Source organism: Lissotriton vulgaris, chromosome 9 (genome assembly GCF_964263255.1).
Source record: "Lissotriton vulgaris chromosome 9, aLisVul1.2, whole genome shotgun sequence".
Lineage (NCBI taxonomy): Eukaryota > Metazoa > Chordata > Amphibia > Caudata > Salamandridae > Lissotriton > Lissotriton vulgaris.
In genome coordinates, this window is record NC_141697.1 from 1,049,482,711 (window position 1) to 1,049,554,799 (window position 72,089).

At 42.8% G+C, this 72,089-nt stretch overlaps 1 protein-coding gene across 1 annotated transcript; it reads right to left on the bottom strand.

Moving 5' to 3' along the window:
• Positions 1-27,085: 27,085 nt before the first annotated feature.
• On the bottom strand, positions 27,086-44,274 carry LOC147692777 (platelet glycoprotein IX-like). Its single transcript, XM_086936830.1, has 2 exons — positions 44,195-44,274; positions 27,086-27,991 (listed from the first exon to the last, which is right to left on the bottom strand). Exon 2 carries the CDS (start codon positions 27,989-27,991, stop codon positions 27,365-27,367), a length of 627 nt encoding a protein of 208 aa, XP_086792956.1. The 5' UTR covers positions 44,195-44,274; the 3' UTR covers positions 27,086-27,364.
• Positions 44,275-72,089: the final 27,815 nt, after the last annotated feature.

Below are 72,089 nucleotides of genomic sequence, written 5' to 3' on the forward strand. Positions count from 1 at the left end.
CAATGGCTCGAAAATCCGAGTTAGGGATGCAAAAAAAGGAGGACCTTGTAAAAAATTGGGAGCTACTGGTCCTGGACCTTCTTCACAAATTTCCTGCAACTTCAGGTGTACGGAGCAAGTCCACCGCTAAAAAGGAGCCCTGGTTTTCCAACGAACTGAGAACAAAGAAAAGGAGGGTAGCAAATGTTGTCCGTCACCTTGCGTGGAATAAAAAGCTGGGGTTACCAACAAACAAAGGGGTTTTGACAGAAGCCAGAAGTACCTACAGGAAAGCTGTTTTGCTGCTAGACTAGTGGTAATGTTACTAGGTACTGGCGCTCTAGAGGGGTGTACACTTTGCCCAGTTATAGGTACTTTAATTACAATTTCTCAGTGGTGCTAAAAGGAGAAGAGAACCACTATCCTCTTCTGGTTAGGCAGGTGCCACAAGTTATTTGATACTCCTTAGCACACACTTCTTATCCACTGTTGCACATATATACAAGTGTTTCCACAATACATTTGACACACAAATTTACAGTCCTTTTGTTCAGGGTGGTTGTAGTTTATTTTGGAGACGTCACAGCCGACACGTGTTTCGTCGTTATGGGGAATGTAACCCCCGACTTTCTCAAGGCTGTTAAAAAAAAGGGGGGTGATGTTGTAATACAGTACTTACATTTTTGACATTATTTGACTTCATTCTAAAACTTTGTCAGGTCAAAGTTGGTGGTGTACTTAGTCTTACAACAGTTAGTGCAAGCTTATATTTGTGGTGCTAAAACTGTTTTCCTTCACAGCGTATTTTGATGTATCATTTTAACATTTAAAAGAATATGAGCCCATTAAGAGTGATGGAGAGACCAGTGATTATATATTAATGCCTATGTTTTGCACGGTGGCATGCAGGTGATTAGCTCGCAATGTCAGTGAACAGTGCCTCTTGTTGTTGTGAGCGGCGTTTTTAAATTCGTGAGATCATGCATATATATATGAACCATGCATTTGGTACCTATTCTCCAATGTGTCGTATTTTCTGTATAAAGGGAATGAGGAGACATGATTTAATTCATTGTGGTCTTATAATTGCATACAATATTTGTATGACCTTTATTGGGGTTGCAGAGCTACTTACGTTTACCGAGGTGATAATTGCAACCCTCGAAGGGGTTCTGGTGAAGATGTTGTCACTATGCGTGATTCTTCTTAAATTTATGAACACCAATATAATGGTTCGGTATTTTGCAGCTGTAAAATATATATGAAGCTTTAGTATATGCTCACTGCTTTGTAATTTATCTTGTTATTGTGATCCTTCCTCTCTATATTTGATAAGGTCACTCTTTATTCTTATATTTAAAAATTAAACCTTACATCTCTCAGGATTGGGCGGAGAGAAAATTATTACATATCTTGTTATTGTTTTCAGTGCCCCCCCTTGGTCTACCCTTATGGTTGGGTCGGCTGTTTGATTTTGTAAATCAGATCGCCGTTTTTCCGCTGGCTCCCCAAGTAATAGACCCCGTGTTGGTTCCCAATTACCGGGTCAACATTAGATTTCGGACTTTTTACGATACGTTAGTCTCGACGTTTCCTGCCCAAAATATAACTTTTGTCCGTTTATACTTTGCCAAGTTAAACTATAACCCCGCTCGTGATGGTTCTATGTTCTTACCTTATGTTCGCTGTCGTGGACGGATAGATGTTCGTCCCCTCTGCTGTGTATCTAGCAGTGTTTGTTGTGAAACGCTTGGCGCCATATATTCAAACTAGGAAGTGTTGCGTACGTTCAGTCGCGTTTCACTTCCGGTTCAGTCTTAGCGTTTCAACATTTCATCTGATGAGATTGAATAGTGTTACCTCGGCGGCCATATTGGCCTACCTGTTATATACGTTAAAACATAGGTCCTCCTCCTTAATTTCGAGGAATATTTATACTAGACTTGAATTAAATATGCTGTCAGTTGGTCTATGTATTATTGAACTATTTATAGCAGATTCGGTTTATTTAAAATTATAACGATTGGTCCCGGTTTTTGTCGCTAAAATTATAGCGATTAGTCCTAGTTTTTGTCGCTTAAATTATTGTTTCATCTGAAAATTAATGGTGCTGGTATAGCGCTAACTTTGTGTTGGATAACGTCTTATTCATTTTATCCCCACTACAGAGTTAGCTACCGTGCTGGTGTCTTATAGATACTTCAAAGTGATTCCAAATTGGTGATTTATACCTCTTCAGTGCCTGGTGCTCTCTATGTTATGAATCTATTTTGTTGTTTTTATCAGCTCAATACAGTCTATTGGTCCCATATCTTTAGTGATGATTTCTCCATTCAAAATGGGCTCAGAACAGTGTCAGATGCCAATAGGTGGCCCACTTCAACATTCAACAGTACAGGCATGTAATGCATTATCAACTGTATTCTTAAGTGATGAAAAAAATTATTAGTTTATACATATATTTGTTCATCAATTATTGGTCATTAGTTGCACCTATTGTTCAGCTAAGGTGTCATGTATTACTTATGTGCCTAGAAAATAGTGTAACTCATGATCGATGTTAAGACCCAGTTCTACACTTTTAAGTGTCATTATCCAGATAGCTTCCCTTCTTCGTAGTGCTAGTTCTCTATTTCCTCCTCTAGGGTGGATAGGTACATGTTCAATTCCGAAGAACTGGAATGAATGACTGGATGGTTGAGCAGGACAGATTGACATGTGTGCCGCCACTGGGTAGCGCATGTCACCTTGTTTTACTGCCCTGATATGTTCAATAATTCTGTCTCTTAATGGTCTCTTGGTGCTTCCTATATATCTTTTCCCGCATTTGCAGTCTAGGGCATATACTACAAATTTGCTCAGGCAATTTATTGTAGTGTAGATTTTATATTTTTTATTGTTTGGTCCTGTGAATTCTTTCTTCTTTTTATAAGCCCATTTACATGCTATGCACATTCCACAGCTAAAAAAGCCTGGGTCTTTTAACCATGTGCCTGTTTTTGATGTTTGAGGATAGCTAGGGCTTAATATGTTTCTCAATGTCATCCCTTTCCTGTATGTTAGTATTGGTCTTTCAGGTATGTATTTGTTTAATATTGTGTCTTTGCTGAGTAAATGCCAATGTTTGTTCAGACTTTTTCGTAACACCGTGGCCCAGTTATTATAACCTGTTACTAATCTGATCTTGTCTTGTTTGTTCACTTGTTTGGGTTTCTCTTTTAGAGTGTCTTGTCTAGCTACTTTTTCTATTCTGCTTTCTGCTTTTTGGAGTTCTTTATGTTTGTATCCTCTATTTATGAATCTTTTGATCACTCCTTGTTTCTGTAGGTCAAATTCTTGATTAGTGCTGCAATTGCGGCGGGTTCTAACTAATTCCCCATAAGGGATTGCTTTCTTTTGGTGTTCGGGGTGGGCACTAGTTGCATGTAATAGGGAATTACATGCTGTTATTTTTCTATATAATCTACTTTGGATTGTGTTATTTTCAATGAAAAATTCAACGTCTAGAAATGGAAGTTTGTCTTTGCTATATTCCATGGTAAATCTTATGTTTTGATCATTATTGTTCAGAAATTTTTGAAATTCCTGCAATCTGTCTGTTGTACCTGTCCAAATCATTAAACAATCGTCGATATATCTTCCCCAATACAGTATGTCTTTATTCCATTCCGAGGCTGATGGGCCCCAGACTCTCGTTTCCTCAAACCTCCCCATCACTAGGTTGGCATATGAGGGCGAAAATCTGGAACCCATCGCCACGCCCTGTTTTTGCCTGTACCATTGTTCCTTGAAAAGAAATATATTGTTGTCTAAAATTGTTTCAATCATTTCTAAAATCATCTCCGTGTGTGACCATGCGCTAGCTGGTCTCCTATTCAGCATATGTTTAACCGCTGCTAGTCCCGTGTCTCTTTTAATACAAGTATATAAAGAGACTACGTCTAATGTGACCATTATCATGTTTTCATCCCATGGTAAGTCAGCCATGGTCCCTAGGATATGTTTGGTGTCTCTTATGTACGACGGGAGATTCTGTACAAGTGGTTTTAGAAACACGTCCACATACTCTGACAGTCTTTCTGTTGGCCCTCCGATGCCCGATATAATGGGTCTTCCTGGGGGGAAAGTATGGGGTTTGTGTACCTTGGGTACTGTGTAAATGCATGGGTATCTGGGTCTGTCTATTCTCAGATATGCGTGTTCATTATCATCAATCAGACCCTTCCCATGCCACTGTTTTAGGAGTTTGTTAATGTACTCAGTTAGTCTCCACATTGGGTTAGCTCCTATTTCCTCATAGCATTCTGTATTTTGCAGTTGAGTGAGTATTTCATGGTCATAATCCTTACTTAACATTACCACCATGTTTCCTCCTTTGTCCGCTTCTCTGATTGTTAGTTCTCTCTTTTTGCTTAAGTCATTGAGTGCTTTTCTTTCTTCTCTTGTTAGGTTGTCCCTGTGTATATGATTTACAGTGTTTTTGATGTCGTGTTGGTCTAGGTCTGCTGTTACTGCTTTAAAGAACTGATCAATGTTGTTACCCGCAGTCAGTGTTGGTGTCCATTTGGATTTGTCTTTTAACCCACTAGTAATGTTGTAATCCATATTTATGTCAAAATCTCTCATAAATCTTTCTGTGAGTATACATTCATCTTCACATTCTGTTATTGACAGTAATAATCTAGTATCTAAAATATCTTGAATACAATAATTACAATTAGCCATCATACCCAAATTTTGCTGCAATTCTTTATTTGTTGAATTTGTCATTTCAAAGTGTTTCTTCAATTTTAGGCGTCGGGTAAATTTAAACAAATCAATCTTAGTGCTACACAAATCACCAACATTGTTGGGGCAGAAGCTCATCCCCTTTTCCAACACTGATATCATATCTTTTGAGAGGTCAAAATCACTCAAGTTCATCACTGTTACATTATTTATTTCCTCTGATTCTGTGTCCAGGACCTGGTTCTCATCCCTTGTCTGTTTTGACTGGGTGCCTGCCCGTTTGCCTCTCCTTGTTTTCCTTGTTGCCCTTTGCTCTTGCTTTCCCTGTTCCCCTTTTTTTATTCTGTTGATCTCTAATAAAAAACTATTATTAGGGTCACCTGCACTCGTAGCTCCCATCAATTCAGTGTTACTTTCACTTGAGTTGATGGTATCCAGGGATGTTATACTGGAGCCAACTGAAACAGTTTCACTTGGAGTTTGGGTTGTATTTTTGGGGACGAGATGATCATACTTCTTCGCAAAAGTAAATACCCTCCCGCTCAGATAGTCTCGTTCATCCCTTTTTAGTTTCTTGCTCTTTTTCAGTTTTATATCTGTAACATGACGTTGTACAATATCATTTAAAATCTGATAGTTTTTGGTGGTCACATCAGGAAGATTGAGCTCTTTTATTTCTTGCTCAAGTTTGTCTATATCTGCTTGTAGTTTGGCCACTTTCCTCTCACAGTTTTCTATTAGTATCATTATCAGATTGTTCGAATTGTTAGTCAATTCTTTTTCCCAGGCTAGTAAAAGATCAGGTTCCAGGTCCTCGTATGTTGGCATAATTTGTGACCTAAGGCCCCTGGGGATTCTTTTAACTCTTATGTATTGTTTCAGAGTAGCCACATCCCACCACCTGGATGACTCAGAGATTTTCAGCTTTTCTAATCTGATGAATTTTTCTTTTAGACCTTCTTGTCTAGGGGGTACTCCTCCTTGACCTGTAGAGGTACCTGGTTGTTGCGTACCTGTATTATTAAAGAGATCCTCAGCTTCCTTGTCTCTGTCTGCTCTGTTATTCGATGTGGAATTCATCGTGTTCCTCTGAGCTGCCCCTAGTTATGGACAACTGTTTTGCTGCTAGACTAGTGGTAATGTTACTAGGTACTGGCGCTCTAGAGGGGTGTACACTCTGCCCAGTTATAGGTACTTTAATTACAATTTCTCAGTGGTGCTAAAAGGAGAAGAGAACCACTATCCTCTTCTGGTTAGGCAGGTGCCACAAGTTATTTGATACTCCTTAGCACACACTTCTTATCCACTGTTGCACATATATACAAGTGTTTCCACAATACATTTGACACACAAATTTACAGTCCTTTTGTTCAGGGTGGTTGTAGTTTATTTTGGAGACGTCACAGCCGACACGTGTTTCGTCGTTATGGGGAATGTAACCCCCGACTTTCTCAAGGCTGTTAAAAAAAAGGGGGGTGATGTTGTAATACAGTACTTACATTTTTGACATTATTTGACTTCATTCTAAAACTTTGTCAGGTCAAAGTTGGTGGTGTACTTAGTCTTACAACAGTTAGTGCAAGCTTATATTTGTGGTGCTTAAACTGTTTTCCTTCACAGCGTATTTTGATGTATCATTTTAACATTTAAAAGAATATGAGCCCATTAAGAGTGATGGAGAGACCAGTGATTATATATTAATGCCTATGTTTTGCACGGTGGCATGCAGGTGATTAGCTCGCAATGTCAGTGAACAGTGCCTCTTGTTGTTGTGAGCGGCGTTTTTAAATTCGTGAGATCATGCATATATATATGAACCATGCATTTGGTACCTATTCTCCAATGTGTCGTATTTTCTGTATAAAGGGAATGAGGAGACATGATTTAATTCATTGTGGTCTTATAATTGCATACAATATTTGTATGACCTTTATTGGGGTTGCAGAGCTACTTACGTTTACCGAGGTGATAATTCCAACCCTCGAAGGGGTTCTGGTGAAGATGTTGTCACTATGCGTGATTCTTCTTAAATTTATGAACACCAATATAATGGTTCGGTATTTTGCAGCTGTAAAATATATATGAAGCTTTAGTATATGCTCACTGCTTTGTAATTTATTTTGTTATTGTGATCCTTCCTCTCTATATTTGATAAGGTCACTCTTTATTCTTATATTTAAAAATTAAACCTTACATCTCTCAGGATTGGGCGGAGAGAAAATTATTACATATCTTGTTATTGTTTTCAGTGCCCCCCCTTGGTCTACCCTTATGGTTGGGTCGGCTGTTTGATTTTGTAAATCAGATCGCCGTTTTTCCGCTGGCTCCCCAAGTAATAGACCCCGTGTTGGTTCCCAATTACCGGGTCAACATTAGATTTCGGACTTTTTACGATACGTTAGTCTCGACGTTTCCTGCCCAAAATATAACTTTTGTCCGTTTATACTTTGCCAAGTTAAACTATAACCCCGCTCGTGATGGTTCTATGTTCTTACCTTATGTTCGCTGTCGTGGACGGATAGATGTTCGTCCCCTCTGCTGTGTATCTAGCAGTGTTTGTTGTGAAACGCTTGGCGCCATATATTCAAACTAGGAAGTGTTGCGTACGTTCAGTCGCGTTTCACTTCCGGTTCAGTCTTAGCGTTTCAACATTTCATCTGATGAGATTGAATAGTGTTACCTCGGCGGCCATATTGGCCTACCTGTTATATACGTTAAAACATAGGTCCTCCTCCTTAATTTCGAGGAATATTTATACTAGACTTGAATTAAATATGCTGTCAGTTGGTCTATGTATTATTGAACTATTTATAGCAGATTCGGTTTATTTAAAATTATAACGATTGGTCCCGGTTTTTGTCGCTAAAATTATAGCGATTAGTCCTAGTTTTTGTCGCTTAAATTATTGTTTCATCTGAAAATTAATGGTGCTGGTATAGCGCTAACTTTGTGTTGGATAACGTCTTATTCATTTTATCCCCACTACAGAGTTAGCTACCGTGCTGGTGTCTTATAGATACTTCAAAGTGATTCCAAATTGGTGATTTATACCTCTTCAGTGCCTGGTGCTCTCTATGTTATGAATCTGTTTTGTTGTTTTTATCAGCTCAATACAGTCTATTGGTCCCATATCTTTAGTGATGATTTCTCCATTCAAAATGGGCTCAGAACAGTGTCAGATGCCAATAGGTGGCCCACTTCAACATTCAACAGTACAGGCATGTAATGCATTATCAACTGTATTCTTAAGTGATGAAAAAAATTATTAGTTTATACATATATTAGTTCATCAATTATTGGTCATTAGTTGCACCTATTGTTCAGCTAAGGTGTCATGTATTACTTATGTGCCTAGAAAATAGTGTAACTCATGATCGATGTTAAGACCCAGTTCTACACTTTTAAGTGTCATTATCCAGATAGCTTCCCTTCTTCGTAGTGCTAGTTCTCTATTTCCTCCTCTAGGGTGGATAGGTACATGTTCAATTCCGAAGAACTGGAATGAATGACTGGATGGTTGAGCAGGACAGATTGACATGTGTGCCGCCACTGGGTAGCGCATGTCACCTTGTTTTACTGCCCTGATATGTTCATTAATTCTGTCTCTTAATGGTCTCTTGGTGCTTCCTATATATCTTTTCCCGCATTTGCAGTCTAGGGCATATACTACAAATTTGCTCAGGCAATTTATTGTAGTGTAGATTTTATATTTTTTATTGTTTGGTCCTGTGAATTCTTTCTTCTTTTTATAAGCCCATTTACATGCTATGCACATTCCACAGCTAAAAAAGCCTGGGTCTTTTAACCATGTGCCTGTTTTTGATGTTTGAGGATAGCTAGGGCTTAATATGTTTCTCAATGTCATCCCTTTCCTGTATGTTAGTATTGGTCTTTCAGGTATGTATTTGTTTAATATTGTGTCTTTGCTGAGTAAATGCCAATGTTTGTTCAGACTTTTTCGTAACACCGTGGCCCAGTTATTATAACCTGTTACTAATCTGATCTTGTCTTGTTTGTTCACTTGTTTGGGTTTCTCTTTTAGAGTGTCTTGTCTAGCTACTTTTTCTATTCTGCTTTCTGCTTTTTGGAGTTCTTTATGTTTGTATCCTCTATTTATGAATCTTTTGATCACTCCTTGTTTCTGTAGGTCAAATTCTTGATTAGTGCTGCAATTGCGGCGGGTTCTAACTAATTCCCCATAAGGGATTGCTTTCTTTTGGTTTTCGGGGTGGGCACTAGTTGCATGTAATAGGGAATTACATGCTGTTATTTTTCTATATAATCTACTTTGGATTGTGTTATTTTCAATGAAAAATTCAACGTCTAGAAATGGAAGTTTGTTCTTGCTATATTCCATGGTAAATCTTATGTTTTGATCATTATTGTTCAGAAATTTTTGAAATTCCTGCAATCTGTCTGTTGTACCTGTCCAAATCATTAAACAATCGTCGATATATCTTCCCCAATACAGTATGTCTTTATTCCATTCCGAGGCTGATGGGCCCCAGACTCTCGTTTCCTCAAACCTCCCCATCACTAGGTTGGCATATGAGGGCGAAAATCTGGAACCCATCGCCACGCCCTGTTTTTGCCTGTACCATTGTTCTTTGAAAAGTCTGAACAAACATTGGCATTTACTCAGCAAAGACACAATATTAAACAAATACATACCTGAAAGACCAATACTAACATACAGGAAAGGGATGACATTGAGAAACATATTAAGCCCTAGCTATCCTCGAACATCAAAAACAGGCACATGGTTAAAAGACCCGGGCTTTTTTAGCTGTGGAATGTGCATAGCATGTAAATGGGCTTATAAAAAGAAGAAAGAATTCACAGGACCAAACAATAAAAAATATAAAATCTACACTACAATAAATTGCCTGAGCAAATTTGTAGTATATGCCCTAGACTGCAAATGCGGGAAAAGATATATAGGAAGCACCAAGAGACCATTAAGAGACAGAATTAATGAACATATCAGGGCAGTAAAACAAGGTGACATGCGCTACCCAGTGGCGGCACACATGTCAATCTGTCCTGCTCAACCATCCAGTCATTCATTCCAGTTCTTCGGAATTGAACATGTACCTATACACCCTAGAGGAGGAAATAGAGAACTAGCACTACGAAGAAGGGAAGCTATCTGGATAATGACACTTAAAAGTGTAGAACTGGGTCTTAACATCGATCATGAGTTACACTATTTTCTAGGCACATAAGTAATACATGACACCTTAGCTGAACAATAGGTGCAACTAATGACCAATAATTGATGAACAAATATATGTATAAACTAATAATTTTTTTCATCACTTAAGAATACAGTTGATAATGCATTACATGCCTGTACTGTTGAATGTTGAAGTGGGCCACCTATTGGCATCTGACACTGTTCTGAGCCCATTTTGAATGGAGAAATCATCACTAAAGATATGGGACCAATAGACTGTATTGAGCTGATAAAAACAACAAAACAGATTCATAACATAGAGAGCACCAGGCACTGAAGAGGTATAAATCACCAATTTGGAATCACTTTGAAGTATCTATAAGACACCAGCACGGTAGCTAACTCTGTAGTGGGGATAAAATGAATAAGACGTTATCCAACACAAAGTTAGCGCTATACCAGCACCATTAATTTTCAGATGAAACAATAATTTAAGCGACAAAAACTAGGACTAATCGCTATAATTTTAGCGACAAAAACCGGGACCAATCGTTATAATTTTAAATAAACCGAATCTGCTATAAATAGTTCAATAATACATAGACCAACTGACAGCATATTTAATTCAAGTCTAGTATAAATATTCCTCGAAATTAAGGAGGAGGACCTATGTTTTAACGTATATAACAGGTAGGCCAATATGGCCGCCGAGGTAACACTATTCAATCTCATCAGATGAAATGTTGAAACGCTAAGACTGAACCGGAAGTGAAACGCGACTGAACGTACGCAACACTTCCTAGTTTGAATATATGGCGCCAAGCGTTTCACAACAAACACTGCTAGATACACAGCAGAGGGGACGAACATCTATCCGTCCACGACAGCGAACATAAGGTAAGAACATAGAACCATCACGAGCGGGGTTATAGTTTAACTTGGCAAAGTATAAACGGACAAAAGTTATATTTTGGGCAGGAAACGTCGAGACTAACGTATCGTAAAAAGTCCGAAATCTAATGTTGACCCGGTAATTGGGAACCAACACGGGGTCTATTACTTGGGGAGCCAGCGGAAAAACGGCGATCTGATTTACAAAATCAAACAGCCGACCCAACCATAAGGGTAGACCAAGGGGGGGCACTGAAAACAATAACAAGATATGTAATAATTTTCTCTCCGCCCAATCCTGAGAGATGTAAGGTTTAATTTTTAAATATAAGAATAAAGAGTGACCTTATCAAATATAGAGAGGAAGGATCACAATAACAAAATAAATTACAAAGCAGTGAGCATATACTAAAGCTTCATATATATTTTACAGCTGCAAAATACCGAACCATTATATTGGTGTTCATAAATTTAAGAAGAATCACGCATAGTGACAACATCTTCACCAGAACCCCTTCGAGGGTTGGAATTATCACCTCGGTAAACGTAAGTAGCTCTGCAACCCCAATAAAGGTCATACAAATATTGTATGCAATTATAAGACCACAATGAATTAAATCATGTCTCCTCCTTCCCTTTATACAGAAAATACGACACATTGGAGAATAGGTACCAAATGCATGGTTCATATATATATGCATGATCTCACGAATTTAAAAACGCCGCTCACAACAACAAGAGGCACTGTTCACTGACATTGCGAGCTAATCACCTGCATGCCACCGTGCAAAACATAGGCATTAATATATAATCACTGGTCTCTCCATCACTCTTAATGGGCTCATATTCTTTTAAATGTTAAAATGATACATCAAAATACGCTGTGAAGGAAAACAGTTTAAGCACCACAAATATAAGCTTGCACTAACTGTTGTAAGACTAAGTACACCACCAACTTTGACCTGACAAAGTTTTAGAATGAAGTCAAATAATGTCAAAAATGTAAGTATTGTATTACAACATCACCCCCCTTTTTTTTAACAGCCTTGAGAAAGTCGGGGGTTACATTCCCCATAACGACGAAACACGTGTCGGCTGTGACGTCTCCAAAATAAACTACAACCACCCTGAACAAAAGGACTGTAAATTTGTGTGTCAAATGTATTGTGGAAACACTTGTATATATGTGCAACAGTGGATAAGAAGTGTGTGCTAAGGAGTATCAAATACCTACAGGAAAGCTTTATACATTGCAAAATCAGCCCACAAGGAGAAGTTATGGAATAGATTGTTAAGTGCCGGAAAACATCCCAATAGTCGTGAATTTTGGGGCATCATCAACGACCTAAATAAAGGACAAAAACTCTTTCAGGAAGCAGGAGTAGGAGCCGACGCTTGGTCTCAACATGTGCAATCCCTTTACTGCACAAGAACAGTTGGTCCTCCAAATAATACGCAGGTAACAAATACAGCAGAGAATGGCCAGTTGGAAATCTACAACCCAGGCACAGAAGGACCGGTGATAAAGGATTGTGCGAAAGAGGAAATGATAGTCCCAGAATTGACAACTAGTGTGGAACTGTGTAAAATCATTATTAGGCTAAAGACTGAAGGAGCACCAGGTCCGAATGGACTGCCCAATGCCATTTTTAAACATGACCCGGTATTTTGGGCAGAAATCTTGACACCATTGTTTAACCAAATCTATCGTGACATACAGGTTCCTGCATCATGGAAGGGGAACGTGATTCAACCAATATTTAAACAAGGTGACCAGGGTAACCCAACAAATTACCGACTTATATCATTGATAGATGTGGAAGCCAAGCTCTATGCCTCTTGTATCCTCCTTAAACTGCGAGATTGGATAGAAGAATCTCAGAGAATCCCCTGGTTCCAGACGGGATTTAGGAGGGACATGGGGACAATCACCAACTTAACTTGCCTTTCAGTATTAATGAACAAAATAGCAGTAAAGGGCGCACGATTATACGCCTGTTTTGTTGACATCAAATCTGCATTTGACAGAGTAAATCGAGAGCGCCTATGGGAAAAATTGCAGCTTTGGGGGACGCCTTTAAAATTAATACAGGCAATAAAAGCTTTGCACGAAGATACATGGGCAAAGGTTAAATTGGGAGACGGAGCGTATACAACGAGGAACATACCAACATTCCAGGGCCTAAAACAAGGTTGTGTTCTAGCGCCTACCCTTTTTAATCTATTCCTTTCTGATCTCGCAACAGTGTTCGACACAGATGAGGTGCATCCACCTTCATTGGCAAACCGGCGAATTCCCTTTCTGCAATATGCAGATGACTTTGTCCTGCTGAGTAAAACTCCAGTGGGTCTACAAAGAGCTTTAAACATCTTAGCAGAGTACCTAAGACAAGAAGGACTGGACTTAAACAAAGAAAAAACAAAAGTAGTACGTTTAGTGGACCCAAAAAAACATAGTTACACATGGTCATTTAACGGGACAAAGGTGAACGAACAAGGCTCGTTAAAATACCTTGGAGTAACAATATCCCACTGAGCAAAACTAACGGAGCACAAAACTGCAATTCGAGCAAAAGCACAAAAACTAATATTTGCTTACCGATTGCTAAAAGTAAAAATGAATTGCCCGAATTACAGTCACCTCCTGAAGGTCATGTCAGCACAAATATTACCATCATTATCTTACGGTCTCGTCACCTGGTGTGGCAAGGAAGTAGACCTGCTAAACGAGCTCCAAACAAAAATTTATGAAGCAGTTTTTAACCTCTCTAAGAGTGCCTCAGCACCGCAAGTAAGGCTGGAATTCGGTCTGCAAAACCAGAAATATAGGAGCATGAGCGGCTTCATAAAACTGTGTCACAAATTAAGATCTGCAGATCCGGATTCGATGGATTGGTTAAACTGGGAAGCCATAAAAAATCAAGGAGCAACTGGAACCCCTTGTCCTTGGGGAAAATACCTGAAAACCTGCGTGAAAGAGCTGGGGCTGGAAGGAATTTGGGAATCGGTGACGGACAAAGCAACAATAAGTAGACTAGCCAATGAGGCAGCAAGGTCGAAATCTTTTCAAGATGACAAAGCGTTACTGCTCAAGCGGCGACATGGTTGGACCATAATCAACTCCTTCAAAGCTGGACGACCGCACGCATATTTAACCTCTCATTTTAATGTGCACATAAAAAGAGCCTTTACGGCCTACAGGATGGGTATGCACAGTTCGAAAGACTTGGCACCTTCTTGGAAAGGGAAACACCAGACCGAGAGCTGTAGACTTTGTGGCTACAAAACGGAATCATTAGCCCACTTTTTGGGCGTTTGTCCGGCTCTCCTGGCACAACGTCGAAGATTATTGAAACAGATCTGTAACGAGTTAAAAATCCGCACCTGTAGGCAAGCGGTAACTTGCTGGCTAGGAGGGAGTTCAATCATTTTAGCATGCCGGGGAACAAAATTCCTGGCAGAAGTGAATAAATGCCTGAGTCTTGTGGAACAAGGACATGATGAAATAAGCGGTGTAATAACTCTGCCATGATCCCTAAGACCGGTAAACCCTGCATTAATATGTACCAAACATTCTGACCTTTTAATGCCGGTGGGAGTTTACCTGAGTAATCTTGTTTTAAAATTGTGTAATATCATTTTAACAAAGGAAGAGTTCAATATTCTTTTTAGTAGCATTTATTTTTCGTATCATAATATTGACATGTGGAAATTGTAATGATTTTAATTAATTATACAATAAACCTCTTTGACCTATTTGGTGAGTATTATGTGACATAGTGAACAAAACAAGGGGGAACAGGTTATTGGCGAAGAACAAAAGGATGAGCTTAATACAGTAATAATTTATTAAATGTAGGTCTCTATTTTGTCTGTAGTCAATGGCGTTTCGACCCTCTCTAGATACGGGGCCTCTTCAGGACCAGGTTACTAGGGGATTGCTGTGTGGACCAGTGTACAGAGAGTACGTCCGGCGTGGTACCTACAGCGGGGGCTCAAGGCGTCTCTACGCTGTGGTATTGAAAGCGGTGCAAAAGGGGGTGGTATTGAAAGCATCAGGGTTGTGGTTTAACAATGGAACCCACTGTTTGGCTCCATCTGTGTCAATTGATGATACTAGCACTTAGATTCACGTTGTTCTGGCCAGTAACAATGAGCTTCGATTACGGGTAGGCAGGTCTGCTTTAGTTGGTAGTAACTGTGTATGTGGAGCCAATTATAAAGCTCCGATCAAAATTTTACTGTGCTGGTGATGACTTAATGTCTCGCCACTTTCTCATTCACGATCGACTTCAGTGAGCGAGTCGACGCAAGAACTTGGTGATAGGCACGCCGACCGGAAGTGGGACTATGTCAGATGCAAATGTAACAATGTGATCAAATTGTGTAATTCAAAGATAAATTAAAATACAGCTCTCCACTGCTCCTCAGTCAGAATTACACTATATAAATTGGGGATGGGCAGTACTCATGGAGTTTCACTCCACGTTTTTCTGTAGAGTTACATAAAAACCCTGAGAGATTCTGTGGAGTTCTGCGAACATGTGGAAAATATGTACATCACTCTTCAATTTAGCACTGGTAGTGTGAGCAGTGCAGAAAAACTAGCGTGAATGGCAGCATGCAGTGTGCAAGAGCGCACGGCCATTTAGGTTGATTTTGCTGAAGCTCCAGTATAAAATCCACTGGAGCTGCAGCAAATCAACTCGAGAAGAAACGCTCTGACCACGTCCGCTTGCAACTGCCTGCAACAGCCTGCGTTAAAGAAACACGCTAGGGTATGCCAAATCTCGCTCATCCTTGCATTTCTGGAGCCTCACAGGAAAAAATTTCTGCCAGGTAGAAATTGCTATAATTTCTCCGGAACTCTGCATAACAAGACTATACTGTATGCTATTTCAGTTCACCCTACTCCACTGTACACTACCCTGCTCTACGCCACTCCACTGTCAGCCACTCCATTCTACACCACTACACTCTATACAATTCTACTGTACGCCACTCCACTGTTTTTTAACTTAGTAGCCATACTACATTAACTATACCTCATGCCTTCTCTATGTGCTGCTTGCACTCTTTTATATTATATGACTTATACCATCTTAAATTAAAGCTTTTATAATTAGACGTATGACATCACAAATATCATTTATAAGAACACAGTGCATGGTAGAGTGGTGAGTTATAGTTAATGTAGAGTTACAATGAGTTCAATACAGTGTGTTTGGGGGTGCGCGAGGTATAATAATTTTAAGGTGATGCATAAATTATAAATCAAAAGTATTAGTATAACTTTACCAATTATATTCTTTGTGTAGTTTATGTTTGGTTTGTATGTAAAGAATAAATGCAGTTATAGTAACTTGAAGGTAATAGTTTAAATATTGTTTTTTATCTTTATTAACTTATTCATATGTGTGTTTTAATTTACATTAATATTCAAATCTATTTATTTTCAACGTATATTTTTATTTTGTAGTTTAAATTGTTTAACAAATTACATGTAATGTTATATATGTCTATCTCAATATAGTTGTCTTTTTTATGATTTTCTGTTCTGCGATATTTTTGACACAATATTTTTGTAGTTTACATATGATGATGTAACCAAAATATGTAAACTTGATATTTTGTTAATAATATTTTTGACACATTATTCTTGTGTCGCAATATTTTTGGTCATTATGTTTTGTCGTGCAAGCTTTTAGGGCACTACTTAATGAGAGAAGCACCTTATTAAATAGTAAAATAGGTGTGTACACCATGGCGTTACTTCTTGTATGTGTACACATATTACTTTGTTACTGCATTGGTTTTTAACCTGATGCTTCAGGACAACATAGAAAGTTGAAAAGCAAACAAGCAGGGCCAGATTTCCTTCACGTCAGGTAGTGCTTTGGGAACATTTGGAGTGCTGATCAAACAGCAAAATTGTGCAATCAATATTTACAAACAGTTGTGAGCTGAAGATGATTTACTACTCTTTATCTAACCCAAAAACCTCTTTACTACACTTTACCGATAACCTTCCCTGAACCCTAAAAACCCTTACTACCCCTTAATGCTATCCTTTCTTGAACTCTAAAAACTCTTAACTAGCCCTTAACACTACCCATCCCTCAACCCTCAAAACCCTTTACTGCCCATTACAGGCACCAATCTCTGAACCCTAAAGTTTTTTTATTACACCTCATAGTTACCCTAAAACAAATTATTACTACTTACATCTACCCATCTCTGAACCCTCAAAACCATTAACTACTCCTTAACCCTACCCTTCCCTGCACAGTAAACACCCCTTACTACCGCTTAACGTCAACTTCTCTAAACCCTCGAAACCCTTACTTCCCCTAAACTCTACACTCCCTGACATGTAACATCCCCTGACTACGCGCACCATGAAAAAGCTTACCTCTTTGTAGTTTAAGCCATCTATGGAAGTCCTTTCAGGGCTCTGATCGAATACGTTCTACTGTGAATGTACAGTGGATCTGTGATGAATTGCTATTTTAACACTACACCTCTAATAGAGTATTTATTGCTCTTATACGATGATCCGGTAATAGCGTTCCCATAACCAGTCATCATGATATCACCACAAATTTAAAGATAAATGCGCAAGCATTGTTTCTGTTATTGGTGTAAAATAAACACCAGAGTTGCTAGTTCTCTGGTACCAATAGGTGCAGAATGATGGCCCTTTCTCTAAATCTAAAAATAGCATTAAAAGAAGGGGCACCATTTTCACACATTTTAACTGATTTTTTACAGATTCTCGCATACTCTAAATATACTTGAGTTCAGGAGAGAACTCTCCTGAACTCAAGTGATTCTTCATTTCTCAGCTATCTTTGTAGAACACTGTATAGGCTCTGCATTGCGATAGGACCAAAAAGAGACCTATGATATCTTTCGTGTATTGAATTGTATAGTTGGGGGACAAGATATCCATAGGTCTATAAATATTCTCCTTCCCCTTGGGCCCTTCTCCACCCTTTTGTTCTATGTTACTCTAAATATACCCCAAAGTAGTATATCTGTGAATGACAAAATGCACCAAATATTAGTTCATGACTATTCTTCGTGTTTCGTAATAAGCTGTCTGTGTAGGTAAACTAAACTTCCATTTTTAAGGTCTGGCTTGACAACGCAGCTGTCTGGATGACATATTTTACATTAAACAGATAGGATCACATCTAAACAATAACATTGGAATAGTTCCTTAAATTATGTCCCCAAAATAATAGTAAATGTTCTTTTTTTTTTAATTAAGAATTTCTGGTGCGTTACAAAGAGTGAAAAAGAAGCGGATACAATTCATTATTCAATGTCAATCTATGTCCAAGATTTTAAAAAGAGATATACAGCTGCAGGTTCAGCACAGTTAGAATATTAATCACAGGATAAAACGATGTTAATGATAAAAGCGAAACTTTGTGAATTGATAAAATTTTAAACGGGTATGGCTATATCAAAAATTACAATTTTTGCTCCCTCCATTCTGTAAGTGGAGCCCAGATACGGCTTCCCAGCTCCCGCATTTTTTTTGCCCTTCTGTTCCTAGAGGCATGCCTCTATATTATGTATGCCTAGTAATCTGTTAAGCCGCATTTGAAATGAAGGAGCGGAGGTATCTTTCCAGCCTGAAGATATTAAGATCCGCAGTACCTCTACTGATATAAAAACCAGGGCTTCCTCATCTTTCCCGAGCCGTAACTTCTCATCTATACCCAGTAGCAGCAGGGTTGGGGATAGATCGATCTTATGACCTAACAGCCCCTCTAAAAAAAATTCAATCTCGGCCCTAATTGGGACTAATGCGCTACAATAGGAGAGCATATGTAATAGGTCTGCTTGTCCCTCATTGCATCTAGGACAGCAATCGTCCTCCCTGACCCCCCAAGAAAATAGTTTTGCTGCCGTATAATATAAATTAAATAAAGTTTTATAATGTTGGGCTCTCAGATTAGAAGACCGGACGATTTTTTTGTTCAAATTTAAGGCCAGACCCAGATCTACATCAGGGTTGGACAATTTGTTTGCGAGAGCGGATTCAGTCTTCTCCAGATCATCTTGGATTCCCATCAGGAGAAGATTATAGACTATTTTTACTTTCTTACATCCTTTGGCTAATGACTCTAACAAAGGAAAGTTAGCCGGATGTCCCAGCTTGCGCCTTAATGCTTTCAGAATACATTCAATTTGGGCATGTAAAAGCCAATGGGAAGATGGAATAGAAAACTTAAATTGCAGGGCATCAAATCTCGCTAATTCCTCGCCTTCCATGATATCACCTATAGTCTTGATACCAAGCCCTTTCCAGACCTGAAGGTTGCCTTCTGCACACAAATGAGAGAAAAGACTAGAGTTGCAAAAGGGTAGATATACATTGACCTTAGGAACATTAAAACATTTCAGAATAGTCTTCCATATACTCCATGCCCCTTCCAGGATCTTTAGCCGTACCCTCTTATAGTACCTATGATCAACTTCGGATAGTAATAGGCCTAATGCCTTCGTCCCCAGCAAGAGCGCATAGATAGAAGGAGGGCTCAGAGTTTCTGTCCCTAAAGAATCCATCTCAGGCTGAAACAGGATTGCCATTTGTGTGAGAAGACATGTCCAATGATATAATCTTTGGTTTGGTAAGGCCAACCCCCCCCCCTTTCTTTAGAAAGTGACATATAATTAGTAGAACTCCTGATCTTGCCGCACTGCCAGATAAATCTTATAAATACAGTTTCCAATTTCTTCATTAGTCCCTCTTCGATGTACAAGGGTATGGCCAGAAACAAGTATAATACTTTAGGAAACATTGTCATCTTCACCGCGTTTACTCTCCCAATCAATGAAAGATGAAGCACATCTATCCGTTTCAACTCTGTTTCAATTGATTTAATAAGAGAGAGGTAGTATTCATCCAATATTTTTTTCGATTGAGGCATTTATTCTAACACCTAGATATACTGCGGCATCGACAAATCTGGGGTGGGATTTAACAATGTTTTTTGTGCACATTACCTGAGTTTCGGCTTCGTTCAATAGATAGCCTGACCGGCTGCCAAAAGCCTTGGCCAATTCAGCGAGAGTTAGCATCGCCTGCTGAGGATCAGTAGTGATGACAGCCAGATCATCAGCGTATGCCAAGATTTTATTTATGTGGCCATTTAATACTACCGGGCTAATCCTTGGGCACCCTAAAATTCTTTGTATAAGTGGATCGATATAAAGGGAAAAGTGGATCGGGGAGCAGGGACACCCCTGCCGTGTACCTCTCTGAATGGCAAACTTATCTGATCTTTCACCCATGACAACCACTCTTGCCTCGGGTTCTCTATACATACCTTTGAGGGCACCGATAATTTTATCCCCAAAGCCTCTACCTGCCAAAATGGACCAAAGAAACTTCCATACCACCCTTATCAAAGGCCTTTTCTGCGTCGAGCAGGATCAAGGCCATCTCCCTCCCCGTAGCAGCATGAGCATCGAATAAAGCAATTGCTCTCCTTATATGGTCCGTCGTGCCACGACCAGGGACGAACCCATGCTGCCACGGGAAAACGAGTCCGCCTATGATCCTGCCCAACCTCTTAGCCCAGATCTTTGAATACAATTTTGTGTCCGCATTTATCAGCGAGATAGGGAGGTAGGATCCCGGCTTCTCCCTAGGTTTCCCTTTTTTATGAAAGATTACAATATTTGTCTCTCTCCGAGAATCTGGAATCTCTCCTGAGTACATTATACCGTTAAATAAATCCACAAATAATGGGGTAATTACAGTTTCGAGACATTTGTAGACCTTCAGGGGAATCCCATCGGGGCCCGCAGCTTTACCCGAGGCCAGCTCCTGTAGTGCAGCAATAACCTCGCCACTGGTAATATCTCTATCCAGTTCTATTCACGCTGAATCGTCTAATCGAGGGCCATTATCCCAACCCTCCTCTTCCTGTACTCCATCCCTATCTTCCTCCTGATATACCTTTTGATAGTAATTCTTGAACACCTGTAGGATTTCTTTAGTCTCGGTAAAATCATTGCCATTTTCTTCTATTCTGGCAATTGAATTTTTTGCTTTTTCCTGTCTGGTCCTTAGCGCTAAGACTCTACCTGCCTGTTGCCAGTTTTGTATCGTCTGGCTCTGGATGTTTGGTATTCTGCAGTAACCTTCTGTGTTACCACCCTCTGGAGCTCTGCTTTAACAATCATCAGCTTCATTTGACTCTCGCTTCCAGCTACCCCCTGAGCTACATCTTTAATATGCTGATCTTCTGCCTCAGTTAATTTCACCATTAGTCGCTCCACCTCCTCTCTATCCTCTCTTCTCAATCTGGCCGAACAGCTTATGGATTCACCCCTTAAGGCCGCCTTAAATGCTTCCCATACCCCATTCCGTGAGGTACTATATCTGTTAGCAGCGAAAAATTCATCCGCCCATTTGGTAATGTGTCGACAAATCTCTTATCCCCCAGTAGCTTCCTTTCAAAGGTCCAGTTGGTCCTTTTCCTAACTAGTTTATCCGATTCGTAGGTCGAAATCAATGGATTGTGGTCAGAAATTAGTCTGGGAAGTTTTATTATCCTGACCTTGTTTATTTCGGGTGAAGAGATGAAGAAGTAGTCCAATTTTGTATACCTTTTATAGGGATTTGAATAGTATGTAACCCCTGGATCGTGTGTTTTTTTAACCGCTCAAACATCCCTCAATCAATGAGAACTAATAAGAGCCTTTACTGCCCTAAAGACTCTTGGTTTCCGACCTACATATGGCGCACTATTGTCCCAATCTGCTGAGATATTAATGTCACCACAGATTATTGTGGGGGTTAGCCAGCCAGCTAATTCTATTTCTTAAAAATCGTAGATTTCGGGATCGTCCCTATTTGAGCCATAGACTGCACATAATGTAAGGCCCATTTCCAGCTCAACAATTACCCATCTACCCAGACTATCTGTCTTCGCCCGTTTCATCCCTCCCAAAGATGTACGTGCCAGGATTGTGACCCCCCTGAACGTCAAGGATTGTGTAGAACAAGCCAGTAGCTCAAAACCACTAAGGAACATTAAGTTCCTCGTGGCCCAAGGGAGATGGGTCTCTTGGAGGGTGAGAACATCAATATTGTTGTATTTCACAAAATGAGCTAATCTTTGATGTTTCCTCCAGTCATTCAGCCCCCCAATGTTAAGCGAGCATATTCTAATGTTCGCCTTCCGGACAAACTGGTTGACCAACTACATTACCCTGAACCTTAATCGTACTGTTCTTTAATGACTTTCTGAATTGTGTAAAAGAAAGAACCAAAATCTTACAAAGCGCACCATTTATCTTCATTTTTCAGATTTTCTCCCCTGCCCCACCCAACCCTCCCTTGCACTCCAACCACCCTTCCGGCCCACCCCCCCATTCCCCAAGGACCCCCTGAAAAGCCTCCCAGAAACCCACTCCGTGAAGCGCTCAGACCTAGTCTGTGCACGTGATGGTCTTGCAGTGTGAGCAGTGAGGCCTAAAACCAAAACCTAAGAATTCCTAAATAGCCCTACAAACCAATGATCATAGTAAATCCTTCACAACCAAACAGACCCCCCCCCCCAGTTCTCGACCTGTATCAGCAAGCTTTCCAGTTTTGACAAACATTGAACCCAGCCTTCATTGTTCATTGAGTCTATTATCCGACAGAGTCTAAATACTCCTTTGCTTTTATTTCTCAAGAGAAATATAATGTCCTCCCTTCATTGATTACTTTTAGCTGGGCCGGGTCTATCAGATAGGCTTGAATCTTTTTGTCCTGGAAAGGTTTAATCATTTCCCTCAGGCGCCACCTTTGCTCTACAGTCGAGTGACAGTAATCCGGGCGGACGAAGAAAGAGACCCCCTCACTGCTTCTCCTGGCGTCGGGTCTGGCCTTTTCCGCAATTGCCTGCCTTCAAATGAAATTACCAAGGAATATTAGAACTGCTCTAGGTTTGTCCCCTTCCTTAGCATTCCTTCGTATTTTGAAGGGGGTACGGTGTACTCTCTGCAGCTCGGTGGACCAGTTCCAGCTGGAGAGCCCGGGGAATGCTTTCTCGAAGAGATTGATTATATACGCCCTTATGTCAGAGCCCTCGATACCCTCCGGGATTCCCAGGACCCTTAAGTTGTTCTGACGTTGCCTGTTTTCCATCTCCTCGAGCTTCCATTGAAGATCTATCACCTGAGCACAGTGGGCATCAACCTTACTAGTGGCTGCAGCCGCCTCGGCCTCGGTTGACACCACTCTCTCTTCCAGGTTAGAGACCCTGTCCCCGATGTTAGAACAGGCTTTAGAAAGTTTCCTGACCACCCCCTGGATTTTTCTCATGGCGGCCTGAGTTTTCCGATTGTCTTGCCGCGTTTCCTCCCTATGGGCAAGAATCTCCTGATGGATTGTCTCCAAAAGCGACATATGGGTAAGTTCCTCACGGGGACTTCCCTGCAAAGGCATGACTGAAGAATGATCCCAGCTCAGATCTTGTTGTGGATGCGCTTGGGGCTTCATAGTCGCCTGAGATTTAATCGCAGTTGCTGGGTCACTCTCTGTACCTGGATAAGAGCTATGTTCCTCCTCTTCTTCCTCCTCCTCCAACCAACAGGCGCCGTCTGAGGCTGAGTAGAAAGCTTCGCTTGGAACTTTCTCCTTTTCATTACCGCCTCCACCCGTAGCTTGGTCCACTTCTGCTCTCTGGGTGTCACTCTGGGTATCATTCTGGATATCCGTATCCTCTGTGTTTTCTGTGGCCCCCTGCTTTGACAATTCAACCATATGCCCTTTACTGGGAGTCTGCGAGGGAATCTGGTCATCACCAGCCGGTACTTGAGTTACAGGGCACGGAGAGGAGGTCTCAGCTCCTTTTTCCAGACTTGAGGCTGGTTCACCTAGAGATATCTCGGCTACTACAGCTTGCTGTTTCTCACTAACCCCCGACGTAACCTCGACCAGAAACGGGGCAGGATTAGGGGGTGGTTCATTAAGCCGAATAGTCTGATTCTCCCTAGGTACTTCACCCGTATCTTTCACCTCTTTAACCTCTTTCCCCTCCTTCTCCTTACCCACTTTGGCAAACATGTCCGCAATTGAGGCTGCCACCTGTCGAGTCCTCCCTGCAGCTTGTTGCCTCTTTTTAATCTGCTCCGCCGGGGGTGAAAGATCTCGCCGTGTCTCCTCACTCCCTTCTGTCTCCTCCCGGGCGGCTTTTTTCTTTGAGTAAGCTGCCTTCGATGCGGCATTTGTTTTGGGAGCCATTGTCTCTTTCCCTTTCCGAGGCTCTCTCCCCCTGCTGCTGCTGCGGGCTCTGCTCGGAGCTCCTCGGCGTTCACCCGCCTCTCCAAACTTTCCTCGCTGCTCCGCTCTACTCCGCCAGCTCCGCCAACTCGGAATGCGACTCCGCCCACTGCCTCTCGCGGTACGTCCGTTGCTGGGAGAGAAGACGGACAGTGTCGATAGCAGCGCCCGCAGTAACTGCCTGGCAGATCCTCGACAGGTAAGAGCTGTCAGCATGCCGGTTGTCTAGCAAAAAGAATGTGCCCTTTGGTTACAATGTTGCGATATCGGGGGGATCTCTTGGCTGTGAAAGGTTACATCTCCCCTGGGCTCCTTCACGACCTCACTGCACTGCTGCAACGGTCACAACCACGCGGCCGCCATCTTGCTTCTCGTACTCTCTCAAATAATAGTAAATGTTCAATGCTAGATTTATTTGTTGTTGTTTCCAAAACAAGTAACAATGGAGTGTCAGTTAATTCGAAAACAGTCAACATTTTGTCTCAAAAAGATGACCGCAACAGTAAGTCACCCATCCTCATGGTAGAAAAGGCTACAGCTATCTATTCCCATACATCGGCCTTACCGCAGATCAAATAGATGTTATTACATCTATGACTACATTTTTATTATTTGCACTACAACTCAACCTGATTTGAATTTCCTTCATACTAGCCAGTAAAGGTGGGCTCCATCCACGTAACTACCATATTTACAATGCCTTTGACCCAAACACAAAGTACAACAAGCCAGTTACTCCATCATCAAACAAATATTTCAAAACCTGAATTCATTCTCAGAGCCTTGCATAAGTATTTTTGTGCTCTCATCTGTTTGATGTTTACTTCTGAATGATGTCTCCATCCTGTCGTTCACATGGCACCCATAGATAGCGCTGTGTTTATTTGGTGGATAGAAAACAGTGATGGATGGAATGCTTCAATTAATCTCAGCCACTGGTAATCATTTGGGGCCACATTCCAATCCATCGCTATTTTGCACACCGTGCCACCTCAGTTTGGACCCAGCTATATGCAAATCAGTCTCGACCCTGCTCCAATAGGAACAGTCCAGCCTGAACTGCCAAACGAGGTCCTCCCTGAAGCAGAACACAAGCAACCCAGGACCGGCTTTGTCCTAGTTATTTCTTCGATCTCTGTTGTGTATACTTATTGTGTTTATTTGGTGAGCACCTCAAGCATAAAATATAATTACACAGTCCACTGCACCTTTAAATGTTCAACAATTAAGCCATACTTCCCTGGATGTGCAGCTCTCATTGTGATAGTTGACATATTTTACCAATTCTTTAAAATATTCATAGAAAGGGCTTTGTTTTGGCTCCAATCACAGGAGTATTACTCTCTCACATCATGCTATCAGCTGGTGACGTCATTCTGCTTTCCAAAAAGTGCATCCAATTAGAATGCATGAGGGACTTTCGAAATTAAAAAATAAACTAAGCTATGCTGGTTGTCACTTTCAGTTCTTTTTCTCCTATATGCATTCTACAGGGAAACAATATTGGTTGCCACTTTTCCACAGCAATACCAAAGTCAGTATGGGTTAACTAAGATAAACAACGCATGCAAATGTAAAGAAATAGCACTTCTGTTTACATTTGTAGGAACAGAAAAGCCAACGCTGCTAGGTTTGCAAATGCTTGCAATTATTTGCTTAACTCAGTCATTTGTATCCCTGGAAATCTGCAAGTGATAAAACAGAAAGCAGAGTTAAACAGACAACTCATTCCGAGGCCCTGCGGTAAAATGCAACCAGCCGACGCAGACACATGGAGCGTGTTATTGGCCGCGTCACCTGCCAGGAAGAAATACAGAAATACGAAATACTTTGCATAAGAGAAAAGCATCTGTGACACAGAGTGAGCAACTCGACTGTGTTACATCAAGGGCACAAGCACCGTTATAACTGCTGCAGCGAGTTTGCGCTCTGCTTGTAGTTGTTACCTTGGCCTTCGAGTCTCCTACTAATAGTGAAAGTGACAAAGTGTTACATTTCATCCCCAAATATGTCACAGGATTGACCCATTCTCCCACTCGTAGTCCGTCAATCAGCAGTCTTCATTTTGTTGCTACAGAACAATGGAGAAGTAGGAATTTGAAGGTCCTCAAATTAAACAGACCAATCAGGGGCCTGTTTACATTTTGTTCCTGCTGCTGCCTTTATGACCTATGGGGCCACGTTAAGGAAACACAAAGTGCACAGGGAGCAGTAACCCCCAATTTATTAATTTTGCGTGTAGCCATAATCCCTAGTTTGGGACCTTTTTTTCTCGGTAGCACAGAGCAAAATGAATTAACACACATATTCAGTACCTGTTTATGAACAATTAACAAACACCTATCATGCTCTCCACAGAGGAACAATACCACTCCATTGTCACAAACAATGGTTGGCAAAAGCCAATAGGTCTAGCCTTGGCAAACTGGTGCAATGTTTTTTTAAAACTTTTCGATGTATGTCTAAGCCACAAAAATAAATAGAAAAAAAGGAAAACATTTTGACACCTAAACGTAGCTGCCATATGCTTGCAATACAAGTTTTACATTTAAAAAACCTGCACTGGTGTGGCTGTTTTAGTAGGGAGTTAAAAAAAAAAACATGTGCAAGCCTTTTAGGTGTGCCATTCATTTTATTATATACTGTGAAGGATACAAGAACAAATCATCACCAAGTTCTCAAATCGCAGACAGCAGCAATGTTACACTGTACCTTAAACACTTTATAACAGCAATTAACAAGGAGACAGAACATAAGTTGCTATCTAATTGTGCACCCAAAGTTCAGGCAAAATAGACAGCCAGTATTTAAAGTTGATATTTAAACAAAGCAAAACATGCACTTTAGAGTAGACCAATTTTTTCACTGAAGAGAAGGCAACTTTTTTTATACGGATGTGAACAATGTGTGCAGACTTTGTGCTGTCACCCCAAGTAAAGAGAGCCAGTAGGTACAGTGGACCGACTCATTTCCCTGTGATGTGTGCTGTGGGGGTGCTGAAGTAAAATGTGAACAACAAACTAAAAGACCAATGGGTGAAGCCCACTGATGTAAACCTGTGTACGCATGTGAATTATGTGTGATTTGCTTTGAAAATCAATAGCCTGAAGCTGCGTTAAAGACCAGACCTAACAATGGAAAAACAGAAAATGAGAATTCCAAGTTTCGCATAGGTTTCACAAAATATATTTTGTGTACTATTATGTTTTTGTAGGAAAGGAATGGAGGTAGTAGGAAACAGTGGAGATGTATATAATTAATGAAGACGCATCAATGCTGAGTTAAAAACATCCCTACTGGGATTTGAAACTCTCTGTGCCATATTTGTGCAGCAGTCGTGCACCAGGGAACTCCTCGCTCATCGCCACACAACAGGCCAGGCTTTTGGCGACCCAGACCGCGCACGACATTAAGGCGAGAAGGAGCAATGCTGCACCGATCAATATAAGATCCCGGCCAAAGAACTCATGACAGTTGATGGGCCAAGGTCTTCTGCAGCCAGCAAGTTCATTCCCCGTCAGCTGCCTAAGAGGTCTTAAACCAGCGGAAACTGGTGTCAAGCACCTGACGTTGGCAAGGTTGTGCGACATGTGCTGGTCCTCCAACCAGAGCTTGAGGTACAATATTTGGCAGTCACAGTTCCAAGGATTGTTGGAGACGTCCACTTCCTGTAAGTGAAGCAGGTGGTCAAACCGGCCCGCGGGGACTGTGGTCAAGCTGTTGTTCTGAAGATAAAGCTTGATGGTGTTGTGAGGCAGATCAGGCACTTCCTTCAGTCTTTGTGAGCTGCAGTCAATCTCCAGCCCCTTTCGCAGAACAGCTGTGCAAATGCAGGAGAGAGGACACCTATCAGCAGTGGCCACGCTGACCAGCAACCACATGGCAATCCCCCAGGCAACCGACAGTCCTGCCTTGAACATCTGCGTGCAAAGAAATGATTTGTTTAAAATGGCACTGCTCTTGTTTTATAGCAACTTAAATAGATAATGTGAATGACAAACACTGTGCAGACACCAATCTCACGTCAAGAGAGTACACTTCCACAAACGTTAGAAAATCTGTACTTGGCAGCTATATCTCACCCTTGCATCTCCTACAGAGAAGGCTCATGAAGCCATTAACAGGCAGATGGGTGGGTAGGTCAGTCGGTAGTTGGAGGGACTGACAGAAAGCTGGGTTGGGGCAGCAAATAATAGATAGTAGTGGGTGGATGGGTCAAGGGACAAATGGATTGACTGATGGAGAGAAGGATGGATGAGTATGATGGAAGTAGCCAGAAGAATACGTCCGAGGGTGTTTGGATGAATGGGTTGATGAGTGAGCGGGGTAATGGATGGGCTGGTTCTAGGTGATGAGTGGATGGGTGGGATGAATGGGTAATGAATTGATGGATGTATGGATGAAATGATTGATCTGTGGATAGGCTACGTTTGCATAGAACAGTCAACAGAAGTAACCCTCTATAAACAAACAAGTCTCTACTATTGCCCTGGTTTCTTTATGCAACAAGAACGACATCTTTGCAGTTCACTTCTGAATCCATCTGACAGTTTACATAGCTATGTACAAAGACCTTCCTTAAAAGAAGAGAACCAACTGACTAAGTACAGGATTTTAAGGCTAGTATTGCAACTACATATGTTTACTTTCCAACTTTCTCATTGATCTTTTTTGCACTACACAGAGGGGGGTGAATAAATATGTGCATACAGTGATATTTTAGGAATAGCCACCCACTTTTCTGTCCCGCTCTACTGTGCTAACCACTGGGAATCTTTAAAATAATGTGGCTTACTTGAGTTTGCAGTGCTAGTATTTGTATTGATGCTTTTATTGCACTTTTATTAAAATGTAAGTTTGGGTTATGAATTCAGTAAACAATTGTAATCTAACAAACAAATTCCGTTTACAGCTAAAATTGATTTACATTAAACAAACTTAAATAAATTCAAGATGAAATTTTACAACCACCTTTTCTAATTGCGTTGCCAAATAATAGTGGCTGACATTTAGAGAAGACATGTCTAATACTTTAACTGATAAACTTAGCCACAAAAGATAAATATGCATATCATGACTCTAAGTAGCAAATATTCCGGCATTCCATACAATCAATCGAGGCCAATCATAACAAGGGCATCTTCTGTAAATGGGTAACTATGGACTCCAGACACCTGCTAGATGAACTCCTAGCCAGAAATAGAGAGCAGATAATAATGTGTTTGGAAACTGAGATGGACCCCTCTTGCATGTGAAAGGCATATGCTGAGTCTGTAATACTGTAATTGAGATGCTAACATTCACAAAGATTCATAGGGAGCCCAGTAACAAGAAGTGGTTTGATGGTGCTTGCTCACAGGCACATAGAGGTTTTATTCATGCCCTTAAGAGGATACCTAGGGATGCGGAGGAAGTGAAACTATGTCGATGGAACTAGAAACAGGCAATCACTAAAAGGAAGATAGCAATAAGGTAGGGGGCCTGGGAACAGCTGTGTGAGGCTAGTACTAAGAATGATTGTTGCCCTTTCTGGAAAACAGTAAATGCCCCTTTTTTTGGAGATAGTCATAATACCATCATATTCCACCACATAAATGGGTAAAGCACTTTTCCAAGGTGTATAAGAGCCATATTAAACTAGAGAATGATTTTGATACAAAGACCGATTGCTTACGGGTGACCCGGATCTGGCACCCATTACCCTCGAGGAGGTAAGATCTGCAATTGAACGGAGGGCAAGGAATAGGGCCCCAGGCCCTGATACGGTCCCAACTAATCTTTTTATAGATAATACAGGCTTATGGGCACCTCTAATTGTCACTAAGATATAACCAGAGGGGGGAGAGAGAGAGTCAGTGGATTCAGTCTCCCTTGGCAATTCGATTAAACAAAGTGGAATCCACTCAGGGAGTGGTGGTGGTCCCTAAAGTGATGGGGAACACACAGTGTTGTTTAAATGCCCCTCACACACCAACAGGCCCCTTGGTGTCATGCTTCATCATCGGGGCCTTCGCACCCCTCTACGGGATGCGGCGTGCTACGACTCACGACTACGTAGGAGCACTAAGCAGTGAACTATGTGAGGGAGTGTGTTCTAAAGGAAAGTGTGAGTGAAGTGAGGTGAGGTGAAAAGTGAGTTACTTAAAAAATACCTGGCACGTAGGAAAAAATAATTTATTATGTCCTCGGCTGGTATTAATAAAAAGGTGCAGAGTGGGGTTGTAGGTATACGTTTTAGGGTATTACAACCACTTCAGAGTGTCAACATGTTTCGGAGCGCAGGGGCTCCTTCTTCAGGACAAGGATAAGCACGTATCCTCACCTTACTCACATGAAATGTAAAAGTGTTAAAAGAAATTACAAAATGTGTAATGTACCTAACAATGTTTTTGTATAGGTGAGTTCAGTTGCGCCCAATAGGCGTTGAAGAGAATCTGTGAAGAAAAGACACAATAAACACAATGGTCTAAAGCTCAAGAACTAAGGAAAAAATGATTCTCTTAGTACATAAGGGTGAATGGTAGAACCCAAAATGAGGTTCAAAAAACCCTGAAAAAAAACATTCAAAATATTGAGAACATTAAAAAGGACAAACACAGCAACATACAGACATACAGTCACAATGTAAAAGCTCTCCCTGGTTAGGTGGAAAAGAGGGAGAGGGTGACAGGTTAAAGGCTTACTTATTGTTCTCAGTCTGATAACCTCATGAGCCTATGCGTGGTATTGGGGGGATCCTTCCATACTGCTCAGTAAAGCAACCTAAAAGGTATTTAATAGTGGGTTTTAGTTTGTTTAAAGCACAAGCTATTTAAAGTACCAAGGTAGTACTAGTTGTTCTAACCCTACTCACGGTTACTGCATAGCTAGTCGCCTGCCTTCCCCTCAACGCCGCTCCGATGAAGTGAGCGGTTGGTGGTGGCGGTACCCTATTTATACTCTTCTGTTTGGTAATTAGTGAGGAAGATTGAATAATGGGAATCGGAAACCTGCCCAAATACGGGGTTTTTTGGGCCTCTGGATCCGGAATTGCGCGACCAACTGGGTGTGGTGCCGGTGAGAGCCGCGCATATATTAATGACCTTGATGTTTTTTAACCCTAGGGTTGGCATGTTTATTCCCAGGTCAGGAACAAGAAGTCTCTCTGCATTATAATATGTGGATGACTGTGATCTATTATCAAGAACTAGTGTAGGTCTTCAGAGGTTACTGGAGAGATTTGTTCTGTTCATGAGTGAGCTGGGACTTACAACCAATATATCACACACCATGGTCTGTGGATGCTCCTCAAATAATTTGAAACTTCATTTTGTTAATGATAATAAACATCTCTGCATCCCAACCTTCAAGTATTTGGTGGTACCTGTTGATAGCAAAGGTATCTGGGTCCAACTAACTAAGGTTAGGAAAGCCCAGTTTGAACAAACTACAGAGGCTTTTTTAAGATTTGCAGGTAAATTAGGCTCGAAATCTCTAGATGTGTTGGTTAATGTCTACAAAGCATGTTGCTGCTCTGTCAAGACCTATGGTGCAGGAATATGGAGGTGCTGTAGTACCCAGCATTTGCAGGCTAGCGAGAATGTGTTTTTTGAGAAGACTACTATCCGTTTTTACCAGTGTGCCCCCTTATAACTGTCATAAGGAGTTGTGCTTACCATATCTAGAGGACCAGATTAAGGGGCTCATTATGATGCCGGAAGGGCTGCCACCGCCAGCCGTGCGACGGAGATCCATCCGCCATCAAACGTGGATTGACCGCCTGCCAGATTAGGATGGCAGGCGGATCCACACTGCTACTGTGCTGGATGCAAAGACCGTCCGCCACTGAACCACCACAGGCATCGTCCACCATATTACGATACAGGCGTCAGCCAGCCTTATCATGGTGGTGGAACAGCCACGGAAAGGCTGGTGGGGATTTTGTTTGGGGGCCCGTTGCGGACCCCTCTTTTGTTGGGGAAAGGTGTTGTTGTACTGAGGGGTACCCTTGGTACCCCCCTGCATTTCCCTGCACTAAGTGGCAGGCACTGCGTGGTGCCTATCACGCAGTGCAGGGAAATGGAAAACATGCATTTTTACTATTGTGACGGGTTCTGCAGGCAGCAGCACCCGTTGCAATGGTAAACATGCACGATGCGACTGCCACGGTGGCGCTAGCATCGTAATTGCACGTGCGTGACCGCCACAATACAGGTGAATGGTCCCACTACCGCAACGATGGCGGTCGGACAAAACTCCAACCGCTATTTTAATCGACCCCTAAGTTAGGTGCACTTATGTTGTTGCACTCCAATTGGTTCAAACAAGAAACCCTTTTCAACCAGTATATTAACACTGATTGTCTATGGCTTGACTATGCTCATAGAACCCTGTAGTGGTGGGATGTTAACCCCTTGCGTGCGGCGGGAATTCCCCGCCTATGCTGACTCCGCCTTGCGCGGGCGGAGTCATGACGGAACGGTTCCGTCATCAGCACAGCTCACCCGTAGCTGATGACGGAACCGCTCCGTCATCAGCATGCAAGGGGTTAAAGAATAATTTATCATGTTAGGGAGGCCTGATAGTTTTTATTGCCCATGAGGCATCACTACCAAAGCCAAAATGTCTTTAAAACAGTATTCCTCACTATGTGGGGAAGGAGACGAGAATCCCAAGAGCTTAACAAGAAGAGAGTGGTTGCCCATCATAAGTTAGTAACTACAGACCGCACGGAGTCCAACTCTTTTTTTGTTTTCCTTATCATCATAAGCTCAGGTTTAGGTTCAATACAGCCCATCTTCTGGTCTCCTATCCAAGAGGCATTTATAGTGAATCAGGCCTTGAAATATGCCCCTGTGATTCCTGGACAGACAAATCAAATTTACACTTTTTTCTGTAAACTGTATGCTGTGCCAACGAAATTTTTTTTAATTTCATTACTCAGGTTTCAAAACATTAGACAGTGCAGACTAGCTTTATTTTATTTACAATTGTTGTAAACGGAATGTCTGCACAATGATAGACACATTTATATCGGCTGCAGTAAGACTGGGGAATATGGAGAGGAAGTAATGTTTTAATGATGATTTATCTATCTAATTTGTCCTTAATCCGTCTGATGAGTCTCTGTGGATGGAATAGGAGACTGGGCTGCTTTTGCCTAATTTTTATATTGTAATTGACGTTTATGAATTCAATCCTCATAGCTGAGTGTTTGTTTGTTTCTGGAGATTAATCTATTCATTGAATAAGTCACTCCATATTTGATGTTATTTTATGTACTTGCTTTTAAATTCTAGTTACTATGACATAATGATTGTATATTTATGATTATTTATACTGTGTACTACATTATGATTTTACAAGCCGAATAAATATTGAAATGAATAGTAGCAAATATGTACATAGTGATAAACCCAAACACCTGGCAAGATTTAGGTCCTGGAAGAATGAGTCAGAAACCATGGAGTACTTTACTTTCGGATAGTAAGAGGGTCGATAACTTTTCTAATCATATGTACAAAAGAGTCATGATTGGTGGAATGTCACTGGAAGGACCCTCTCCATACACGGCTCCATGTTTGGATACCTTCTCTGCTACTTCAGGATATCAGTTTAGCTAAGGGCCAAAAGTTTGGTCTTCACATACTTTCTAAGCACTCTCATAGTTTTCCATCATCAACATAAACTTTATTCAATAATGCATGTCATAAAAGCATTGCACATAAATACGCTAATATCACTGTAAAAATAATGAGTTAAAAATTAAAAATTAGTAAATAGTTAAAATCAATACGTCAAGGTACATTATAGCGTGACAAAAGCTTAAAATAGAAAACATGTGCAAAAAATGTTGTCAGTTGATGGTAAAAACATTACATACCTTAAAAAGACCCCACCACAATGTTAAAAGCGAATTTCACTTCTACAGGTGACATAGTACTACATTCAATTATTTACAGACAGTGATTTGGTTCTTATGGCCCACCTCCCTCTTAAAAACTTTCCTGTTGGAACTGCATACCATAGGGATGGGTCAGTACAAAGAATTCTCATGGCGACACTAGATGAGCTGGTGCCCATATTATTACATGTCTGCGCCAGGCATGCTTTGTGGGGAGCGACATACGCAGGGCAGACAAACAGCACATGAGAATAGGTTTCTTCCAAATCAGTACAGGTGGGGCATTTATTGAACACCAAGTGAAAGGACACCACACAAGTGTTATGAAAATAAATAGTGTATTTATTTAGATCACAACAGCCCTGTACTCTTTATGAGGACAGGGTACTAAGCACACAACAAAACTCTTACGAAAATACTATAAGTTGCACAATTTACACAAATGCCCGAGGGGCACGAAAAACCATATACTCTAAAAGTGGAATGCGAAATTACTAGCAGGTAAGTACTAATCTCATAGGGTTTGGAATCGCTAGGACTGGACTACTGAACCTTCAGATTACTAGCAGGAGGCCTACGGGACTCGGGTGCAGAGTGTGCACTCTCACGCGGGATGCGGGACAAAGTCTATGGATACTAGTAAATGCAAAGTTAGTGTTCTCGGGCGAACCCGACTAGGTAGGTCAAAAACGAAAGTGGATCTAGGCACTTAGAGAGTTGTTCTACGCTGGAGCACCGGGGTACTCGGTTTACCTAGCCCAAGGGCTGCGGCTGCATAGGGTTCAAGTGTCGTCGGAAACCTTCGTTGACGAACCAGGAGCCTGAAAGAAGAAGTTGCTGGCAGGCGACCAGTGAAGAAGTTCGAAGTGATCCAAGCCTGGATCGGAGATGGAAGACACCTGTAAGCAGAGGGGACCAAGTTCTGAATCACTAGCCAGTGATTAGCTGGGCACCAGGATGGCACCGGACGAAGTCACCTCGACCAGGTGAGTGGGCGACGCTGGGCTCTGCAGTCTCACGGACCAGGAGGCGTTGTCGGTGACCAGGATGGAGGTGCGAGCTGTCCCACGATGGTATCTGCTGTCGACATCGCTGGACCCAGGATTGGGGCAACAAGTCTTGGCAAATGCAAGCCCATGCGGTGGACTTAAAATGGCGTCTGGAGTGGACCAGGAGGGCCCGGGGTGCTCCTCTTTTGGAGGGGAGCAAGGGCCAGTCTGGAGCAACCAGACCAGCAGTGTTGATGTCGTCGTTCGTCATCGGGAAGGCCACAAGCCAGCGGGCTAGTAGCTAGACAACGCGGTGAGCAGCAAAAAGCAGAAGGGCCCCACGCAGATCTCGTGGAGGCTGGGGGGCTGAACTTCGGTGCTGGAGCTGCTCAGGGTTGGGGCTTCTCGGACCCCAAAGCACTCACTCGAGGATCCCTCGGCGGTCGTGCTGGGCAAGCGTTGTGCAGTCTTGAAGATGGCCGGTCCCTCGAGGTCTCGTCGCACCCACGGATCTCAGCTGAGCTGACGATGTGGGTAGAGGTCAGAGGTGCAAGGGAAGCTGGTTCTCGTTGTGCTGGTCAGTCGGATTCCGGAGGAAGGACGTGCAGCAAACCGCAGTGTTCTTGGATGGTGCCTGCGGATGCAGGGTGACTACTCCTTAGTCACAAGGGAGAAATCTTGAGAAGAAGTCGAGAGTTCCTTTCGGAGAAAGTAGTTTCAGGATTCAAAGATGATCTAATTTGGAAGGGGGCCCGCTCCTATCTTTATACTAAGGAAAGGGGCTGGCACGCGACTAGGTCCTGCCCAAGGGTGGGACCAGGAAGGGGGGTGGTTACACCCCTCTCCCATGCCGGACTTTCCCCAGGCCAGAGGCTGGTGTGCCCCTGGAACTGGTTCTAGCCGGCCTATGCATAGTGAGCATCGGGGTGCCACTTGCAGTCACCTTCCTCTAAAGCCCTGCCTACCCAGGATACACAAAACCCTGTCTGGGATGGTGCTAGCACCGCCCCTGACAGGAAACCCTTTGTCCAAGCTCCCCTCGCTGGAAGGACTCCCAGCTGCAGGGGGTCAGACTTGTGTCTGTGGTGGAAGTATCCATTTTGTGATGCTAAGGCTCGAGTTAACTTTAACCGGGGTTCACAGTTACATACATGTCGTGTCCCTCTAGAAGGGTGGAATTCTAACCCCGTCGCCAGAATTGGCGAGGGGTTAGTATTCCAATTCGTATGACACCTTACTTGACATGTTTTGATAAAGCGACACCAGAGATAGCATATAACCGCGAGGATTATAATGCACTTAAGAGTATATGGTATGCGTTATCATGGAACAGCTATTAGGACTTGGTTCCGCAAGCTGCAAACGGGCTCAGCTCATGCCAGAGCACCATCTCACATGATTCCAAGCACTCTGCCTTCAGGATTGTCAAGGCCTGCCATAGGAGTGACTGATAGGAATCCGTGTGTCCATTTTAGGGTTAGATATAGTTATACTATATCTAAAGCAAAGGGTGATTACACCACCTTGCCCCAGCTGTCGTGCAGCCAGTTGTGTCAGATTTAGATAGCCAGCCAGGGGTGGCATAATACATGCTGCAGCCCCTGGTAGGCCCTGGGTACACCTATGCCCTGAGTTACAGGGTCTGATAAGGTGGCCCAGTACCAATTGGATATGTACCTAAGGTAAAGGGAATACATTTTACAGAGAGAGCAGTAGGCCTGGGGCCCTGAATAGCAGGGTCCCAGGTCAACTAAGTCGGAAAACCAGCAAAACACCAGGCAAAAAGTTGGGGGCAACCATAGTCAGGTATCCACCTTCCTACAGCGAGGTTTTGAATTCTTTATTCAAGATACCAGCTTATTGCCGGTGCTATAATGCCATTGGGTCAATGTGTGGCCTCCAACTCATTCCTTTCTGTAAGGTGATACCAAGGTAAATAAAAGCATTTACCTGCTCAAGGGTAACCTATCCATTACCATGCTACCCTTGAACGACTTATGCTGGTTGAAGGTCATTACCGTTGTTTTTTCAGGATTACTTTTTAATCCTCATATGGAGCAAAAATCTTCAAAACATTGCAGTGCACATTGTAATCCACTCCGAGTTTTAGAAATTATGAGTGTGTCATCTGCAAACATTATCATCAGAATTGTTTTCCCTGCTAAAACTGGAGCGTCTGTGGGGATAGAAGATACAAAATTGGCAGCTCCATTGATAAAAAGTGAAAATAATGTGGGTGCCAAGACACAGCCTTGATGTACTCCCTTCTCTACAGGGAAGGGGTCAGTCTTACCTACCTGTGCCCCCTATCGGATTTGGACAAAGTTTTCTTCTTGGAGTCGAGCAATTAAGGAGAGTAGGTCGGTAGGCACCCCGAGCTCCTGAAGTACCCCCCAAAGTTTGTTGCGTGAGACCTGGTCGAAGGCTGACTTAAGGTCAACAAAAGCAGCGTACATACTTCCCTTGCGAAGGACTACCATTCCCCAATATATTAATAAGAATCTGAAAACCTGGTCTATGGTTCTTATAAGGGCCCAGAATCCTGCCTGGAGTGAGCTTAAGATATTATTATCATCTATCCAATCTTGGACTTTTGCTAGAACAAGTCGAGCCACTACTTTTTGGATTAAATCTGTGAGGCTTAATGGCCTATAATTTCCTGGTAGGAACTTGTCGCCTTTTTTATATATCAGGATGATCTCTGCTTCCCGTCAAGTATCTGGGATGGTGCGCCATGGGAAATAGCATTCACCGACAACATTATGTACCGACACCATTTAACCTTGTCCTGCAAAAAGATGTCTGCAGGGACACTGTCGATACCTGGTGCTGTCCCACCGGTGATTGTGCTAAGAGCAGCACTTACCTCCGCTAGATCAAAAACGTTATTGGTTAGATAAAAGTGAGTCAAAAAAGGCTCAAGTTCATCAGTATCATTAGTAGCGTATTGTTCTGCGAAGTGTTTAACCCATGTATCAGGGTCGACGTGGTTTTGAGGGGATGGTGCTACTTCCCCTGTGCCCCATTTTCCCAGATTCCAAAAACGTTGCATGATATTCCCACTACAAGCGTCTTTTAAATCCTGCAACCTTTTCTCGTCCCAGGATTTTTTTGCGCTCTTCATCACCTTCTTATAAAGCTTCCTAGCGTGTTGGAGTCTAGTCAAAACTCCTGATCTAATAGCCTCCCCCAAGGCTCCACTGGCTTGTTTGCAATCTTTATTGTACCAGTGATGCTGCGGCTGGGTACAGTTCCTCTTGGGACTATAAGGTCTTTCGAGGAATGAGCGCATTCTTGCAAATATAGTATTATGCAACAATGTTATCTCTTTGGGTGCCTGGAGATTAGAAAAGGAGGTCTCCATCTCTATTAAGGTGTATTCAACATCGGTGGAGATAGCTGTTAATATTTCCGGGCGTTCTATGATCATCAGCCACTTTAAGTGCTGCATGTCATTGGTCGGTTGCGTATCAACTGTAATCAATAAATTATAGATTTGCATTTTCCCTAGAAGTTCCCTAAATGCAAACGTGGAGCATAATGGATTGTGATCACTCTCCACTCTGTCCTTATCCTCTAGGGTGTGCCATAATTTTAAACTAATTAAAAGGTAGTCAATGCGGCTTGAGTGGTGGCTGTTATTGAACGTGTTAGCCCCGTGACTGTCAGAAGTCATTCTTCCATTGACCGACCTTAGGCAGTGTTCCAGAGTTAAAGCCTTCAGCTGTACGGCTGCTTCTGTCCATCTTTTAATTGGGGGCATTTTCAGATGAGGGATGGCCCACTGCTCATCTTCCTCCTCCATCAGATCATATTAAGCACTGTCAAGGGGCTCAAAAGTTGTATTTAAATCCTCCATTATAACAACAGAGCACGCCCACGAAAGATTGTCTAGGAGCTCGCCTAATTGAAGGTAAGTTTCTGACCTTCACCCTTCGCTGAGTCCTCTCGCATTTACATTGTAAAAATCAATTTTGTCATACGGGCCACACATCAGCCGGATTGGAAGACTATCATTGCTCACTGTTGGTAATAACTGTATCTTAAGACCAATGTCCTGTTTGACCCAAATTGTGAGACCCCTCCGAGGGACGACCCTTGCTGCCTTGGGTAGCTGATATGTAATAATTTAAATACCCCGGGTGATGAATTGGTTCTACTGACCAGGCTATCAACATTTTCAAAAAAGATATTCCATTCGGGGGACGCTCCCTTCGACCTCAGCCCAGCAATATTCCAAGATAAAAGCGCTAATCTGCGAGATGTTAGATATAAATCTGGAGTTGGCCCGACCCTAGAAACTGTAGTCCCTGATGTACAATCTATTTCGTTCAGTGAGCTAGTAGGGCGGCTCATCTCCGGGTAAGGATTTGGACCTCGGTGTAGTGTAGGGAGCTCACTAATAAATACTGGGTTAATGGCCTGGGTCCTAACAGCGGGAGGTGAGGGAAACCTTCAATCTGCCTCTCGTAGTGGGTTGCCATGTACCATCCCCATGTTGGCTTACCCATCTGGAGTGTCTTGTGTCTACAAAATCAACGTAACCACTCTGGGTTATGTTTTCTCTACTAGGCCTTCCTAGATTTTGTCTTATGGGGACCCCTGATTGGTGACTCGCACAATCAATCCTCCCTTGGGTGTTAACTGGGCTAATGACTTGAGATCCCAGCTGTTTCTTAACGCATTGAACATCTATATGTACCTTACTTAGGGAGTCTGAAAGACTGCCGACAATTGCTCTGAGTGCTCTAATTTCCAGCACTATGCCCATTATTTGGAGTGGAAACAGTCTTTGAGTGGGTGCATCATTAATTGGGTTGTGTTTATTATTTGGTAAGCTGTCGTAGAGACTACTTAAAGTCGGGGCTAAGCTTCCTACTGCTGTGCCATCCTTGTTTGGGTGTATGTTTGCCTGTATGCTCTCTATTTCTGCTGCGATATCCACGCTGGTGGGCTAGTCCTGTGTCTCTACGTAATCTGAGAGAGGGTACAAATTGTTACTGCAAGAGAAGGCTGACAGGTCTACTGCGATCTCTGGTGCACTGCCACCACCACGAGCAGGTCTACTGAGATGCAAGTTAGCTTGATCAAGTACCTGACTCCTCTTGCAACCTTTTTTAACATAGCTGGTATACGGCCAGTATGTGTAGGGGTTGTGGGAAGCTGTGCATAAGTAGGTTTAGGCGAAGTGTTTTGGGGGATGGGGTCGAGGAGGAGGCCCTCACATTCAGAAAACAGGCTATCGATGCAATCAAGCAACCCCTCCGGCAACTAGGCTTAATGTCTGAATTTACTTCTTTGCCTTCTTAGAACGAGCTTCCTTGGGGTCTCCCTCCGCAGTTTTACGCTTACCCATCACGTCTCCCGGCCACTGTCCACAAAAGAAGAGCAGACAGTACAACACGATCCGCAAGTGGCCTAAGGAGGAAAGCTAAATCCTGCTACCATAAGGGCACTATCTAAGTACAGTACCTTTATTGCTGTGAATGAGTGTCAAGGCAGGAAATGCTCGGGGTAAGTTGTCAGGGGGGTGGCCCAGCCTACACCGGGCTCTGACAGGAGCGGTTGGGCCTGCCATTGGCCCGGGATTTGCCCGTGTGCGTCCCGCACCACGGGAGTTGTAGTGCAGCTTTGTGCGCCTCTGTGCATGGAAGATGATGCTGCCGGCACACTAGTGAGTGAAGGAGCCTGAGGGTTTTGGTCCATGCCCCAGCTCTGCAGTTAGGCGTCCCATCATAGTTTTCAGTTTGGATAACTTGAGGCAAATGGTGTGTATGTCCTTCGCCAAGAAGCCAACACTTTTGTCAATTATGGAGGCAGCATCGGTACTCAAATCACGGGGTTCAGCAGTGAGCGACTTATCCCTACATCGTTAGGATTAAAAACACAACTTTTCCTGGCTACAAATACTCTTCCTCTTTTTCACTAAGCAGTATGTAAAACGATTGCATCCTTGAAAAAAACATACATACCCACACTGGAATGATGTATGAGGCGGAGCATATTACATTCTCTCTGGCAGTTCCCAGGGAGCTCTGTTCGGAGTCATGACTAGTTCTTTCCAGTTTTGCCAGGAATAGGTCTTTAGTAACAGTATGTCGTACAGTAATTACCAACATATAGTATGCCCTGATGAAGGCTGATAACCAAGGGACCTTTGTTATACGTAGAAACATGTTGAAACATTCATCAAAAAATAACCCTATTCTTTTATCTTGAGGATGTAGGGAATGAACAAGAGAAGAATTACCCACCCTGACCCAATCTTCAACAGATATCTAGTGTTTTGTACCTTACATCCCTCAAACTTGAAGTGTCTAAGAGTGATACAGTCTCTACAATAGTAGACAACAACATTCATGTGCATGGGGGAATTAATAAATGTAGGAGGAATTCAGGAGGAATTAGATAAAAGACCATCTAGGAGATTCGTATTTATCCTTTATGATTAACTATCAGGTTTCACCACATTTAAAATAAATAGACCTGAGAAAAACGGGCTGACTTTCCACTATTTCCTTCACAAAGCATTACAGTTGAGTATTACCTGAATACGTAATACATTTTCTTCTCAATTCGTGAGATTCTCTGCTTGTGTGACCACGTACCTAACACTGTGTCGCAACCTTTAACAGAAAGTAAAGGTTCACACAGGGTCCTCGAATTGACCGAATTGAATTCATATTAAAGGTTCTTTTCCATTGAACGTGTTTATTTGTTGTTTTGCAATAAAAAATTAAGGCCCAGATCTTCTGGTCTGTAGTAGTCCTGAAGCACTTTTTAACAAGAGGTGTCTTCTGGCAGTTTAAGATTATAACTTTAACCTCTTCTCTTCTTCCCCTGAAATAGAAGGTTTATGACTTTTAAGTAGCAGATCATATAAGTTGACAAAGACTAGATGTTCCAGTTTATACTACACGTACTGTTTGCATTCCACCCTGGCAGTGTCAGTATTGATTTTACTCTAGATTTTTCGGAAAATATTTAATTGAAAAATATTTTGCATTTGCTTACAAGGATTCAATAATCTGTGCCAGCTCTTCCATGCCCCTGACACCTCAGGTTTTCTCAAATGGTTCTCGCCCCTCTCTTTGGTGACACCTCTAAATTGACTGCTTCTGCTTCATTACTTGTTACCCAATTGAGAGTTGCATGGTAATAGATCGATGCTTAATATGCCCCTGGAATTACCTTCAACTTGTCATTGTACCCCTACATTACTGTGCAAGTTTGTGTTTTTTGTCTGGAATGAGGAATAACGTTGGGAGTGCAGAATTACCACACATACTTTCATAGATTTCACCTCATAACTGGGCCATTTACTAGTGCCACCTTCCACCTGCTTTGGCAGAAAGAACTCTGCCCAGGTTTTTCAGCACTTAGTAATTCCAGGTGTGGTAAAACCGACCAATTTGTAATTCCATTTTAGCCAAAATCTCCTGTTCACAGCAAGAGCGGATTTGCCACCCAGTTTGTGATCATATCCTTAGAAGCAAATGCCAATGCTTCCAAATTGCTGCTATGTTTTAAACTGAGTCCTTTAAATTGGTATCTGGTTTTTTGGGGGGTACAGCAACACTAGATCTTCAAACCCTTGACTTGGTATTATTAATGCACTGGAAGTTTTGAAAATGTACCCATGCTTGATGTCAGATTAGTGCGAGGTTTCCTCTTTGCATCAGTACACCCAGTGTAGCTCAATCATGGATCTTGTTGCTGCCGTGGGTCAGCACAGAGGCCTATGAAGGCCACCCAAGGCAAACCACTCCATTCGTGTAGTGGTAACTGGAACTGGAAGAAGCCAAAAGAAAGAGTCCCTCTCAGCCCACTCATAAGTAACTCACTCGTTTGCCGATGGACTCACTCACTGCCTGGGGGTTGGTTACCTGATTACCAAAAGTGTGAACATACTTTCTAAAATTTACAAAATCATGCAGTAGAATATAATGGTGTCTTCCTGTATGCCAACCTGCATTGTGCTAAAAAGGCTCTTCAATTGGCGCCTGTGCTTAAAGAAACAATGGTTCCTGTGACCCAATATTATTTTTGATAATGGTATTTTGCGTAATAGCAATACGACGGGTTATTGTGTTTTCAGGAGGCAAAGAACTACCAATACCAACGATTGAATATATCACATTCGATTTTATAATATAGAAAAAAAGAAAAAACAGAGAAAACAGCATATATGACGTCAAGAATAAACAAACATTTAGACAATTGTGCGTTGTGTCCCACAGAAAACAGGAACCTCAATTAACAGTGCTAAATAGTGACAATATTTCTAACAAGGCTTCTACAGATCATTAAAATTCGACCATTCAATATGTACAAAATATGCAGCGGCTCTATACAATGATATGCGCTTAAGCGAACCATTAGCAAGCGCATATCATTGTATAGAGCCGCTGCATATTTTGTACATATTGAATGGTCGAATTTTAATGATCTGTAGAAGCCTTGTTAGAAATATTGTCACTATTTAGCACTGTTAATTGAGGTTCCTGTTTTCTGTGGGACACAAGGCACAATTGTCTAAATGTTTGTTTATTCTTGACACCATATATGCTGTTTTCTCTGTTTTTTTTCTTCTATAATATAAAATCGAATTTGATATATTGAATCGTTGGTATTGGTAGGTCTTCGCCTCCTGACAACACAATAACCCTTCGTATTGCTATTACGCAAAATACCATTATCAAAAATAATAATATTAGGTCACAGGAACCATTGTTTCTTTAAGCGCTGTAACTGCCCTGGTTCCTCAGTGAGAAGGGCCTCCCCTGTTTCTGTCCTCGACTTAAATTGGCGCCTAGCAGCAAGTAGAGAGTTGAGAAGAGAGGTGTTGGCATGTTGTGCAATTAAGAGACCGGTCCTTGCAGAACAGCATAACAGGCTGAGGAAATCCTACCAGAGCACCATTCCAGACTGAAATGCAGCCAGTCCCATGGGCATAAGGCAACATTGTAGAGCCCCCCGGGGCCCCTGCAGAATGCTATGAGAGAAACCTGAATATCCCATATCTCTGAGATATTCATAGGCCTCGGGCTTATTAAGAGGCCCTCTGAAGGATAAAGGTCGCTTTTCGGTGCAAGGGCTAATGGGACCTGAGTTATGACCCTGGTCAGATCCCACCTGTCTGCCTTGGCTCAAACGAATCAGTGGCCACGCGCAGTGGCCTCCTTGGACAGAGTCACTGATTAGGCGCTGAGCCAGGAAACCCCCACCATGTGGCCCACTCCCCTGCTTACCTTTACTCTGTTGAGCCCCTTCAGTTGATGTTGCAACGTGTCGGAGTTCGGTAGAGGGGGCCTGCAAGCTGCAACAATTGATCTGCTTTTCAAAAGAGCCCGGAAGTGAATGGCTTTATATATAAAAGCTCGCCTGTCGACGGAAACTGCTTCGGAAGTGACTGATAATGTAGCTCCTTCTGCAGAAGCCGATTACTCGTCACTAGAAGTGCTCTCTACTCCTGTGCTACTCAGATACTCGTATTTATATATAGCGCTTCTTACCGTACTTCTGCCGTTTCTGAGCGTTATGAATAGCACATATTACTATTGCCCACTTTAATTTACAGTCGTCGAAGGAGGGAAGGCTCAGTTGCTGGGATTCAGTCACGTGACCTGCACAGCACATCACAGAAGATGTCAGTGTTTAACTCGCTGAGCTAGCCTGCAGATTGGAGCATCACGTTAGATGTTGTCTAAGGTCCAGATCTCTGAACCTGGCTGTACCAGCTCCTGGCCACCTCATGCAGCAATGAAAAGTATGAAAAGTTAAACTAATTCATGCAGGCCTGAGAAGGAGTCTGTGTTGACTACCAAAAACAAGTGGGCCCACAAGATATTTCAGAACTCCTTGACTGCCGTAGGATGAAAGTACAGTTCAAGCTGTCTGTCCATGTGAGAGGGCAAAGAAAGGGTGCAGTCCAGAGCACAAATGGATTGTTCCGGTTTCAGAGAGCAAAGATGATATTTTTTGTCTGGGGGGATGAGGGGTGCGTTTAATCTAAAATTACATGCGACTATAGCATGTGCTCTACACATTTGTACCAGAGAAGAGAGGTGTCCCAACATTCCCAATCCTTTTTCTTTTCTATTTGAATACAACAGCTACCTGAGCACAAAGACCTGTTTTATATTTTGACTGATTCTGAAGCAGATTCGTCAGATCACTATCTTCTGGCAGCTGTAGCACAGAAAGCTATAGGTAGATTCATGAAACCTACTAAGTAGATTTAACCACAAGAATGGAGGCTATGTTGAGTGTTCTACTCTTTTCCTTTTAATTATACCACAAACGAAAGAAAACAAAACTACATTTCCCAGAAATCCTGCTTTGTGAAATTCAGGATGACGGGAAAATGAACATCAAACAGCCCTGATCCCTGTCCATGTGTTAGTCCACGCCAAGTCTAAGCCTTTTTTCGTGTTGTATCAGAAAAAAATAGTTAATTTATTTATTTTTCTTTCTTGTGTTGATTGATTAATAAGATTCAAAAGAACAAAATGGAGGAGTACTACCCGATGAGGGTAGATGAAGGCTTTTGTCTAAACTCAGGAAGTATTGTTCCTTTGTTAGGAAACCCCTCACTCACCACCTAGTGGTGACTTGCTTCATCATCGGGGCCCACCCAAGTGGCCTAGCGTCACTTGGGTGTGCTTCAACACCTGCAATTGCAGTGGAGCTGGTAGTGAAATGTTTCTACCATTAGGGGAAAATCCCCGGTATTCCTCAGGACCATAACAAGGAGCTGGCACATAATTCAATCCACGGCGGTACACAATATGAGCACTCCTACATAGTGCACCCCTGACTTTGATGCCAGCATGTTTCCTATATAGCACGCACTAAGGCTAAAATCAGACCTTTTTCCATAGATATTTTATCTCCATAGCTAAGAGCACGTTTGCACATCACTTGTAGACACGCTCTGCTTCGATGAAGGCACTGTGTCAAACACCACTGTGGAAAGCCAGAATAATTGCACGAATCCTGCACTCTAGCACTGCACTACGTAACAGGATAGTAATTATTTCATTCACTTCTTTTCCTTCTCCACAGGTTTTGCAGCACCCTCTATTTTAGGTGTGCGTCCCAGAAGCTGATTTTTCTTCTGGTCGTTCAAGGATTTAGGACTGGGTGTGTCTTTTAGGGGGCACATACCACCCACTTCCTTGTTATGGTCCTGAGGAATACCGGGGATTTTCCCCTAATGGTAGAAACATGTCGACCAACACATAAAATAGAGATAAGTAGGCCGTAACTTCCCTACTACTATCTCAACCTTATTTTTTATTTTTGTCCAGTAACTTTTTTATTAAAACTCTACATAAAAGAATACCAGGACAATTTTAACACTCACATTCTTTTTTGTTTGCACCCCACATTTCACTACCAGCTCCACTGCAATTGCAGGTGTTGAAGCACACCCAAGTGACGCTAGGCCACTTGGGTGGGCCCCGATGATGAAGCAAGTCACCACTAGGTGGTGAGTGAGGGGTTTCCTAACAAAGGAACAATACTTCCTGAGTTTAGACAAAAGCCTTCATCTACCCTCATCGGGTAGTACTCCTCCATTTTGTTCTTTTGAACCTTGACCAAGGGAATCAGGAGTATTTCCCGTCCGACGTTCACGGACACAACTCCTTACTCTCCTACTTGTTTTCCAAGTTTTGGGCAGCGCACAGCTGCGAGAGTCTAAGACTTTCTTTCCTTTCAAACTACATACACAACAGAGTGATCACGACACTAGGATGGCGGAAAACCAGGGCTTATCCTTTTCCACTGAGGAAATAGATTCTATCATGAGCGATCTCAATGCTTTTGCAGATCCCAGCATTAGCAATACCATCTCACAGATATCTGATTGGGACAAACTCTCTGAACTCAAACGCAACCGAATTAGAACAATACTGCATGGAACAATTCTCAAAGAGTATGTGACAAACAACATGGCCCCCAAAGGTCTATTGGTGACCAATGCCCCCCGGATTTTTTTGGAGGATGAGGAATTTAGAAGGGATTGGGCACTAATAGCTTGGCACTGCACGCATGACTGGATCATGTTGATTTTAAAAACAGCCATAAGACTTTCTGAAAAAATCCAAATTGAAATCCAAAACGTAGAAGGCCAGATAAAAGCTACCATCACAGGGTACAAAAAGAGACTGGATGAAATAAATAAGGAGATCAATGAATATAGGGAAAACCTAACCCAACAGAAGGTCTCCAAATTCCAAAAAGATCTTAAAAAGTTCTCTTTTGTAAAAGCCTACCCATACTCTGATAAAGACTACAAAGGGACCACCGCACAGGACCAAGATTCTGATGCATCCAGTAATGCTTCCCACAGTTCCAACAGCAGTGGTGGCTCAAACAACAGCACACCGCGACAGAGAAAGAGAGGTGGCTACCAAGGCAATTACCAGTGGCCACAATATAATCAACCCCCTTTCAATCCATATCAACAACCACAACAATTTCCCATGTACGGATGGCAACCTCCCTTCCAGCAATATCCATTTCAACAAAACCAGTACCGCCCTCCTTTTCAGAACAGAGGCAGGCGCGGGAGAGGACGCAACAAAAGGGGCAACACCGTCCATTGGGAAGAAGAGGACATGGTGAGCAGCAACACCAGGAACAAAACCGCATCCAACAAAGCGGGCCCCAGCAACATGAGGACCTAGTGACCAACCTATCGTCACACGTCCTAACAGACATCGAAAAGAAGGTCCTCAACAAAGGACTGGGATTTGTCCCAACTGCGAATCTAGATAAGTTCAAATTACACTGCGAACTAGCAGGGTTCTTCAGAAAATTGAAACTCAAAGCGTTCTTTGAGAAAACCAATAAAGAAAACACGGAGGAAATACCCAATGAAACCGGCTTAAAGACTAAGTCAACGTTTGTTCCACCACCACACACCGTTCCTGTGGAGATAAACACGTTTGAACAAGCAGTGTTTAAAGACATAGAGTCCACAAGAATCCCCAAACGCTATCAGAATATCAGTGGAGCAGAGAGAAAAGCTCTATCAGACCTAAAGAGGGATGACACAATCGTCATAAAACCAGCCGACAAAGGCGGGGGGCTAGTGATCATGAATACCACCGATTACCAGCAAGAATGCAGACGATTGCTAGAGGACAGGAACAATTACCTCCCCCTCACCCAGGATCCCACAGATGACCTGAAAAGAGAAATTATGAGCTTGGTGGAAGAAGCAGAATACAGAGGCGAAATATCCAAACAGGAAGCGGACTATCTGACCAAGACTGAAGAGAAAATACCGTATTTTTACATAGTCCCGAAAATGCATAAGAACAAAAACCCTCCTCCAGGGAGACCAATAGTATCTGGAATAGGCTCACTCCTCGAACCACTGTCGAGATTCTGCGACTACTTTTTGAAACCAATTGTACAAGGGACTGCAACCTATTTGAAAGATACAAAAAACCTCCTCACCATCTTGGAAACCATAAAAATGGAGGAAGATATGATATTGGTCAGTTTAGATATAGAGAGTCTCTATACCAACATCCCCCAAGACGCCACCATCAGAGTACTGAAAGAAACTCTGGAAAAAACCACATGGGAACATAGAACACCCGTTAATTTCATCATTGACTGTGCCACCTTGGCTCTCAAAAGGAATTTCTTTGAATTTGAGGGATCCCTGTACCTTCAAATAGGGGGCACATCAATGGGCAGTGTTTTTGCTCCTAGCATAGCCGGACTCTATGTTTTTGATTTTGAGACACAACACATACTTTCGCCTAACAACCCCTATCTTGGAAACCTGGTGTTCTGGCGCCGTTACATTGACGACGTGCTAGCAATCTGGAAGGGCCCCCAGGAGATATTAACAACCTTTATCACCTGGATCAATGCACGTGACCAACATCTACACTTTTCTAACAGCATAGACAAAGAAAAAATGATCTTCTTAGACATTGAAATTCAAAAAAATCAGGACACTCTGATCACTAAGACTCATTTCAAACCTACGGCTAAGAATAACCTTCTTAGGTTTGAAAGCTTCCATCCACGGCCCCTACGGGAGAACCTCCCCTATGGCCAATACCTTAGACTACGGAGGAACTGTACCAATCTCCAGGACTTTAGGGAACAAGCAGATGACCTGTCCACCAAACTGTCTCAACGTGGATACCCCACCAAAATCACTAAAAAATGCCGACAACGGGCAAGGAATCAACCACGCCAAGCACTTCTTGAGGAAGTTGTAAAAGATACTGAGAACATACCTCTGACATGTGTCACGACCTACAATGTCATTTCCAATGAAGTGAGTAAAAGTATCAGAAAACATTGGTCAATTATCAACTCTGGATCATTCCACTGGGAGAAACCACTCTTCTCGTATAGAAAAGCGAACAGTCTAAAAAATACCTTGGTGAACACTAGACCCAAAAACAATCACAATACCAACGAACCAACACTAACTCAGATATGGGGTTTACCACCAGTCACTGGACATTCGCGCTGTGGGGACTGCAGCGTATGCCACCTCACTGAAAATACCAAGACCATCAACTTGGAACCAGGAAAGACATGGGAGCAGAGATCCCATACTAATTGCAATAGCTCCAATGTGGTTTATCTTATCACCTGTACCTGTGGCAAACCGTATGTCGGCATGACGACGCGAAAAATTAAACAACGAATCTGTGAACACAGGAGTACAATAAGATGTAAGAAGAACGTGACGAAACTCACAGATCATTTTCTAACGGCCCACCACACTACAAACGACATGAAGTGGACGGTCATCGAACAGCTGCAAGCGGGCCCTAACATCCAGGCCCGCCTATTTGAAAAGGAACAGAGATGGATATATAGACTTTCCACTCACATCCATGGGCTTAATGATAATATCCCATGGAACTCTGTGCTGAGATGAACCATTTATTCGAACTGTACATAATCTCCCACAGATACGATTTCACCTATGGCTGTAGGATACTTTTCCATTACACCCTTTTTCTCCCATGATTGTCACCAACGGATGAAGTATCATGCATAATCCATCCAGTTCCCCATGTTTCTAGTGACTTTCAAAATTGGCTTAAGTGCCATTTATTCCACATCCAGTTCCCCCTTGTTTTTTCACCTCCTATGCCCTTGAGCAATAGGCCCTACAGACTGAAGACACTGCTTCCGTCCGTTTATAAGCCCCACGTGACATCTCCAGTAAGGTTCCAAGGAGATCCCTCGTCCAGTTCCCCATGTTTTCCAGTGATTATAAAAATGGCTCAAGTGCCATTTATACCACATCCAGTTCCCCCTTGTTTTTTCACCTCCTATGCCCTTGAGCAATAGGCCCTACAGACTGAAGACACTTCTTCCGTCCGTTTATCAGCACCACGTGACATCTCCGGTAAGGTTCCAAGGAGATCCCTCGTCCCGCAGACCAAAATCTCAGTAAGCCTCCTTTAATCACTAAATTCCGATCGCTCATATACCTTTTTCTTCCCTTAGATTACCCAACACTCGGCGCCGGGCGGCACACTCCGCTACCTCCGGTCAGCCAGTGTTTACATCCCATCTGCGCAGGCGCAGCGCCGTGCAGTTTCCATGCCAACCCCCGGATCACGCTCAATGCGGCGCCGAGCGACAACCACGCCCACCGCCAGCAGTCAGCCTCGCGCTACCACGCAAGCGCGGCTTCTCTTAGTAACTATGCCTACCCTTGGCCCTCCCGGGCTCCCATACTCACACGGGCTTCGCCGGAAGCGGTCACACGCATTTATGCGCCACGCCCTCACTGTCTCATTGCGACCGAGCAGCGAGCACGGGGAAGTAGGTGAACCGCCTGATCCCGCCAACACAACTGTAAGTTGTTCTTTTCCTTCCCTTACAAGCAGGACCAACAACGGAGGCCACCGCCCAGCGCCAAACAGGGAACTCTCCCTTTACCAACAACATATCTTGTTCTCCTTAGATTATGTTGTTACCGGCATAGCGCCCCACTCCTGCTTGATGCAGCTCGACTTGAGCTACAGCATTGTAAGCCCTTTTACCATCCGTCTGCCATTTCATAAGCTGTGAATTACTCTATGTTGTGTGTGTTTGTCAGTCCAGTTTGTCTCTTTCTGTTGACCACAAACTATGATCAGGTCATACCAAAGTAATTAACTGCTACCTGCTGGCACATAATTCAATCCACGGCGGTACACAATATGAGCACTCCTACATAGTGCACCCCTGACTTTGATGCCAGCATGTTTCCTATATAGCACGCACTAAGGCTAAAATCAGACCTTTTTCCATAGATATTTTATCTCCATAGCTAAGAGCACGTTTGCACATCACTTGTAGACACGCTCTGCTTCGATGAAGGCACTGTGTCAAACACCACTGTGGAAAGCCAGAATAATTGCACGAATCCTGCACTCCAGCACTGCACTACGTAACAGGATAGTAATTATTTCATTCACTTCTTTTCCTTCTCCACAGGTTTTGCAGCACCCTCTATTTTAGGTTTTTCTTCTGGTCGTTCAAGGATTTAGGAATGGGTGTGTCTTTTAGGAGGCACATATCACCCACTTCCTTGTTTTGGTCCTGAGGAATACCGGGGATTTTCCCCTAATGGTAGAAACATGTCGACCAACACATAAAATAGAGATAAGTAGGCCGTAACTTCCCTACTACTATCTCAACCTTATTTTTTATTTTTGTCCAGTAACTTTTTTATTAAAACTCTACAGAAAAGAATACCAGGACAATTTTAACACTCACATTCTTTTTTGTTTGCACCCCACATTTCACTACCAGCTCCACTGCAATTGCAGGTGTTGAAGCACACCCAAGTGACGCTAGGCCACTTGGGTGGGCCCCGATGATGAAGCAAGTCACCACTAGGTGGTGAGTGAGGGGTTTCCTAACAAAGGAACAATACTTCCTGAGTTTAGACAAAAGCCTTCATCTACCCTCATCGGGTAGTACTCCTCCATTTTGTTCTTTTGAACCTTGACCAAGGGAATCAGGAGTATTTCCCGTCCGACGTTCACGGACACAACTCCTTACTCTCCTACTTGTTTTCCAAACACATGATTAATAAGATTGTCAGTGCGCTGAATCCGCGGTATCATTCACGCATACTTTTCAGTGTGTTTTGTACTCCTGGCCAGTGCTTTAAATGGGAAAAAATAAGTGCAGGTACTCATTAAAATGAGCTAGAGGTGTACTGAGGGGGCGGGGCTAGGGGCGGGGCTAAAGGCAAGACATGATGACACTTCATGACTTCTATATTAGTTGCTGAAAGTTAAGGAGATAGGTCCCGGGACGTGGGGTAGGCTGGACCGTATACTAGAAAAACAAGTGCCACCCCCACTACTATTCAGTGCTCTTTACTTCGAGCAAACAAATCAAGAAATGAATCACCGATCTGTTTGGTACATTTATTTATACCTGTTGTTTAGAAAAGTTCAAAATTTTAGGAACGAGTTGTCCGAGGAAGACACTCAACATATAACTAATGCTAGACAAAAAAGAAGAAAATATATTTGACAAAATTCACAAAAACAATTTCACACAAAGAAGAACACACAACTAGTGTGATACACATTTCATAATGAATGGTCATTTAGCAGTATTCTTTTAGCGACATTAATTTCATGCTAAAACATTCATTGTAGTAATCGGAACATTAGCTCATCAAACAATATATATTCAATGAAGGAGACACGTTCTAGGTGAACCATGGAAGAATGCAGACAAATTAATCAAACACCCAGTTGAAACAAGAAAACAATTATGTATTCTCTGCGTATTCCTCCAATGATGCCGACGCGTTTCGAGTCCGTGCAACAAGTTAACGGACTCTCATCAGGGCTCATTCAATGTGGATCTAGAAGTGTGTATTAAAAAACAGAAAAGAGAGCGACAAGTCACCATTGTGTTCAGTAACCGGGTGACTGCCCCCATTACCCCTCTAGGCCCTATTAATACCTGAAAATGGTTCCGGAGGCCTGATCTCGAGGATCGGAATGTGACAACACTTGTGGCGGGACCTTGTTATCTGTAAGATAACATAGAGCTTAGAATGCCATCTGGTCATTACAAGTTCGTTCAATACATACGCGGGAAAACCCGCGAGACATCAAAAATGTAAACATCATAATCATACCTAGGACAGTACCGGGAAAAACTCCCTGTCCCCTTCTTATTTCAACAGTCCCGTCATTCCTTCTTTAGACCTGTGGGAATGCGAGCCAAAAAATAGCCTCATTAGGCTATTGTACCAACTCAAAAATTCAAAGTATGCAAACGGTATTTAAAACGAGAAGCCGCCTACCTGGACACTCAGCATTTTGTCAGTGGTCTCAGGTAGATGGGCTTGCTGTTAGTTCTGGTAGGGACAAAAGAACGTACCATTGTAGTGCAAGGCTATCAGTGATCGTACTATATGTGTTTAGAGCGGGGTGCGTTTTAAAATACTAATGCTTAGTGCTAGTTTACCTTCGCTTCAGTTTCCGTGGATCCAGCCCAATCAATGATACTTCTTACGTTACGGTGAAGCCGGTAATAGCAAAATGGCACTGCACTCCAATTACGTGGTCTGCAGCCTGTCAAATCAAGGCACACAGCCCGTCAAAAAAACGTGTCCGTTTGCGCATTTACAATGTACCAAGAGCTATTTTGTATGGAGCACTCACCAACTCAGTAGGCGCTCCGTTGTCAGACTTGCAAGTTCGATTCCGAATCAGTACTGCCATGTTTGGGGCGGAGTTATAAACCTTTATTGGCCGCATGGAATTGTGGGACATGTAGTTTAAAGAAGTTAAAAAGATTTAAAGTCTCGATACTTCAGACATTGTGTTGAGTCCAGTTTGGGCACTATTGAATCGCATAATCAAATACGCCTTCGGAAACAGGAGCTGCATTCGGCTCAACCCACGGGCTAACAGCCTTAAAGTACCGACGCTGTGTGAACTGTTACACACGATCCCCAATTTTGACGAAACGGTAACCGATTACTTACGGTACCGTTCTCCTACTACACGCAAACATCCCGATTAGGACCGGGACGGAATTATCACCGGTCTCCCGATAACGCGCCTTGATCATTCAGATCAGCCCTGAAGATTCACAGCCACATGCTGTGATGAAACACGTGTAGGCTAGAGTGACATACACAGTGATTCTGAAGAAAGAACACTGTTGAACAATAAAATTCATTTTGAAAGACTTATGCGTGTATGATCTATCCCATCGCTTTAATCATTTGACCGTTTAAAGTTTGAAACTTGATTGGATACACAAAGTGTGCTCTGGATTGTTGTCCATCCACCCTTGTTTACTCATCCATCCATAACATTTACACTATCAATACAACGTTCATTGCCTCATCAGGTTCTCCACGAAAGTTGTGACTCGTTCTATCATGCTCTTCTTGACTACTCCCTCGGAAACCTCTGTCATCTGACACTTGTTTGCACAAATGCGCAGGATAGTGTGGCTGTGATTGACAGCACAGGGCCTGAACGGACCCTGCTGTGTCAAGCACAGCGTGATTGTGAGCACCCGGACATTATTAAAATGAGCCCTGCTGAACAGCTCAGCTGGGGCTCATATCGGGGCTGCAGAAGCGGCGCCTTGGCTGCCAGGCACACGTTCCAGTCCGGCTCACCAGCACAGCCAATGAGCCTTACTTTTCATGAGTACCGGTACTCTGCACGGCAGTAGAGAAGTGCCGGTACTCAGAGTGATAAATCTGCGAAGTGCCGGTACTCAGTACCAGTGAGTACCGGCCCATTTAAAGCACTGCTGCTGGCCCTACATATGCTTCGGGTCCTTCCTTGACAGGGTTGCACTTCTCAGCAAAACATCAGGCTCGACAAGAGCTTCCTCTCTGTGAACATATCAGACACTGCAAGTTGCCTGTTTGCCAAAAATCTATTGTGTGCTTACAGTGGGCTTTCTTACCATTAATGGCTTTCTTACCATTGTTGGCTTTATTTTCACTCTCAGTAGCTTGGTTTTTCTTCAGTGCCTTTGGAGGTTTGCCTTCCTCTTCGTCTATCCCCTCTTTACTTGTGTCCCTTAACTGTTTAATTCTTGAGGACTGCATTTTTATTTGTGGTTAAGCATCCCATTATAGTGCATGTGTTTTCTAGCTATGTCCCTCACATACTACTCCCCTCTCTGCCTTGCTCTGAAATGCTCTTTCTCACAAGTTTGCCCTCTCCACCCCAACCGTGCCATACCCGCGTGCGTCTCCCCGTGTTGCTTTCTCGCTTGTGTTTCTTCGTCAAGTGATGCTTTTCCCTTCCTAACCTTCCACTCCCTGTTGCTTTATCCTCTCACTCTCCTACTCCATGTTGCTGTCCTTTCCCATGGTTTTTAATTATTACTTTTTTTTTAGGAGGAACAGGCATTAAATTGTTGTAGTTCCATCTGCCTCAAAAGGGCTTTATGCTACTACTATTTTTTTCAATGTACCAAAAAATGGCTCTCCCATTGTGCATGTGCAATAGAGCATATTTACTCCTACAAAATTACTGGCCATCACACTTTTCTTATTTTTTTAGATTTTGGCCATGCTGCACAGCATCTTGCCAGTGCTAAACAGCATGATTGAAAGGGATTAGCCAAGCCAATAGGTGCCAAAGGCGACACCTATTGGACTTACCAATGCTTGTCACGTTTAGTACTACACTCAACTTACTGTGTGGCATTTGAGGTCCCATTTCTCATCCAGCATCCCATTTACTTGCATTGGATGCCATCTAATCCTGTGACAGAATCTATTAGAAATAGATTGATACTTTCCATGGATAAATCTATATTCATTTTAAACTCATGGTGGAATGCCCTAGACCAGTGGTTCACAGACTCTTGACTCCTGAGGACCCCCATTGAGTCACTACTGGAAGCCGAGGACCCCATGCAATTTGTACGATTTAAATTTCAAACATTGAAACAGTATTTAAAAAAAAATAATTCACACCACACCAAATACTCGAATTACTCAAGATTTTTGTCGTTTATATTGAAATAATTGCAACAATCTAAATATTATAATGGGAAGGTTGCTGCTGCATCTCGGTGACTAACTTTTCAAAGTTTGGTTTTATTTCGCAGTACGAGACTCTTGCTCCTGCCAGGGCCGGACTGGAAACCCAAAGCAGCCCTGGTAAATGTTGTCAGACCAGCCCCCTATGGTGCACACTAAGTGCAGCAAGTGAGTCCGACCACTACAAAGGGCGCTTTGGGGGGCTCTTCCCCCAAGAAAATTTTGGGGGAAATGGTGCATACTACAACACATTTGTCCTTATATATATTGAATTATATTAGCTTGTAAAGTATAGCACATGATGACCTTACTGTGCACCAGGATACAACAATCTTTGTTGGGGCCATTCAATGATTCCCTCACTATCAGCCTCCAACAGTGCCTCTCCCTTCTCTGTAGGCCCTCTGTCACATGTATTTCATTTGCTTTATAACACCTTTCATACCAGTGTAGGGTGTCAGAGCACTGTACATCATGCACACACAGAAACAATGAATTATATGTGTGTAAATCAGTGTATAGAAAATGTTACATAAGGCAAAGGAGACTACAAGGTGTAGGATTCACATGTCATCCCTGCTGGTAGGTATTTTCTGAACTACTGCCCTAGACCCATCATTCCAGACTGTGTCTTAGATCCCAGAATGCTTACATATTTAACTAGGAAGTGCAGGGAAAGAGCCTGTTTGTCCTGTCCAGATATGCTTGTAGATGAGGTGAGTCCCCTTGCAAAGACCCTGAATTAGGTGAGCTGGACAGGAAAGCAGGAGAATCGGTTGATCCTGAGATATTATCTAATTGGGCTTAACTGACCTTTTGTTTACTTGGGAATATCAGGACAGCTGCGTATTTCGAAAAGCATAAAGGGCTATTAGTTAAAATGTTATTCTAAATTAAGGGACTGTGCAAGTTCAGAAACAGCTTCAGTGGCACAATGGTCTCTTCTTTGGTGATCATTTTGTAAAAGAAGATGGGAAAATATAGCCATGCATTTTCAATGCTGGATAGAGCTGAGGTCTCTTGGGCACAGGTATTTGGAAGATGCAGTTTTGCCAAGGTCAGTAGATACTGACACCATTGTACTGACAGATACATTGTCCAAGACAGATTCCCATCAAGGTGGGCAATTACTATAATGCCATTGCCAAAAATCCTTCCCCAATCAAGAAGAGGAGGTAGAATTTCTGGTAATTGAGAACAAATTGGAAGCAATGTCATGTGCTGAGCATCCAATCTTATTCTCCTCTTGTAATTGGTGGCGGATTAGCACATTTTCATTACATCTGAAAGTAAATTTCGATGGACCCTTGGATTCTTCACACCATCCAAGAATTTCAAGTAAAATGTACTCCCTTTTTTTCTATTAAAATCTGATCCATTTCCCTTTAAGGGAATTCTGATAACTCAAAAGGAGATATTGGGTCTAGATTCTCTACATTCTGTTTTATGGCTCAAACACATTAAAAAATGTTTTTCAATCCTGGGCCTGCCTCAGCTATGGGAGAGTCCGGAAAGGCAAACGCATTATGCAAAATCCATGGTGAAACGAGCCTTCTGGTCCTTCGTAACTAATCAGTTAGTAAATGGAAATAGAATCAGGTCTTTAACCCAAAATTTTTTAAGCTTCAAAGATGAACCCTTTTTTGAGGTCTTTCTAGATGAGATAGAGCCTCCCCTTGCGAAGTCCCTATTTTTGAAGTTCAGGTACGTGAATCTTATGTTAAACTCTAATCTGGAACGTTGGTCCAAGGGAAAATCGAAAGAGCCAAACGCTACACAGGGGAAGTGTACAATGTGCTCAGGTTTTTACACGGAGGATGAAGTCCATATACTGTTCATTTGCCAAGCATACACTAAAGCAAGAAAAAGGTGGATCAAACCCTTGTGTACCCTTTTAGGAATAAGATCTTGTATTATGGCATATAGAATTATTAAAACCAACACTTCCCAATCCATTGTATTTAGCATTAGTAGATTTCTTTATTCTGTGTATATTGCTCGCAGGATGTCTGGCCAATTACTTTGAGCAGTCAAATCTTTTTTGGGTTTTTTTAACGTTATAGTTGCTCTATCGATGATGATGTACGAATTCCCCTCCCAATATGGTACATGCCTAGTAACTAGATATTAATTGAGATGAAGCTTTGGTGTTTTTTTAATGCATTTATGTATGTATATCTATGAGGATGCTTATAATGAATTCTGTACTTATAGATACGTTTTTAACTGTTTTTAGACTTGCATGTGTAAACTGATATGACCTTGTGTTTTTTCATGTATGTATCTTTTATGGCAAAGCGGCCGAAATAAAGATAATAATGAAGAAACAAAAGGTGTAATACCTTCTGTCTGATCAAGACATAGACAAACGTATGTTGTGTGCTCAGGGGTGTATATGCAATAATTTCTTGGTCAAGAAGAAAATCAAAAAAAAGTATTGTCTGGTCATAAACCTAAAGGAGGACAATCAGCTTGTCCTGTAGCTTCATTTCAAAATGGAAACAATAGTACAATCTTAGGGATATTTTTCTGCCAGGAGTAGTGAGGTTGAAAATCAAGGATGCTTACCACCATGTGCCAATGATTTATGATCACAGAAAGGTTCTTAAATTTCTTTGGCACAATTATGCATTCCAGTGTTCTATCTCTCCCTTTTGGTTTGTTTTCAGCTCCATTGTACTTCACCAAACTTCTTGAACATTTGAAAGTTGTTCTTCAAAATCTGAGATTTTGCACGTTGGTTTACCTGGACATGTTTTTTCTTGCCGAAAATCGCATCTTGCTGATTAAGCAACTTAGGTCAGCAATTTACCTGATTCAGAACCTTGGGTTTGTGGGTAAACTGGGAAATGTCATCCTTGGTCCCTTTAAATTTTTTAAGGGGTCGTGGTGGAATATGAGATTTTGCAACTCAAGGAATCCAAAAGAGTTAAGACAAGCAAACTAACTTTCTCACATTTCTCTCAGACAGCTAACAAGGTTGGTGGGTCTGTTAGTGTCTTCCATTCAGGCTGTATTTCCAGGTCCTCTTCATTATAGTGCCATCTAGCATCTAACAAAATGTCTTTCTTAAGCAGATATGGTGCTTATAGAAGAGGAGAGTCGGACAGAGATGACATTGTGGTTTGTTCAATGTTTATGGGGGCGCACCAAATAGAAGTCCAAAAAGACGGTAAATAGAAAAGTTCAGCTTGGAACCAGCCATGCCGCTACGGTAAAAATACCAACGCCGAAAAATACAGTATCAGAACGACCTCACAAAGATACGGGCAGGGAAGGGAAGAAATTGGACTTCCTGACCTGTTTTTGTGGCATCAACTACCAACATTGGGAGCGTGGAAATATATAAGGGAAGAAACAAACTGCACTGACAAAAGACCAATACAAGAATAATTAAATGAACAGGACCGACCAAGAAATAGCTTGAAAAAGGGGAAGTACTTGACCACAAGGTACCAGAAAAAACCGCAGTGCCCTGAAGAAACTCCCTGGTAGGGAGTGAAACGCGTTGGCTGACCTCGTTGTACACTATTTGGTGATCTGCATTTTAAGAATGGATCAAGATTAATAAAGAACTTTTCTATTTACTGTCTTTTTGGACTTCTATTTGGTGCGCCCCCATAAACATTGAACAAACCATCTAATTGATCTGGAAAGCACAGCAACGCCAAACAGCAGCTGGCGTTGGGGTTGTCAGCACAAAAAACATATACAAAAAATAGGACTTACTTTGGAACTGGATTTTAGGTGCGGCACTATAGGGTCCGCTGCTGTTTTCTTGTATTAATAGAGATGACATTGTGGTTGAGCTACCTAGAGGCATGGACTAGGCGTGCCATTTTGACTAAATCCCCAGAGCTTGGCTTATAGTCAGATACCAGTTGGTGGGGATGCATGGCTCAATGTGGCCAGTACTCGACTGGTGCTGATTATTAATTTCTTGCCAATATTCTGCAACATACGGCCCAGATTTAGATCGCCTAGACTCTGGACAAGCACAGGCTCGGAGCCAACTTACTCAATTGAGACAGGGATTCTGTTGGACTGTAACCCACAAACCACCTGTTCATTATATAGGTATAGTAAACCAAGTGTTAAACTGACTTGTCCATAGATCTATTCGCTACTCATCTACATTCACACCTAGCCCAGTTTTACAGCTGGAGACCGGATCTGCAGGGTTTTGCCAGACTGGTTCATCTGCGGCCTTATGCTTTGCTGCTTTTTGTCGTGATCTCCAGGTCCTGCCCCATATTTTCAGGCAAAAAGTCCAAGTAATACTTATTGTGTCACAAGCACAAGCCTGTTTTCTTCCATCTTAAACTGGCCATACGTAAGCCTGCTTTACTTCCATATTATCTCAGTTGCTACCGAGACCTCACAGGTCCAGTGACAATGGCCTAAGGCATTCCAAGATGGCCACCCATGCATAAGCATACATGTGCATGCAAGGACAGATACCCTGGAATGATTTTTCACTTGAAGCGTCTCAAACCATTCCAAGATGGCCACCAGTAAGAGTCCTCAGACATGTACAGGAAGCTTGGAAGGATTTTTGTCAACATATAACAGCATCATTCTACTAGTTTATCATTATAGGATGGCTGCGAGACATTTTGGAATAGTAAGTTGTACAGAAAATATCTGAGGGATGGTGCACATATCACTTGAATGAAGATGCCCGGCTGCAATGTGTGGGGAAATATCAGGTCCATGCAAAAAGAAAATGACAGACAACAAAACACATAGAGCAGGGGACGAACATCACAGCAGAAGTAGAGAGGGGAGAGATTAAGTCGACGAGAGTGAGAACGGGGAAAGGGTGGAAGAGCACCAAGAAGCAGGCGAGTGACATTAATGACAGAGCTCTGCGCTCACACGTCTGCTCTCGCCAAGATTCAAAATACTATTAAACGGGGACGCAAAAAGTACCTCACGATACATATGGAAGAATACAGAGTAAATCAAATAGGATTTTTTAAAGAAAGCAATTCTCCACTCACTGGTCCATACGAGAAGCTGACAGCGAATCCATCAAATGAATGGGCTGAACCTAGCAATCCAGAAGCAGCAAGAATCAGAATCAAAGTCCAATCTATGTATGTTATGTGCAGTGTCCTTGACAAAAAACAACTAAAGGTGTTTGCAGGCAAGATCTAAAAGCGAAAATGAAGCTTTGTGAGGTGGAGAGCAGTATGGACAGTCGCTGGAGCTGGAATTTCAAGTAGCATCAAATGTCAAGAAAGAACAATAGAATGTAAACAATTGAAAGATTGAGAGTTTGGGAAAAGAGAGCGAGATAGAGAGAGAGGCCTCCATGATTGTGAAATGTGAAGGAGAACAGAGATAAGAATAAAGAAAGTAGAATGAGTGACAGCTTGTGCGATAAGGGGAGAAGGAGGGAGACAGAAAGAAGAATAAAGAGACAGAGAAACAAAGGGAGAGAATGAGTGAGACACAGAGATGGAGCGTGCCTGTCTGCGTGTTTGAGAGTGCAAGAGATAGAACTGGAGTGTCCAGCTGGTCGACTGCAAGCTACTAGTAGCTCGCTGAATGTCTTGAAGTGGCTCGCTGTCTGTTAGTCCACTTTTGGAATAGGAAGCTGAGAAGCTGTGAAGTATAGGAGAGACATGCAACCAACTCTTTTCTTAAAAAACACAATGTGATGTTGCTCGATAAGTAGCCTTAAATAAATAATACATAAAGGCTTCACATAAGAGCACAATTTGAAAGTCTTCACCCTTAAAAAATGTATCCATGATGACGAATTTCAGTCACGGATCTATTTCCTTAAAATCAAAGGTAGTAAAATATTTGGAGGAGAGTTTGTATCTTTCTTTCTTTCTCTCTCTCTTTCTAACTTACTTTCTCTATTTCTTGTTCTCCACCATTGTTTCTCTTTTTTCTAACTTTCTTATTCTCTTTCTTTATTTTTTCTTTCTTTCATTCATTCTTACCTTATTTTTTCTTTCATTCAGTCTTTTTTCTTTCTTTCTTTCCCTCTATCCTTTTTCTGTTTTTTTCTTGTGTTCCGTTTTCTTTTTTCATTCTTCCATGGCTTTCTTTCTCTTTTTCTTTTCCTTTTATTGTTTTTTTCTGCATTTTTTCTTCTTATTCTTCCCTTTCTCTCTCTCAGCCTTTCTTTGTCGTTCTTCCTTTTCTCTCTCTGTTTCTCAACCATTATTGCTCTTTTTCTTTCTTCACTTATTGTTTCCATTCCTTCTATATATTTCTTATTTGCTTGTCTCTTTCTCATCGTTCTTCTTTCTTTCTCGTCTTTGGTTGTTCTTTCAATCCTCCCTCGCTGCTTTGTTCTTTCTATCTTTTTCTCCTCTCATTTGTTCCCTATTTCTGTTCTTTCTCTTCTTTGCCCCTTTCATTTTCTTCTCTCCGTTGTACATTATTTCTGTTCCTTCCCTCCCTTTTTCTTTCATTCTGTCTTTACTTTCTTTTAATCCTTAGTTTCTCCCCTTCCTTCTTACCTAACTTTCTCTCTCCTTGCTTTACTGCTTCCTTTGACTCCATAATTGAGACTTTCATCACCTTTTATCTTTTCATCCCAATTAGTAAAATAATGATTGTCTTTCAGGCCCCAGCTTTCATGAGAGAAGTACCATCCCATGGACTGCATGACAAAGAGACTTAAACGCCAGTGAGACACTCAACTCCCACAGTCGATTTATAAAGAAGAGTAAAGGGCAAAATTGGTGCTTGGGCACCACAGAGATAAGCTTTCTCAATATAGCTTTTCTGTCATATATGATGTGTGCTGACTATAGCAAAGCTAGGTGCTCTAGGGGCAGTGGTTAAATGGCTTGGCCTTCTTTAGCTGTTATCTCATCCATATACTTGGCACTGATCTCCAAGTGTCCAACGAGTAAGAGAAATCTTGCTGGTCAAAAGCGCTTGTATGCCAAAATATAATTTCAAATATATTGTGCTACCATGGGCAAAGCATGGAAGTCCAAGATATTGAGAAGATATCTATATCTTCTATACTACTAGTATAAAGAGAGAACAGAAACCTTTTGGCAAGGTAAACTCTGGAACCACAGCGCCAATCCACACACCCAATACATTGTTGGAATTCTCAGGGTGTGTAGATGGACATAGGCGACTTAAAATAAAAATAAAACGTAAATTAAAAAATACAAATTTACAAACAAAGTAGTCCCCTAAAACTAGCGGGGGCCGCGACGTAGTTCTGACCACGACCTACACCTGCGTGATGACGACAGGCGGGGAGGAGCGGTGACGAGCGGCGAGGAGTGGCGCGGTGGCTCAGGTAAGGCGGGAGGCGGTCCGGGCAATGTCGGGGCGGGCGGGGGCCCGGGAGTGACGGTGAAGTCCAGAGCGCGGCTGAGGTAAGGCAGAGGCGAGAGGCAGGCGGGCGGGAGGCGGGAGGCAGGCGGGCAGGCGGGGGGGGGGGGGTATAGGCAATGTCCGGGCGGGCGGGCAAGCGGGGGCCCGGCCGGGACTGCACAAAAGCCCAAAATGCTGCCCCCAGCCCCCTTCTGCCCCGGGCAACGCCGGGGCGGGCTGCTAGTGTTTATATATAGATACGTTTTCTTTGCAGCCTATGTACGTAGCCTATCTACGCAGCCTATCGAGGTACATAGATATGAAGTTAAGTAATGCATACCTGTACTTATTATACTCTAACCTGTTCGATATTTTGATCCTCAATATTTTTCCCACTATATTATGGTAGTACGATACTTTTGAAACAATATTTAGGTGGAATTCCATGTGCAAACATTGGCACACTGTGGTAATTACATATTCATTACGATTTTGCTGAGCATAAAAGTGGTGTGGATAATTTGCCCCCTCTTAGAAGCAGTGACATATGTTGCACACTAAAATATATATTTGAAAGTGTTAAGGAAAACGTTTTCATTTCTTAAAATATTTTTTATTAGAACTGTTTTAGTATCCAGTGTGCGAAACAGTCAGACTTCAGACAATCGAAATTGTTATCCTAAAAAAGACAACTCCTATGAATTTTTATAAATCTCCAATGCCACGAGACTAAAGGGCAGTGGTGAAGGGTTAAACTATAGTCCTCTTGTTTTTAATCATGGCAAGGCAGGTGGCGTGAATACAAATGGTATGTCCAACTCTAGACATTTAAAATTCGTTTTCAATGGCCACAAACTCCCAAATAACTTGAGATAATGAGACAATGGAGTTATGTGAAGTATAACCTATTGTGTGAGGAACAAACACTGCAGGGTGGGTGTGATTAGGACAGCTGTTACCAAGACTCTCATGTACTCGTGGTTCATCAGGAGCCCACCGTAGTTACTGCATCTAGGCCAAGATGTAGGAGTGAGTCCAATGATGAAGCATGCCTCCATGATGGGTGAATGCTTGATGTCCTTTAAGTAGAAAGACTATGTTCTATACGTAGATATATCATTATGATGCTCTGGCACAGACTCTGAAATTTGATGTAATGATCTTGTTGGCTTCTACAGAGGTTGCAGTATTTTGTGTTTGTTTAAATATAGGCGTGAAGGAATGTCCTGGCCAACCATCCCAAAGTTTGGGTCAATAAAATGGATGTATGTCGTTACAACGCATACTTTTACAACGCATACCTTTACAACGCATTTTTTTACACCGCAACATCCATTACAACGCATTCCATTACAACGCATGCCATTACAACGAAATCTTTAAAACTACCTTTACAACGCATTCCACTACAACACATACTACATTTACAACGTATACCATTACAACGCATACCATTACATTGCCTGTATGGTAAGTATTGGATAGTGCAGGGGTAAAAATTACCATTCTAACTCCAGGGGGTGCTACAGTAGGGTAAGTGTTGGATAGTGTAGGGGTAAAAAATACTATTCTAACTCCAGGGGGTGCAACAGTAGGGTAAGTATTGGATAGTGTAGGGGTAAAAATTACTATTCTAACTCCAGGGGGTGCAACAGTAGGGTAAGTGTTGGATAGTGTAGGTATGCGTTGTAATGGTATGCTTTGTAATGGTTGCATTGTAATGGCATGCGTTGTAATGGATGTTGCGTTGTAAAAGTTTCTTTGTAAAGGTAGTGCGTTGTAAAAGTTGCGCTGTAAATTTTGTTTCCCCATTAAAACAAATGGTCTATTGTCTTGAGGACAGAAAACCCCAGGATGTTTGGCCTCTGTAACTCTTGTTCTCTTTACTCTCACCACTTCTTCTTTGTACATAGTACTGATTGTCTTCTAAAGGGGATGTGCGCCTTGGACCACCTCCTACAGCTAGTCGTGGTGTTCACAGGCTCAGAGCTAGATAGCGTGGCTGTAGCCACGCCATCTGATTTTGCATTTGTGAGACATTCAGCTACCCATCAAAGGGGGCTTGATTCTTTGAAGGCCACTCCTTGCTGACCCTTAAAGGCTAGGGGACCTTAATGGCCGCCATTGCACTTTACTGCTTCAGTTCCACCTGAGAGGTTGGTTTGCCATAGGTTTTGCTTTTCAGCTCATGTTGAAGCCATTAAGGTCAGATCTCACCACCCTTTGTACTCAGATGTATCAAAAGTCCCCTAACACTGAGTGCAGGGGGGAGAGTTCTAAAATTAATGTGAAAAACTGCAAACCAGGAGACAGTCGCATCTCTGGCGTTCGTCGTCGCATGTGAAATAGTCTCAAACAGCACGCGAACCCCCTGCACTTCCTACCCACACTCAGGAAAAGGGTACAAAAAACAAAAAACACTAATTCTAATTCTCATTGGTTGGCAGGTTAGTTCTTCCTCTAATAGGTGAATGGAAGAAATTCAGTTATGAAGTGTGCAAGACCAAAAATGAATAATAAATAAATATGCCATTTGTTTTATTCACTAGATAATCTAAACTTTGAGAAACTTTACTTGCTATGCCAAGTTGGTTGATTTGAGAATGGTGGGTGGCAGTTCTCTTCACAGTAGATAAGGCTGCCATTTTTAATTTAGGAGATGCCTGAAAAACGACCGCCTTAGTATTACGAGAAGGGAATTCAGTGTGATTCGTCTCATAAATCAAGCAGTGTAGAGAGCCATAGCACTGAAAAAAAAGCAACATCAATTTACCATATTTACAGACTGCATATACTCCGGATACGTGCCACGAATCTAGAGGACTTTTGCAAATAAATGCATAGTTTATAACCCCAGTCGCAAAACAAGCAGGCAGAGAAAGCTATTAATGGAAAGCCGAATCTCTGCTCTTGTCAGATTTGATCACGAAAAGAACAAGACGCCATTTTACAGCGGTGCGTTTATTTGAAACGTGTTTGGAAAATAAGTCTGGGATTACACCAAAGTTTCACTCATCAATTTCAGCAAATCAGCGAGAGCGCTTGAGAATCCAACTGATTTTCAGAGTTAGAATGGCGCTAAAAGAAATATGAAGATGGAAAAACCAAGCCAGTTTATGGACACTGTATCTGAGCCGAGCTGATGCTGCGTTTTGCGTGAGTTACAGACAGAAGCCGACTGAATTTAACGCTGGGGTTTTCTCACAACTTAATGTCCTATAGCATTCCATGGATTCAAATACTTCAACACATCTGTCAAATTTTTCAAGTTTGTTACAGCAGTTCTGGTATTGTTGGTCCCAGGGCACAAGTCGTAAAAAAAAGAAGTGGGGGGGGACGCTGTCACCGGAAGTGACTTCACGAAAGGTGCCGAGCTCCTCGTCCCAGAGAGGCCAAAGAGTGAAGTCCAGCTGTTTGGCAGGGGGGACTGCGTCCCCCCGGTAAAATAAGTGGGGGGACGCTGTCCACCCGCGTGGTACCCTGACTCGAGCCCTGGTTGGTCTATGTATAATTATAGACAGCACTTCGTCACAGCCCTGCGCGACTGCCCCTTCGCAGGTGTCTAGCGTTAGCGGCTTCTAGGCTTCCCTTGCTACCAAGACCTATGTGGGCAGCCATTGGGCCTATCCCGGGCTGCAAGTGCTGTGTCTGCCAGCAGCTGACCCTTCCTGGCCAATTCTCGGCTTCCAGTGCCCCAGCTGTAAGGCATCCCAAGGACACTGATTGAGCAGCTCTTCTTCCGAGGCTATTGTGCTTTCCTTGGCTATGTGTGCGTGCTGTCTCTGTGCTCCCTTAGGCTGATCCCAACCTGCGGATGCAATGCCCGCAATCTGGTGTCGGTGGGTGGGTGACCAAAGGACAGAGAGGTCAAATTCATGGCAAGGATGCCTTGTCCTGCCTTTTGACCTCCCGGTCACTGCACCCAGTCTTCCTGGACTGGGCCATTCAAACCACTTGGTCAATCACCTGAGTGTGTTTTTGTGTGCTTCGCTGTCTCTTCCCTTGAGGCCCCGCCCTCAGGGATTGTTGTTTGTGGGCCCCTTTCGGGTCCGACTTCTCTTCCACGGCCCGTGCCTGAACCCTTCCCAAACATGTGAGCGGCCCCCAAGTTCCCTCCCGGACCTTCCAACTGCACTCCTCCCTTTTAGTGAACAGACAAGGGGAGCCATAGTTGGTGCATAACAGTCACAGTTTGTTCAACATAACACATGGATATGAAACATCACAACTTAATGGTCATTGGCATTCCATGAATTCAAATACTTCAACACATCTGTCACATCTTTCAAGTTTACTAAAGCAGTTCTGGTCTAGGAGTCTAGTGTTAGCCGCTTCTAGACTTCCCTTGTTACCAAGATCTACGAGGGTGGCCACTGCAAGAGCTTTGTCCGCCTGCAGCTGACCCTTCCTGGCCCATCGCCTGCTCCCAGTGCCCCTACTGTAAGGCATCCCAAGGACACTGATTGAGCAGTTGTTCTTCCGAGGCTATTGTGCTTTCCTTGGCTATGTGAGTGTGCTGTCTCCGCCACACTGCTGGTGGTTCCCCGACTGCAGCAGCTCCCCCTTCCCTGTCTGCCTATGAGAAACCTAGTTGCTCCAGTACCCAAACTATGTTTAGTAGGAACATGTCCATACCCACCCCGGTTAAGTGGACTCTGTCTGCCGCAAAATATCCCTGTGTCCTTAGATCAATAGGCCTATGCCTCACAAACCCCCAGCCGTTCGCCCTACAGACTTTCTCCATGGAGATGTTTAACTTGGACCTGGATCTCTCCACCACCCTGTGGTCTATGCCCCCCTCACTGCTGACGGGCGATGACCTCTGACCCTAATATTTCTGCTGGATGAACCAGCCTTACAATCTCAGTGAGCCATGACGCCATCGCCCCAATAGGTCCTTCCACCGGAGACATGCCGGATCATTCCCCCCCCTCCCCCCCCCCCCCAAGGTGTACTATGACCGCATCCAGACTTTCTTCCCGTCACACTGCATTCTGGGCGGCCAGTAGTAATTGAGCCCATCTTGTGCACGGTTTATCCAGGCAAGTCACCACTGTGTTGCATAGCCAGATTCCCTTGTATTATTTCCACTCCGATTCCCACTGTTGTACCTTCATGATGTAAGAGTGGCACAGGATCCACACTCTATGGCCACTGGTGGGAGTGCCTACTGCAAAAATAAACGCAGCTCAGATACCTACTAGTCTAATGTAACCATTGAATGTGTCCGAGACCCAGCAGTGTTTGATGTGCTTCTCGCTCAGCCCACTCAATGCTGTGCTTATGGCCGTGCCTATACAAAAGGAGTGGGACCCCAACTCCTTAAAGGCTAGCCCGACCTTGGGGATGGCCATCCGAAGGACGGCAATGAACTGAAAGCAGCTTAGGCACGAACCATCTTCAATCAGAAATAGTGGTTCCCCCTTGTTGTCCCCTTGCTGCATGTACTCTTGTTTAAGGCATACTGGGCAGCCTGCGCTGTGATCTAGACAATCTAGCCATGTGTGCTTCCCTTTAGCGTTTTGGTCCGTCTTTGATCAGCGCAAGTAGCTACTCCCCAAATGCACATCCTCACGCCTTATGTCAGTCAGTCAGTCAGTCAATCAGCTTTATTTCGATAAAAAATATCTTAAAAGCATTACATAAAACAACAATTTAAAAAACCACAACGTTTAAAATCCATCGGCTGGTCAATTAAAATAATGTACTTTTCAATAAATTGCATAAAAAGGTCTAGATACATGACCACAATTAAACAATGACATTAAGCCTTTTAAATCTGATCGACCAAGCCCAACCTAGGTATTTGGACAACCACAAACATCAGACATCAGAATTCGAAAAAGCGACTATGTGATGTCTGGTACCTAGCTCCCTGCATAGTGGTTTTAGTCACCTGGATCTCGGGGATTTGTAAGCCGGGCATTCGAATAGGAAGTGGGCAACAGACTCCACTCTAGAGATACAGAATACACAAAAGGGAGAGGTTTGTGCAGGAATATTCCAGTGAGCGGACAATTCTCCCACTGGTAGCAAGCCCACCCTAAACTTAAAATACAAAGCCCTATCAAAAGATTTTGAAATCAAGTCAAGGTAAGGTTCACAAAAGGCCACGTCCTTGATCCTAAGGAACTCAGTAGTTGTCCTGCTTTGTTTGGGGTTGGAACTACTTTTGCTGGCTACCCACCGCCAGTAAATAGTCTTGAGGACAGCTCTGGGGGGAGCACATCTAGATACCCAAGCATCCCCGAGCCCCAGTTCACCAAGCAAAGATTTGACGTCTTTGAGCCACCCAATTTTAGACCAGCCCGGCATCGACAATATTTCTAACAGCCTTCCGCATAACTAGCAAGTTCAGGAACCCTCCACACGCGGGCCCATAGTAATAGCTGGCGGAGTTGGGCCTGGTCTTTAATCGAACGGCAGCCCATATCCAGCAACAGGGGCAACGTCGGGGTGCTCTGAGGGAGGGACATCAAATCCTTCAAAAATGTATTCTCGGATCTGGAGAGATGATCAATGTTGTTTGATCCCCAGAGTTCTGCCCCGTAAAGTGCTGCGCTAACTCCTCTTGCTTTGTAGATGTCTGACACTGGGGCAATTGGTTTAAATGAGGACGAGCGCTGCTCTTTAAGAAGTACCCTCACAACCCTTTTGTGACTCAACAACATTTTCTGGAGATGAGTGCTCCACTGCATGGAATCAGATAGGCGGATACCCAAGTAGTCAAATTCCTTAACCCATTACAGGGGCGCAAGGTTCCATACTGGTGGGGGACCAAGCTTCCTGGGTGGATTCAATACCAAATACTTTGTCTTATCTGTATTGATTTTGAGCCCCCTACTGGTACAAAAAGACTGGAAGCTATCCAAAAGGCTCTGTAATCCCACAGGGGACTTGGAGATGAGGAGGGTATCGTCAGCGAATAGGAGAGTTGGTATTTTCTTGCCCGCCAGGGAGGGTGCGTCAGATAATTTATTCAAGAGTTGCTCCACCACTCCGTTCACATACAGTGAGAACAGAGTGGGGGCAAGGACACATCCCTGGCGGACACCCCTATTCACTGGGATTTTAGCGGTCTTCTGGCCTTGAGTACCCCACCTCACCTGAGCAAAGTTCCCAGTATGCAATTTCACCAGTAAGGACAAAATATATGCTGGGATCCCTAAGTCAGATAGTACCCCCCATAGGCGATCCCGGGGCACCAGGTCAAAGGCAGTCTTTAGGTCAATAAAAGTGAGATAAAGACTGCCTTTGCCTAGTACAACCACCTTCCAGTATATGAGCATTAGTCTAAAAACCTGCTCAATGGTCCCCGTGCCTGACCTAAAGCCTGCTTGGAAATCCGAAAGGATTTTGTTCTCAACCTCCCACTGGAGCACTCTCCCAAGAACCACCTTTCCAGCTACCTTCTGGGTAGAATCTATTAGGCTTATAGGGCGATAATTAGCTGGATCGTCCCGACACCCCTTTTTAAAGATCGGGACGACCTCAGCCCCCTTCCAAGAATCTGGAATTGCCGCACCATGAAAGGTAGCATTAAGTAAGGATGAGATAAGCCTCCCCCATTCTTTGTGATTAAGGCGGAGCAGATCCCCCGGTAACCCGTCAGGGCCTGCTGCTTTGTTTGGCACTAAAGATTTAATCACATCTTCCACTTCCTTAGCTGTGAAGGGGTGGGCCACACTCTCCCCAGATTGGCCCATGGTAATGTAATCGACCCCTGCCTATCAACTAGATGGGTGGTATAAAGAAGGGAAAAGTGATTGAACCACGTTTGCCCAATAATATTGCACGTATTAAGGGTGCTGCCAGGCCTGTTCCTGGTCCTTACCAAGTTCCAGAAACCGCCGGAGTCCCTCCCCGCACTGGCTACCTTTAGGTCGCGCCAGAACTGGTCATCCCAATCCCTCCTTGCCTCCCTAATGGAGAGCCTATAATCCTTCCTAGCAACCCGAATCAACTCTGGATCCTTCAACTTGACAGCCTTCAGAAGGGCTGATTTAGTCTGCCGACACTTATTAGAGAACCAGCCCAAATTACGCTTTGATTTCTGGTATTCCTTTGCAAGGGAACCCCTACTCGGTTTTATAAATAGGTTTCCCAAGGCATTAGTGGTATCGCAAAAGGGCCTAAATACCTCTGAGGGATCCAAGGTGGTAGTGTCCAGCTTGGTCAGGGCCGCTTCCATCAAAGCCTCTATTTTCTGGACCTTCCACTCGTCCAGGGCAACCATACACCATTTAAGGCGCCTCCCTCCATTTGATGGACGAACTTCTGAGGTTGTTCTTAATACTGGTGGTTCCTGTGAGCCATTCTGAGCAACCACAAAGAGTCTAAACTTAAAGATAGCGGATTATGGTCGCTATACGCGGTAGGCAGGACTTCCATGTCACGCATGAAACTCCAGAGCTTAAAATCAAGTAAGATGTAATCTTTCCTTGAGGAATGGTCTACCCTATTGACCGTATGGGCTCCTGAAGGGCCCGATGATGTTCTACCATTCGCTGCCCTTAAACCAAATTCCAGAGTTAAGGTGTTAAGCTGGATGGACCGTTGGGACCATCTCTTAATGGGCGGGATAGTAAGGGCAGGAATACCCCTTCTTACATCCTCATCGGAAATACCCAGAATGTCCTCAGCCGCAAGGGGCTCAAAAGTACAATTGAAGTCCCCTGCAACCAGGACATGCAAGCTCTCACTGCACTTGCTAAGTTCCTCTTCAAGCATGGAAATAATTGGGGATTGAGAGCCACCTTTAGTGCCTCTAGTGTAGATGTAAAATATCTCCAGAGTAC

Bases quoted from the DNA above. Each gene is read 5' to 3' on its own strand.
- LOC147692777 (XM_086936830.1), bottom strand. From the start codon at position 27,991: ATGTTCAAGGCAGGACTGTCGGTTGCCTGGGGGATTGCCATGTGGTTG.